Source organism: Muntiacus reevesi, chromosome 12 (assembly GCF_963930625.1).
Source record: "Muntiacus reevesi chromosome 12, mMunRee1.1, whole genome shotgun sequence".
NCBI lineage: Eukaryota > Metazoa > Chordata > Mammalia > Artiodactyla > Cervidae > Muntiacus > Muntiacus reevesi.
In genome coordinates, this window is record NC_089260.1 from 54019000 (window position 1) to 54091088 (window position 72089).

The 72089-nt window shown below is 40.0% G+C and overlaps 1 protein-coding gene across 1 annotated transcript; it reads right to left on the minus strand.

Moving 5' to 3' along the window:
* Window positions 1-2138: 2138 nt before the first annotated feature.
* On the minus strand, window positions 2139-29924 carry UBXN2B (UBX domain protein 2B). The gene is made up of 8 exons (XM_065903206.1): window positions 29810-29924; window positions 23061-23164; window positions 15575-15725; window positions 14705-14788; window positions 13290-13399; window positions 10804-10941; window positions 7485-7646; window positions 2139-6374 (listed from the first exon to the last, which is right to left on the minus strand). Exons 1-8 carry the CDS (start codon window positions 29891-29893, stop codon window positions 6212-6214), a joined length of 996 nt encoding a protein of 331 aa, XP_065759278.1. The 5' UTR covers window positions 29894-29924; the 3' UTR covers window positions 2139-6211.
* Window positions 29925-72089: the final 42165 nt, after the last annotated feature.

A 72089-nucleotide genomic window follows, 5' to 3' on the forward strand; every position in this document is an offset into this window, starting at 1 on the left:
ACAGATGAAAAAATGAAAAACAAAGCGGCAAAGACATTAAATACACAGACTACCACGTAGGAACTTTTATAATTAACAAGGTTCTGAAAAGGACACTGAAAGGTGCCCTACGCGGACAAAGAAAATACAAACCAAAAAGCAGACACGAAGGCATAAAGTCAAAGGACATTCACTCATTTTAAGAACTCTTTTATCCGCAACGTTCAGTAAGGAAAGTCACTGATGCAGATACGATGGTGTTGACATCTACACAGATAAACAGCAAGGCTGAGCAAGTTTACACCCAAGGAAGGAACAGGCAGAAGAGAATTTCTGGAGGGAAAAAAACCCAGCTGCCCCACATCTTTAATCTCGTGGGCCTCTTTTATTGTTGCCTAACTCACACACATATCTTCACTCGAGAAGTGTCAACTAAAAACTGTCGCTGGCTACCTGGCTTTACAAGGATAAAGTCAATGGTCACTGCAGCCACTGACCTTTAGCAGCCGCTGAAAGGAGTTAGGGAGATCAGCAGTGAGGCATCTGCGGTCCAGGAAAAACTGGCAGAAAGGCCTTCGGATAGTTATTTTCAAAATAACATTTTAGGAGCCCAAAGGCTCGCATCTCTTCCTATCTGGAAAAGCACTAAAATTCATAAACAGTGACACCTGCCCATGACTAGCAGCAAGCCTCTGCCAAAATGCATGCTTCACTGTACATAACCCCCAAAACCATACACACACAGACCTTAAGCCCCTCCACTAAAACCATACATACACTCACCTTAAGCCCCTCCACTAAAACCATACATACACTGACTTTAAGTCTATCTGCTAAAACCACACACACAGACCTTAACCGTTCACCAAAATCACATACACCGACCTTACATATACACCATATATATACACCACATATACACCAAAATCACATGGACACGTTCCCAGAGCTGAGGTGTGCCTCCCAGCTATAGTCATTTTGCCCTAAGCATGTAACTCTCACGCTGTGCGTTTTTTTTTCAATTGACAGAAGTCAACTGAAAGCCTATCACATTGCCGATTGTGATGTCTCTTGTGCGGGTGCTCAGTCGTGTCTGACTCTTGCGACCCCATCAACAGTAGCCCCCCAGGCTCCTCTGTCCATGGGATTCTCCAAGCAAACTTACTGGAGTGGGTTACCATTTCCTCCTCCAGGGGTTCTTCCTGGCCCAGGGATTGAACCTGCATCTCCTGTGTCTTCTGCATTGCAGGCGGATTCTTTACTTACTGAGCCATCAAGGAAGCCCCTGTGATGTCTCTTAAGTCCATGCTAATAAGCTGGTTATTTCCAAAGAAAGCAAGAAATGCTGTGATCCACACTTACTTCCATCTTTCCTGTAGATCTCCTCTGAGTGGCCTAAGAAGTCATCTGAAACCACCTAGTCAGGGCTCAGGAAATTTTAAGGTTGTAGCTCTTTAGAATGACTCTGAAGGTCTCTGCTACATTTTGTGAAAAAACAAAAATTCAAATGAATACATTTCAAAAATCTTGTAGGTTTTACTAAACAATTCACGAATGGGCACCATCTAATCTAGCAAACAGAAAGGAGCTCCTAGAAGCTGTTGAAACTGACAGACGTTTTTTAGGCAGAAGAGGGAGGGAACAGGAAGCTAACACTAGGCAAAAAAGTTATGGCAAGGTCACTTTCTTGAGGGGCCAGCAGGGTTTATCAGACAGATGACCCATTTAGTGTTGATCAGATTATCGAAAGACTCATTTAAGATTCCATTTCTGGGATGGCCTCTGCTGTAATTAAGTCAAGTCAACATTTGGTGACATTAGCATTTAGGGCTTCCATTATGGACTATACTCTTGTTTTTAACAACAAGGAAATACTTGTCTCAAAGAAAATAAACCATCAAGTTCAAACTTTCTAAAAAAAGCCATCCTCCCCTTTTCCTCAGAGCTATCATAGCTATAAATTCTAAAGAGGCCCAATTGTTAAGTATAAGTAAATTATAATTAGTTGTTACTTATGGGCTACATGAGTAATTTACACGTGCTGTACACACACAGACACACACACACACACGTATGCAACAGGACTCCTTTTACGTAATGTTTACGTGGAGTTAAAAGATACTTTAAAATTAGAGGATTACAGAAAATGTTTCTTAGCCTTTATGACAACATTGGACACATTTATTTGCATCACTGGCCAGGGACAAAAACTCTTAAGGAGAAATCCTGAGGTACTTTATCAACAACACATATCATGACAATGTTTTCAGAGGTCCACTGTGGTGAAAGTGAAGAAAAATCTGCACTTTTTTTTGGTGGAATGAAAACTGAATCAGTGATGGGACACAGAGATAACACTGCTACAACTCAGAACCTCCTGCTCATCAAAGAGATGCATGTGGGAAACGTTACTGACATTTAAAATACTCCATTAAGTCACCTGAACAAAACTGTACATCAAGGAAATTGTGAAAAGGCTTCTCAATGACTTCCAGTGAAAACATTCTTTATTGGTAAGCACACACTTGAAACTTTCTTGATTACACACATCATGCAAAACTGATGTCACACATGGTTGGTTGTTTATTGTAACAATCTCTTCTGATGGGATTATAAATTTTAAAAAGTTACAGTGACCGCAACAGTAAAAAGAATTCAGGAGAACTCTGAAGGAATCAAACACTTCGTAGAACACGTGAAAGTAATGTTCATCCCTCTGGCTGTTTAATTCTCCCTCCCAACGAGAATCTATTTTGGAAAACTCTTATATACAAGAACGGCAGTCATTCATGTATGTGCATCTATAGGCACTCCACCTGATTAAAAAGGAACTACAAGAATAAAACTTCAAATAATTTTACAGGTTTTCTCCATTTTGTTAATCCCAAACAGGGCAATGCCCTTATTTAAAATGTTCACCTGTTTCAGGAGATTATTTCCATATGGATATGACTCTGCTCCTTGAAAACGTAGCTTATACCTGGTAATCCTGTACGGAGACTGACTTTTTGAACTGTCACTTCTGCATTCTCCAGGTTGTTTTCAACCAGCGGGAAGGAACAGAGCTTCCTATTCTGAGAAGTCTCAGGAATATGATGCTTCTTTTACAACATTGAGCACAAGTTTTCTCTGCGGTGGTGAGGCCAACACTTGCAGGTGGGTGGGTGTGGGAGCCCTCCCACTGTCCGCCTCACATAGGCAAATTCAGCTCCTTGAAGAGCCCCCAGTGAAACGTGACATCCAAAGCTCCTACTGGCACATTCTGGTCAACTGGCAGAGTGCAGTTTTCCAGAGACCAAGAAGTGAGTGCTGCCGTTAACAAAGACACAGAAGTGCAGGAGTGGCCTTGGAAAGAGGGTGGAAGAATTAAAAGGAGTGTGGCGGAGAGCCAAAGGAGTGGGGCCATGGATGGGAGTGGCAGTGAGGGCTCCAAGGAGGTGAGGGGTGTGGCAGAGAACAGCTATGTGGCTGTGATGACATGGTTCCTGGAAAAAAGGACCTTTTAAAAAGTTCAAGAGGAAATGAGGCCTGTGCTGAGGCAAAGTGAAGGGAGAGAGATTCCAGCAAATCAGTGGCAGGAAGCTTAGCACTGTGACCGCAGCTGTGTAGAAAGAAAGGGGCGTGAGAGAAACTCAAGACTCTCAGCTGAAGAGATTTCTAAGTGGTGTGGCAGGGGCAGCCTGCTTTCTTTTTACTGATTATAGTCTAGTGTGAGAAAAAATAAATAAGTTGAGGGAAGGACTATTAAAAAAAAAAAAGGAAAAAGGACTTGATGACTTGGAAGGCTTTAGCTTGTGGCAAAGATATTAAAATTCAAAGATTTACTGTCAAGTAGGCCTACTTTAGGGAGAGATAAGACTATGGCCTACTACCTTCTGCTTATACCTGAGAAAGATAGAGAAGGTCACAGAGAGCCAGAAACAGCTGGGTTACCTAGGAAACCTCTGGAAGGAGCCTGTGGTCTAATGGAGTGAATCTCTATAACATACACAGAAGATCCACAGGCGTCTCAAGAATGTTCCATCAGTAGACATTCCTTTCTTAAAGGGGACAGAGACAACATGAAACGAAAAAAGATGGTTGAGCCTCCTACAATTACACAGACATTACAAGCTGATAGAACTACTTGGCTGCAAACACCTGCTACCTTTCATGAGAAAGGAAAAAAAAGTCTCTGAGAGAAAGTCACACACCTAGAAAGGCTGCTGTGAGTCACAGAAGGCTGTTTCCAGGCCTTCAAGCCGAGAGTAGTTGGCTGAACTTATATAAAGTGCTTGGCACTGGCAGCTCCTGTTTCACCCCATTTTCTAATTTTCTTAAACAGGAATGTTTTTAACAGTTATTCTATGCCTGTTGCGATTATATAACTGGTTTTCTAGGTTCACAGATGGAGAGAAACTGTGTCCCAGGAATCACTCATACCAGATGTTCACTCATACTTGGTTTACATGATTTAAATGAGATTTGGGACATCTGAGTTCATGAGATCCAGGTAAAACTTTGCACTTTTAAGCTGGTGCTGCAGTGGGTCGAAGCTCTTGAGCACCTTTCAGGGTGGAATGTGGATCTTCGGGACAGGAGTGGACTGCAGTAGACAGAATGACCTCCCAAAATGTTCATGTTCTAATCCCGAAGCCAATGAATTTATCAGCCTATATAGTAGAAGAGATTCTGCAGACGGGGTTAAGTCACACATCTGGGGTGAGGAGATTATCCTAGAGTATCCAGGTGAAGCAAATGTAATCGCCAGGGCCCTTAGAAGAAATGAGAATCAAAGCTGGAGGCAGAGGCCGTAAGGATGACAAGATGAGGGGCTTGGCCACAGTGAAGGGATGGATGCCAGCTGAAGAGGCATGAGATGAGCCCTGGTGCACTGGAAGGAACCTGTGATCCACCACCTTTCACGATCAAAGGGACCTCAAGGATCCAGTCCGTAGTAACAGACCTTACGTGGGGAGAGTATCCAGGATCACTTGGTAGACCCAACAAACACAATCTTTCCCGGCTGTCTTCCAAGAGATGTGATGATAGAGGAGTCAGAGGGATAGTGTTGCTGGTTTGGGAGACGCAGAGAGGGGGTCACAGGCCCAGGCATGCAGGTGGCTGCTTGAAGTTGGTGAGGCAAGGACACACATCTCCCCGAGAACCTCCCAAGAGGAACGGTGCCCTGCTGACACCTGCCTGTAGCCCAGCGAGGCCCACGTGAGACCCAGAGAAGCACAAGAAGCCTGGGCTACTGTGAGCCACTATGTCTGTAGTGATTTGTTACAGCAGCAATAAAAGATGAGCCGGGAGAGGTGACCAAAGGTGAAATGGTGTTGGGGAAGAAGAATAAGCTTTTCTCTCACTCCTGCTGCACCTTCCGTCACTCAGCAAACATCTGGCTCCAGCAGAAACGCGGACATTTACGCTGGTGACTCTTCCAGTTCAGTCTCTCTGATGGAATTCACACTTTCATTTCTACCCTTGTTTGGTCTTGCAGTACAATACATTCTGGGTTGAGCACTTACAACAGTGTTTAGTTTACATAGTGGGTCCCCCAGACACACTTGCTAAATGAATAAATGGGGGTGATCAAGACAGGCGCTGCCAGGGACTGTAGTTACTCTCCTTTAAAGTGCAGTTGAACACACTCCTCTGTCTTTGCTTCTGGTTTATGATGGTCATAAAACACAAAGCAAAACTCTATTTTCTGACATGACTAAAATAGCTAAATCAGCAAGTAAAAAGGAGTTTTGTATCTTAATAGGAGAAATGACTATTATATGATCCAAGTATTTAAATATCAGAATACAGACACACTTCCCAGTATACATTACAGAAAAAATTTCAAAGTGTTTGATCAGAAGATTTCTTAATGGCTGCTGATCAATGCAGCATGGAGAAACTTTAGTGCAAATTTTACCAAATGCATTTGTCAAAAATGGGATTTTGTTCATTTTCTCTGCAAACAAGTGCTGTTACATTAACTCTGAGCATGTATCAAATTGATTTGCCTGAATTTTTAAAAGCTATCAATGGAAGCCAGCCCTTTCGGCTAAAACTTCAAACATATGTTACCCTAAGATCTATTCCTAGTCCAAATTTGTCTATCCTAAAGCTGGAAGATTGAAGAATTAAACCAAAATTTATCTGTATAAATAATAAAAATAATTTTTTACGCTCTTAAGTATTTTCCTCACTAATATGGCACATTACTGTTCCTACATGCTACTGCATGGGTAGGACAGTATCATTTTAGCTGCTGGAGTATCACAGTGTTAAGAATATCTGCTTCTTGAAGTGTCAGGCTTTCATCTGTTAACACTTTGTTTGGAAACGAAGTCACGAGAATAAAGTCAAGAGTTGCAAATTCAGGACGAGACTGCACGATAAAGTCCCGGACATCCAGGATCCTGAAGAAATAAGATGAAAATAATTTGTGATATGAAAGTTTTATTGTCATTTAAGCTTTTTAGCTAAGATTAGATAATAATTAAAATAAATCACACAGTCTAATCCTTATTTAAATGTGCTACAACCTTCTTTAATTTCAATGGATGGATTTATCTTGACTTTCAGGTAAAATGTGAGGATTAACTCTGGAGAGTACATAACAGTTACTTTCACTGTAAATACACACAATCTCCAGGTGAGTCGTTCTTTCAAAGAAACATCAACAATGCAACTACACTGAACTACAGGGCTGATTTTTTCAGAGTATAAAATATCTTAGTAGCACATGATCCAGAAAAAGTTACCTCAGATGAGCCTATGTCAACATGAGTCTGTACCTAAGAAAAGTGTTAAAAAAAATTACTTTCATGTAGACACAGTAACTCAACTAAGATCATAAATGTATCTCTTAGTGGGACACAGTGAACAATAAAAATAGCATAACAAATGAATGCTAAAATGACATTTAAAACTGTTTATTTGAAATACTTGATAACAGCACAATTAAACTTTATTTACACTACAAATCTCTATGTAGATTATTAATCCTACAGGGTTAGGGCTTCCCTGATAGCTCAGTTGGTAAAGAATCCGCCTGCAATGCAGGAGACATGGATTTGATCCCTAGGCTGGCAAGATCCCCTGGAGAAGGGAAAGGTTATCCACTCCAGCATTCTGGCCTGGAAAAGTCCATGGACTTTAGTATAGTCAATGGGTCTTAAAGAATCTGACACGACTGCGACTTTCACTTCCAATCAGGGTTATCATAAATTTTTAAAGAAGTAAAGTCCAAATAAGGTTTTACTAAAGTAAATCAAATCTGATTAAACTTTTCCTGGTTTTAGCAACAGCGCAAAATGACAGCTTTTAACAATTTTCTTTATTTCTAAGTGGTATCTGCATCTGCATTAGTATTTGGACAGTTTATAGAGGATGTTAAGTACTAATTGTTTGACTTATTTCAAGTTCTTCTGTCAAAAACTTACTTCAAAAGTAAACCTAAGCAATTTCATAATTTTCCTGATTCAAGCTGCACCCAGATTTACAAAGATAAGTCACCCTGAGCTTACCTGTGTGTACTGTTGAATCTCTGTATCAAACGGCTCCCGTCTGCTAACCTGATCTGGATTTTGGTGGTTGGCATGGAATCGTCAATAAGAACCACTGCACTGAATAGTGACTTCTCCTCCTCTTCTGGGGAGGAAGGTGTACTGACTATTTCAGGTGTGAGGCTACGAAAGAATAATTAAAGAGTTAGAACATAAATATGAACACGTAAGACGCACGACACACTGTAGACAGTAGAAGCACCACTCAGACCTACAGCTGACTCTCTAGGCATCCTGCCCTCACATCTGCACCAGCAAGAACAGAGCTTCCTTTGGGATATCCTATTTCTCTTGCAAACTCTTTTATTAAAATTATTCTGGGTCCTACAATTCTAATTTAGTTTATCCAACTTCTTTTGAAAGCCTAACTCTGGATTTCTTCCTCCTTCATCTCTTTGAAATTCCATGAGACTGTTGGGCACAATAGTCTTTAGTCAGAAACCCAAGCAACTTGGAGTTTATGTCCAAGACTGACCATGAGCACAGACAGATTTCAGATCCCAGCTTTGTCAATTTGTGTGAGCTTGAGTATGTAAATTAATCTCTTATGAATCCCAGTTCTATCATTTATAAAATGGAAATAATAATGTAATGAAAGTCTGTTCTAGTAATACAGTGATTGAAACAGTGTTTCAAGAGGTATCAGCTATATGTGTACATATCATCAATACTAAGCTATTAATTTAAACTTAGTTGATACTACTTTAAAAATCTTATTTAAGTAGTTACTGTTTTACAAAAAAGAAGTAATGAGAAATTTAATATATGGTGATGACAGTAAACAGACTCTGTATGATTTCAATACCTTTAGACCATGAAATTTTTGCATCTTGTTTCATACCCCTGGATATGTTCCAATGTCTCCTAGTTTACAGTCTATGGGGAACCTGAATAAAATTTGTATCCTACTGTTATATGAAAACTGTATAAAACTTAATTACATTGAGTTGGGTGATAGTGCTTTTCAGGTCTACTATATAATTCTCCTTCTCTGTATATTCTTTCTATTAATTTTTGAGAGTTTGTTATTGAAACTTTAACTAAAGATCTTACTTTATCAACTTAATATATGGTGATGAGTATATAATGAGCCTTGTGTGATATGATCTCTTACCAGTGGACCATGGTTACAAGTGACCACAGTGCCTTCTAATGCTAGCAGGATGACCCGTAATTGTAAGCTGAGAGTGAACGTCAAAAACAGAGTGCTCTTTTAGTTAAGCAATTAAAACAAAAGCAGCCAAGTTCGTTAAAGACATCACATCTTAGTCTTATCTCAGTTATCTTTTAAGGGATCTTTTGACAATCTTGATGTTTATTCTTTCAAATATTGAGACTTAGATGGGTCCCTATCTTACTTTTGGAAGGAAAAAAAAAAACAAAAACCCATATATCTGTTAGTATAGAGGCCCCGTGAACATTTGTGCTTTATTCTAGTACAGATCGAGATCATTATGGCTCTTCTTCCCACCCAAAAGTTTTCTCAACCTATACATCCAAGTGGGACAAGTAATTGGCACTTTCTGCTACAGTTTGCCTTTCCTTAGCTACCTCCTGACACATATTACAGAACCGATTTCAGAATGTATGTGATAAAGATATGGAAAAGGAGAAAATGATGATTTGCAGTCACTACTCAGGTAGTATTAAGGAATTTCCTGTCAAGTTTGTAATTCAGGGTTGAAAGAGCTATACCACCAAGGTGGGTTACTGTGCCCACAGGAGGACGGGAGGCAATGAACCAAGGGGCTTCTTCCCTCTCCCTCCGCGTCCCTATTCCCAGGTCTCCATGCTGTCTTCACCACCAGTAGCACATTCAATTTCTGGAGTGAGGGAGGCGCCGTGGCTCACAGCATGGATCCAGGAGCCTGACTCCAGGGCTGATTTTGCCACTCGTCAGACATGTGACCGGCGGCAAGATGCTTCACCTCTCTGTGCCCAAGTTCCCTCAGTTGTAAAACAGAGACAGCTGCACTATTGCAAAGATGAAATTAATTAGATCTGTAAGCACGTCAGTGCTTCTATATAGTTGGCTAATGTTTTAACTACTGTCCTAACAACAACCAGGGGAGGAAAAGGTGCCTGTCACCCTGCGGGCAGACGGGTCTGGGCTTCACTCCATGATGCCAAGCTGCCTCGCACTGCTCCTTCTGTGCCTTAATGCTTTCTGTTTAGAAAGATTCAGACCAGCTAAGCTACTTCCCAAAACACGAGAAAAAAGTGCAGGGTGGGAACTCTAAGAAAAGCTTTCATGCATTTCTTAGTATGATGTGTGTGTGTGTCAAAGTGAAATTACATGGAATAACAGTGAAAGACAGGTATAAGGAACTGACACTGAGTTCTTCCCTGTGCTGAGAAACGAAACGGGAAGAGAGAACCACTGTGTACAAGGCAACTGAGAAGAACTTGGAAAGGAAGGAGGCACCTGAACAGGAACACAGGGCACCCTAGAGGGCGTGGTGGCGACATAGCCAAGGCCCAACTCAACATACCACCTGCAACGACGCGTGGACAGTGGAAGGTCACGTTTACTGGCACACATTATTATGTTTATAAAGAGTCCAGTCATGGCTACCTATGAAGGAGTTCATCATACACCATGCCACACTCACTGGTTTCTAAATTGTGCTCAGCAAATTCCTGGGGTTCACTGTCTGGAGATTTCTAAGGCAATCCCCTCTTTCTGCAATCAGAGTTTCCATAACCTGAAGAAAGAGTTTGGCTGCTTAAAATATATTGAAAATAACCAACTTAAGGATATTGCTTTGGCTGTTAAGAGCTTATTCTTACAGCAGAGAGATGCTTAAAACTATGATCTAAGATATTCACTGTTTTATCTAATCAATAATTTCCCCCTGTGAACCCACATAATCATAATCATAAACAGGCAGGATGGCACAGTGGTAAAAATCATGCACTCTGGAGACAGAGTGCCTGGTGTGAACCTCACGCTCTAACCACTTCCTGGCTTAACTACTCTGGAAGAACTACTACACCTGCAAATGGAGTGGTGAGAGGCGCTATGTCAAGGAGCTGCTGTGAAGATGAAATGGGTTCATGTCTGTAAAGGTGCTGACAGAGTCAGGGATATGCAAAGATCTGTTGTCTAAGTATAACATTACCTACTAACACTATCACCAGAATTGCACATCTGATTCCATCAGCGAGGAGTCTTCACAATTCTTATCTTAGTTTTTACTCTCTAGGTTATTTTGCTCTCATTCTCAAAGAAAATTCATGTTGAACAAAGACAAGTGTCTTTCTCACTTTATGATTTTACCTTCCAAGTTTCTGTCCTTCTCCACTAAAAGCCTTGAACCTCAACCGAGGCTTTACGTATTCTTGATCCTGATGGTCCTCCATGTCCAAATTCAAGTGTCCTCCATGAACCAGTCGCTGAAGCTCCAGGGGAATCTCTCTTAAAAAAAGAAAACCCACAATGAGATATGACCGCACATCTGTCAGAATGGCGTTCATCAAACAGAGCACAAATAACAAGTGCTGGCAAGGATGTAGAGAAAAGAAAACCTGTATCCTGTTGGTGGGAGTGCTTCTGACAGTTAGAGCACTAAACTGTGGGATGGCATTTATACCTCAGTAAGCAACAGAAAATCCCCATGAGGACCTAACAGGTAATGCAGTATTTCTTTCTAACACCCTGGTGTAAGGCTGGAAGTTTGACAGGGGTGGTTTTGATTATCGTCTGATTCGTGTGTGCCACCCTCCTGTAGGCAACTGTTGTTTTTTTTGTATCGTATTAATATGCTTTGAACTTTTCAGGAACTCACCTGCCACATGAACCAAAGAAAGATTGTACTTTGTTTTGTCTGGAACTTAGTCAAGTCTAGTCTAGTATAGTATAGCGTAGTATAGTATATAGTATAGTATAGAGTACACACATATACTATAGTATATGTATAGTAATTAAGTTGCTAACTTCACACACCTCACTACTCCATTATTCTCATTTGTCATATCTACATGATAAGTACGAGGCTGCAAACAGGTGTGCAGTCTGTGTGTATGCGTGCTCAGCTCCTCAATCATATCCAACTCTTTGAAACCCCATAGACTGTAGCTCACCTGGCTCCTGTGTCCATGGGATTTTCCAGGCAAAAATACTAGAGTCGGTTGCCATTTCCTTCTCCAAGGGATCTTCCCAACCCAGGAATCTAACCCGAGTCTCCTGTATTGACAAGTGGATTCTTCACCACTGAGCTACCTGGGAACCAAGCTATCTACCTTGTTATATTTTGGTTATGTTATGAAATATGTGTAATTTCATGATAAATTACCTTCCTTTACTTTTTCACCATATTTAAGATAAATGTTACATGAAACTTATAAACATAATATGCATAGACTGATTATTTTATCTATAAACACTTCCTTGAGGATAGTGAAGATGGTGTTACAAAATATGTCATAAAGCAGGGGGTAATGATTATATAGCTGACAAACACTATCTGACCATCAATCATTTTTTTTCAAGGCACCTTTTCTAAAATTGTTCTTGATCATAATTTGAACTTGAGGATACGGTGTGGCTCAAATTAAAACATTCCCTTGGTATTCCAAGACTGAACGTTAGCCTACAAAGTTCATGGAGTATTTTCATTTAATAATAAATTAGTTTGGATCTTTATGACAGCACACTCATCACCGACATGGTCTTTCCTTCTCCCATCCTGAAGTAAGCGTTATTTCAACAGTCCTGGTGATCTGCACCAGGCAGAAGAGCACTCTCCCCGGCCCCAGCTGCTCCCAGTCTGCTCACTGACTCTGCAAACTCCCAAGCCCGTGGCCCTGACCTCACCTCTTGACCTTGCATTTACCACCAGCACACACCGCCTGCCGGAACAGCCTCCCACCTTTCTCAACGACTTCCTTACAAATTACTGCATGTTTTATGGAACCTTTTTCGGTATTCTGATATTATCTGAGAGAATTCAACTTCAAAATCCAAGCAAATTAATGTCCTAAAATGCCTTTCCTTCAGAGTTCCACCTCCACTCCCCTCCTACCACTCTGCTAGGATAAATTTCACTGCCTGGAAAAGCCCCACCTTCAATTCCTGGATTGTTCTGGGCCCTTCACTGCTACTCACATTTCCCAGCTCATAACCAGCCTGATGTCTTTCTTTCGTTGCATTCCTACTTAGGGATGATCACTTATCAGCTAGTGAAAAATAAACAGCTCTTGTAGCAAAATCACTCAAGTCCTTGTCCTTCAGCCACAAGGGCTGGTGAGTTACAACATTCTTTAGATGGGTCAGGGCACTGTAAATTTGGTTTCAAAAATTTTAACTTCAAACTAACCTTCTGAATTCTTCTGCCAGCAGTAATGCCATTTAAAAAGATTTCTAATATAAGCAGCTTTCAGGCATACATGCAGTGAGTCACCCTGTCAACAGTAAGCAGGACAGTGGCTTAGCAGATGGGCAGACACCTACTGATCAATTCACAAATTTATGACACCATGATGCTGCTTCTCAGAACTGGGACCATAGCTTCATCAGATTTTAAAAGGAACCAACGTCTACTGCTCCCCCCACCAAGTTAAGAACCAGTGACTTACAGATAGAAATGTGTCCTTTATATACTTAAAAATACCCTTCCCCGAAGCAACCACTTACAGAATATATTCCCGTATTTCACTCTTAAAAACCTGTGGAGCACTGCTGACTGGTGGCCTGTTTAAAAAAACAAACAAACAAAAAACTTCTACCCTCAGTAACAGACAAAATCTAAGTAACACATATCTTACCCTCTTTTAACAGACTCCAAAAACTGGGCATTTGTTGGGTCACTGTAAGGTCTCAATTCTCCATCATCCAAGCTGAAACCATTGCTCCACAGTTTAAGCAAAATCTGAACCTTTCGAGCATAGAAAAAAGAAATACAAGAATGCGTCTGTATTAAACAATTTTAATTTTCAAACATGTTATTTACTACTTATTTACAGTATGAAGTACATACTTCCCTGGTGGTCCAGTGGTTAAGAATCTGCCTGCCAATGCCGAGGAAATGGGTTCGATCCCTGGTTGGGGAGCTAAGATCCCACGTGCTGTGGGGCAATTAAGTCCATGTGACACAACTACCAAGTCCAAGCTCTAAAGACTGTGCTCCACAACAAGAGAATCCACTGCAATGAGAAGCCTGAACACTGCAACTAGAGAGTAGCCCCATTCGCTTCAACTACAGAAATGAAGACCAGTACAGCCAAAAATAAAAACAACAACAAAAAACAACCAAATATTTAAAAAACATACATAGCTTCTGGTACTATCCTTTATTTTATTCAGGTCAAATGAGGACATAAATGGAAATGCGCGTGTTTCCTGAGATTTGTATTTGGCTTAACAAACTGACAATGGCTAAAATATCAAAGGTGCCACTGGTGGAGCCTGGCCTTGCAGCACAATTATTTCTAATTCACTGAGAAGACCAAAGTTGTGAGAGAAGCCACTGCCACTCCACATCCACTCTTCCCCTTCATCTGTACTCATATTCTTCTCTGCTTCAAGTCAGGGAGCACAGTGGAATCTCCAGTGACCCTCCAAAGTAAAACTATTCATCATGTTGAAAATGAGATGGTTAACTCCAAAATTTCAAAAAGCAAAAACAAAGATTGACTTTAGGCATTTCTATGTTTGTGCATGTGTGTTGTGTCCAACTCTTTCTGACCATGTGGACTGTATGTAGCCTGCCAGGTTCCTCTGTCCATGGGATTCTCTAGGCAACAACACTGGAGTGGACTGCCATTTCCGTCTCCAGGGGATCTTCCCAATCCAGGGATGGAACCCACGTCTCTTGTATCTCCTGTACTGGCAGGTGGTTGTTATGACTTGGGCCACTTGGGAAGCCCAATGTTTCTATGTATATAACTCAGCTAATTCTATACCATGATGGTATGCCATTTATAATAATTATTATGACATTTACGTAACTCATTTTGACAGTGAATGATACATTCTTTCACAAATGGCTATATATCTCTAAGTGCAAGGCACACTTGAGATACAAGACACAAAATTTGAATCTGAAAACTTACACATTAGTCTTTTTAATCAATACTTCAAAAAATAACAGAAAAAGAGGTTTTCAATTTTTAATTTTATAACAAACAGTAGTAACTAGTGGCAAAAATGGACAATTTCTCATTTTTATTATTGTACCTACATCTTGCAACTGATTTTCTCCATAGATGTATTCAGATTGCTTATAAAAGGAATTACCCAATCTGTATCCTCCACCTGTAAAAGACTAAAAGCACACAGCAAGTGGGTTAAAAATTCAGTCTTATTAAAGCAAAATGTATGATAATGTATGATACATATTTTAAAACTAGATCAATTATAATTAGCCACACTGGTTTATACTTTCCAGGAAATTTTTACATTAAAATAAACGTTCTATGTTATAGAGATGTATACTCTAGTAAATTGCTTTCTTCCCATAAAAACATTAGTGACTCAGAAGCTGAAATAACTTATGCCAATCTTAAATTAGGAAATATATTCATACACTGAAATAATATTTTTAAGTAGAAACAGACTTTTAAAACTCACCATTAATATTTTATAACGTCTTACAATAAAATTATAATTCTTGAATCATATTTGACAAAGCATTAAGAGCTTCATAGAGAAAGGAAGAATTTAATAAAGTGAGTATAAATTACCCTGAAGAAAAGCTCCATACTTATTTTATAAGCAGCTTTGATTCAACTATAACGAATCAACTGAACTGCACTTTTTATTTTGTTACACTAATTACAAGCTCTTCTATTTTTCAGGTGAGGTAGCTTATGAAGTAAAAACGCCATTCCTTTTAATTATTATTCATCTCATATATGGGTTTTAATCACCACATTCACAGAAATGTTAAGAAACTGCTTTAACTTTTGATTAATAGATTACAGACTTTGAAAAATAATGGAAATATCTGAAACAGAAATACACATAGAAATAGTGTTTGCAAATAATATAAAAATCTACAGCAGATCAAGTATCCTGATAGCATATTTAGTTTTAAAGCCTCAGCCCTTACCTTAGATTTGTCATCACCCGAGGCTCTTGTGGCTTCATTCAGAGGGACAGCCCCGTGTTCCCTTGCCTCTCTGAAAAGTTCATTCACAATTTTCCCAGTTGAAGGTTGAACTATATGTAATCCACTGCATTCATGTTCACTTGAATAGAACCTTTAAATATTGTAAAGTTCATGAATAAAAACAGAATGTAAGCATAAACTACTTTAAAGCAAAAGACTACACAGTTTTAGGAAATGACTTTTACTTAAAAAGAGCCATTTCTATGGCTTTTGTGGAAGTACTTAATTTTAAAGTCAGGATCGAGGAATTAAGAAGTAAAGAGTTCATTCATCTACTTTCTCATGGAGTTTGCGGAAATGCTGGTAGCAGGCTCAGCATCCCACCTGAGAACTAGCTTGCTTCTTCCTCCCTCCCGCTCTGCGACTGCTGATCTACGGTGTGATCCTGGGAAAGCACTGCCCACAGCCAGAAGCTGAGTCTCTTCCCCAGAGGAACCCACATTTCACAGGACTTGGTTAGTGAAGAGCCCTCTAGATTTAGACAATGTGAACATCTAAATTCACAGGCCTAAACATACCTTATTCCTCAGAGAGCTCTGACTGAAAAATTAACCTCCACCTCATGTTAAAGGTTGTAATTTCCCTGTGTTACAGGGTTTCCTTGGTGGCTCAGATGATAAAGAATCTGCTTGCAATGCAGGAAGCCTGGGTTAGATCCCTGAAGAAGGGCATGGCAACCCACTCCAGTGTTCTTGCCTGGAGAATTCCATGGAAAGAGGCACCTGGTGAGCTACAGTCCATGGGGTCACAAAGAGTCGGACATGACTGAATGACTAACACTTTCACACTTTGTCACTATGTTAAAGGTAAATAATTCAGACCACAATTTTCTCAATGTGTTAACTATGCAGTGAATCATTTCTCCTCTCTTTTCAATCTCCTCATAAAAGCTTCCTTCACATAAATTAGCACACTATTTTATCTTTCAAGGTTTCTTCCAACCAAGAATGTCAGAAAATATAACCAGTGAAATATAAACATGGCGACTTTCAGAATAAGATGAAAATCAAAGCTCACTTCCTGAACTACCCACACCCTCCAGTCCAGTTCCCCATTTACACTGAACTCTGACTCAGAAAATGAAACAGAGGGGGAAAATTCTATCAGCACTGAAGACCAGGAACAGAATCACCTTCAAGGCTTTCTCCAAATGAGTACATGCAAAATGAAACAGGAAAAGGAAGGGAAGCTCTACTCTCAACTCACTGTCCATGAAGGAAAGATCCAAGAGGAGAACAGTGGACACCAGCAGACCCGAACTAACAAGGCTGGTTCACAGCTGGGGCAGCTGGGCGCACTCCAAGCTCCTAGTGCCCTGGGGAGGGACGTAAGGCCCAAGTTTACCCAGAACAGGAGCCAACCGAAGCCCTCCTGCCAAGCTGACCCTCAGAGGTCCCCGTGCAACAAAGCAAGGCCACGCACTGCCATGGCTGGCTTTAAGACGGGTCAGTGCAAGAAGCCAGTAGTCATGTAGGGATGTGAGAGCTATAAAGAATGCTGAGTGCCAAAGAATTGATACTTTCAAACTACAGTGCTGGAGAAGACTCTTGAGAGTCCGCTGGACAGCAAGGAGATCAAACCAGTCAACCCTAAAGGAAATCAACCCTGAATACTCATTGGAAGAACTGATGCTGAAGCTCAAATACTTTGGCCATCGGATGTGAACAGCTGACTCATTGGAAAATGCTGGGAGAGACTGAAGGCAGGAGGAGAAGGGGGTGACAAAGGATGAGATGGTTGGATGGCATCACCAAATCAATGGATATGAGTTTGAGCAGACTCCGGTAGATGGTGAAGGTCAGGGAGGCCTTGCATGCTGCAGCTGATGGGGCTGCAAAGAGTCGGACACGGCGACTGAAAAACAGGGCAAGAAAGAGCCTGACAGATATGCCTTAAATGGCAGTATGAGAAGGAAAGGGGGAGGGAGGGAAGGGGAGGGAGTGGGGAGCTTCTGCAGCAGGCTCTCGCTGTTGTCCCGGGTCCCTGATCTCAACAGCCCAGTCACAAAGCTCCTTCCTCTCAGTCTCGCTGAGAAAGACCTTACAGGAAAAACCGGGCACAGGGAAAGATTTACTAACTTCTTTACGGTCTCTGAATTTTTATTACCGGTGTAAGAAATCTCTGCCTGCCTCGAGGTCTATTTTCTTCTAGAAATTTTATTGTTTCCCTTTTATATTTAGATCCACAATCCATCTTTCGCCTCTTTCATAAGTATGCCTATATACTTACTTATCTCTTGCTCTATTTCAACTCATCTGATCATCGTTTGTCCCTGCCCAGAGATAACAATTTCCTCCGTAGAGATGACTCTCAAATATAGGTTTTTAGAGCCTCTTTCTTATGGTCCACTGCTGAACTGAAAAGCACCTACTTGAATCCAGTTTATCTCTTCCCATGAATGATCACATTTTCCTTAGGTACTAGGATTAAGAACTTTTCAGAGTTCTCTCCCACTCTCTTACTCTCTTTTCCATGTCATCACATTTCTATTCCACATCATCATGTTTCTACAATAAATTCTTTTGAAAGTATCCACACCAATGTCACCCTTTCTCCTCCATTCCACTGACACCACCCTAATCCTAGTCCTAAATTTTACCAGCATAAATTTGGATTACTGCAGTTGTTTTTTTCTTGATGTCTTCTTATCCTGTTTTCCCCATTATTCTTTATTTTAAATGGTCCTGCCAGTCCTATTTTTCTAAAGGTACTATAATAACTAACATTTATCAAGTGCTCATTAAATCCTCATAAAAATGGTATTAACTCCATTTTACAAATAAGAAATACTGAAGTTTAGGGAATTAAAAGACTTGTCCACTGCCAAAATCTTATTAGAACAGAGAGGAGAAAAACAACTGAGGTGCGTCTATGACTAGAAACAGTTTTTATCACTATAATTTTTATTGTAAAATTTACAGTAAAACCATATACTGGCTTTCCCCTTTCCACATAAGCACAGCTTTACCTGGCCTTCCAGGTTGGCTGTGCTGTGGCTGCATCCAGGACTGGACATGTAATTTGTGGGCCCAGCACCAAAATGAAAGTGGGAGTCTCCTTGTTCAAAATGTGTTAAGAATTTCCAGGCAGTAAGAGCAAAGTTGTCCAGCAAATGAAAACCAGAAAAGTCAGTTTTCATTCCAATCCCAAAGAAAGGCAATGCCAAATAATGTTCAAATTACCACACAATTGCACTCATCTCACATGCTAGCAAAGTAATGCTCAAGATTCTCCAAGCGAGGCTTCAACAGTATGTGAACCAAGAACTTCCAGATCTTCAAGTTGGATTTAGAAAAGGCAGAGGAACCAGAGATCAAACTGCCAAATCCAATGGATCACAGAAAAAGCAAGAAAATTTCAGAAGAACATCTACTTCTGCTTCACTGACTACACTAAAGTTTTTAACTGTGTGGATCACAACAAACTGTGGAAAATCCTTAAAGAGATGGAAACACCAGGTCACCCTACTGCCTCCTGAGAAATCTGTATGCAGGTCAAGAAGCAACAGTTAAAACTGGACTTGGAACAATAACTGGTTCCAAATTGGGAAAGGAGTACGTCGGGGTTGTATATTGTCACCTTGCTTATTTAACTTATATGCAGCGTACAGCTAGCAAAATGCTGGGCTGGATAGAGCACAAGCTATAAGCAGGATTGCTGGGAGAAATATCAATAACCTCAGATATGAGATGACACCACTCTTATGGCAGAAAGCAAAGAAGAACTAAAGAGTCTCTTGATGAAAAGTGAAAGAGGAGCGTGAAAATGCTGGCTTAAAACTTAACATTCAAAAAACTAAGATCATGGCATCTGCTCCCATCACTTCATTGCAAATAGATGGGGCAACAGTGAAAACAGTGATAGACTTTAATTTCTTGCACTCCAAAATCACTGCAGTTGGTGACTGCAGCCATGAAATTAAAAGACACTTGCTCCTTGGAAGAAAAGCTATGACCAACATAGACAGCATATTTAAAAAGCAGAGACATTACTTTACCAAGAAAGGTCTGTATAGTCAAAGTTGTGGTTTTTCCAGCAGTCACATATGGATGTGAGAGTTGGACCAAAAAGAAAACTGAGCACCAAAGAATTGATGCTTTTGAACTGTGGTGTTGGAGAAGACTCTTGAGAGTCTCTTGGACAGCGAGATCAAACCAGTCAATCCTAAAGGAAATCAGTCCTGAATATTCATCGGAAGGACTGATGCTGAAGTTGAAACTCCAGTACTTTGGCCATCTGATGCGAAGAACTGGCTCACTGGAAAAAGACCCTGATGCTGGGAAAGACTGAAGGCAGGAGAAGAAAGGGATGACAGAGGATGAGATGGTTGGATGGCATCACTGGCTAGATGGACATGAGTTTGAACAAGCTCTGGGAGTTGGTGATGGACAGGGAAGCCTGGCGTGCTACAGTACATGGGGTTGCAAAGAGTTGGACACGACTGAGCGACTGAACTGAACTGAAGAGCAAAGCATTAAAGCAAGCTCGAGGCCCTTCCCAGTAGGTTCTCTGGATGCACACTGAGGCCCCACATCCTTGAAGTAGGCCTTGGTAGCACCCCGCCTGTCCATCTTCACCGGCCACGAGGCTACCAAAGTTCTGCTGCTCCTCTTCAGCTCCATCCTGTCACTTCTATTACCTTTTCCTTCTAGGCTTTTTCTGCCCTTGTCTTCTAGTCATCTTTAAAGGCCCAGCCAGGTACCCACACTGTGCCAGATATTGTGAACACCTGTCTAACTAAATTAGTAAAATCATACTAGGATCTAATGACTTGCAGGGAACATTTTTTTAAGTTCTTATATTTTTGAAGAAGAAGAGTTACATTTTTAAAGTCCTATTTGTGACAGAGAACCTTTTGTGGATGAATATGTAAAAGCAGGTGTCAGGCTATCTTCTGTGAACTTTTCTATAGATCCTGTCCCTCCTTTTGTTTAAAACAGATCAAGTTATGTCTAGACTACAGAAACTTCACATGATGGTCACACTGAAAACAAACTGGCTTAAAACAACAATGAACAGATGAATATTTTGATATTTAAAGTTGCCCAAGAAGGTGGACCATGAAGTAAGTGGACCATTTCTGTACCAGACAAAGCAGCAGACAGGCAATGAAATCAGGCAGGTGTCACTGCCAAATGTGAAGCCAACAGAACTGCATACTTTCTATTAAAAAAATATTACACTTAGCAAAAAGAAAAGATGGCCAATAATTTGGTTCACAATTGTATTTTAAGTGGATCAAACATAGCATAAGCCTCAATATATTTAACACAGCTCCTCCTTTTGGACATGTAAGTAATTCTAGAAATCATATCTGAGGCACTAAGTCCTTAAAAATTGCATTATCAAATTGTAAACATTAATGGCAACATTGTATCAGCATAAAATAAAAAATGATTCACTGAAATATTTTAAGGATTATATTTGAATCTTTAAGGAAAAGATTAATGTAGTAATCTTATTTTAAGAAGTCAAATATTTTGATTTTTTATACCAGCAAATCAAGTCATTCAAAAACTGGTTCAAATTGGGGAAGAATGGTCAAATAACTCATGAGTAAAATTTTGGTACATTAATATTTTAAGCACTTTCAAAGTTTCAGAGACTGTAAAAATTAAGGAAGCAGTTAAAATATATATATGTCTGTGTACATATAATACATATGTATTATATAAATGCGTATACATAACACATATAAATGTCTACATATAACACATATATATTATATAAATGCCTGTGTATAATACATACATATTACATAAATGTCTGTGTATATATAATATATATTACACATATATATACATACATACATATATAATATATATATCTGTGTGTGTATCAGATAAACTAAAGTGAAAGGGAAGGATATTCAGACTATGCCAAGATGACCAATCTGCAGACAATAAAGGAAAGACTGTACCTTCTGGTGGAGTGATGGTGGCAGTCAGCACCCTAACGGAGTGAACAGGGCACCAAGAGTGGGGGAACCTGAAACCATATGGCTCCTGGTGTAACATAATATACAGCAGAAAATATCACTAAGTAGTTCTCTTGACAAGCATGTTTAACAAGAAACTCTTGACAAGCATGTTTAAAGAGAATCTAATTGTGAGGAAACAGTGACCTTGAATGTGGGACACTTTACAAGACATCTGGGCCCAGCTCTTCAATGTTAACGTAATAAGCTTTAGATTAAACAGATGAGCTAAAAGCAGACAATGGAAAGGTAGGAAGAATGCTCTGGATTCAGATTTAAAACAGGCATCATCAGTGAAATGTATGGTTCCTAAATCCTCAAAGCCTCTAAGAGAGAGTACCTGATTATGGACTATGTATCAAATAACATGCAGTTAGCACTCATTTTCTAAGGTGTGAGACGTTATCAAGGAGTGTTTGCATCTTATTGGGTGCGGACTGCAGCCTCTAGGGATGAACTGCTATCACGGCTGCAATTTATTTTCAAGTGGTTGAGTAACAGAGTGTGTGTGCACCAATGAACTGCTACAGCATATAAACAACCGGTGAATATTGGAGCAGACACAGCATATGTTCATTACCCTAATCTTTTGATTATCTATGTATTTGAAAAATTGCAAAATAAAAAGTTGGGGTGAAAATTATAAATTCTAAGTGTTATTCTTTCCATTCAGGTCTGGAAGGAAAGATAGGTCATTTTATCTCCCCTACAGGAAGAAGGAAGGCAGAATAGTGACAAACAAAAAAAGTGATTTCCAGTGAATTTTTCAACTTCTGGAAAAGTAAAAGACTTTCTGAGAATGAGATGTAATGAGGAAATTCAAGTTTCTCCCTAGTAATGAGATTTGTGTACTAAAAAGACATTAATGAACATACACATGGAAATAAGAAAACTCATGACAATAAAATATACCTGGTTTCCATCTCTTAAATCTTCACTGTTGGTTCTTTTTATAGTTCAGGGATTTTAACAACAGCAAATACTATCTATCACTATTAGATGTGTCATCATCCAATGGAAGGAAAGACAGAGTACTGAAGTCACAGATTCTTAAATGGAGAACAAAACACATAGAGGGGTTCCAAGCCTGGGCTTTAAGAAACACATAAACCTTTAAAAATGACTGACAAAGCTGTACATAAATGTTGTTCTAGGGGAAAGAGGGTGTAGCTTTTATGAGATCCTCAATGAGTCCTATGACTCAAAATAGAACCATAGTACCGAAGAAAAATACTACTCAGTATATTATGCTATGAGATGTCTATAAAAACATTAAGTATTTAAGACAATTTTCCCACAATTTTCTTCTCGCTTTCTATTATAGTTTCAGAAATAGTATCTAAAAATATTTAAGAAATTATAGTTAAAAAATTCCCAAGGCCATTTAAAATAATGTGGGATTAGTGAACTAAAAAGGGATACAAGTTTGAAAAACAAAACAAAACTTACCTTTGAGGTGTTGTCTGTGGGCCTTTAAAGGCTGTAGCTTTAGGTCTATCAGATTTGGAAGCTTTGCACTTCACTTCATCTTCATATAATTCTGCCAAGGCCAACTACAGAACAACAGATTTGTTATAAAGTATAAAAACACTAGAAATAAACTCTCCATACAAAAAGTTAGGAGTAGAAAATTAACTTGTAATTGAGTAGTCAAGATTTTTAATGAAAAATGAAGGCTGCTATTTCAGAAGATGACTTCCTTCCAAAATAAAACCACTGCAACTCTCACTAAAATGTCACACATAGTAGCATAAATTAAAGTTACAATAATAGCTTAATTACTTTCAATGAACTATTCAACAGTTTCAAAAACAATTTGGTAACAGATTATTTTCAAAGTTGGACCTATAATTATTTTAAAAATACTTGAAGATCTTTTACACTCATGTCAGCTTGCTCTCATTAGATCCCATAAAAATATTTCATTTCATTCTTCAAGTTTCAAAATCTGAATACATAAAACAATTTCAAAATTATTTAAAAGTTTACCAGACATATAAACTTCTACAGTTTAGGAAAAAAGCTTCTAAAAAATAAAAGACAATGAAATATATATATATAGAGTTTATATAACTGTTAGAAAGCAGTATTACCAAATTATGCTTTATAGATATATGGCTGAATATCGTCTTCAAAATGAAATCAACAAAGCATACTTTTTGAAACTGGAATTTAAAGAAATTATCAAAATATTTCATTATTGTATAAGTTAAATTGTTCCCACTTTTGACATCTTGGCCAACTCAAAGACTTTCCTTAATGGCCCTTGTGGCTATTCAATTAAAACTGGCATGACCTTAATCTTTGGAAAATTAAAAAAACCAAGAAACAGCTCTCCTGCAAAACTCAGATGAAGTACTCCTAGAAACAGGAGAAATATGAAACAATTTCCAGGGATTCTGTCCTCAGTAGGAAAAGAAAAATAGGGAACTGGGGCAAAGTTAAATTTTCTGAAGGTTCTATTAATCAACCTTTAAAATATGCAAGAAACAAGAAAACAAAACTGAAAGGCTTTATTTTTCCCACCTAACTTTTGACCACCACTCCATACATATATGTCAACTTTCATATTTCTATCATGTTAATTTTGCAGGAAACCTTACTTATAAAAGTGTAGTATAGCCTAAAAGACTCTTATTAAAATCCTAACTTAGGTTTTTACTGTATGAGCTTAAGCAAATTATTTAACTTCTCTGAGCTTTAGTTCCCTCATCTTCTAATGTCCACAATAAAGGGATTACATAATGTATGTGAAGCACAAGGCAAATGCTCCATTCCCAGAAGGTAGTATTAGAAACTGCTCAACAATAATTTCTATCACTGTTTCATTTTCCCCAAGATCTTTCTTCCTGCAGTATTTATTATCTATACATCTTCTATGATCTTTTCCTACTATATCTTCTCCAAAAGGGAGAAAGAAACCAACCACCTCCACCATGCACAAAAAATAAATGAGAGAGATGGACAGAGACAGACACTCTAATTACCTGGAACCAAGGTTTTCAGAAATTTTTACCTTCAAAAATTTTCTTCAAAACCATATTCCTTTATGGATTTCCTCATGAGATGATAATATTGTTCTATGAATTATTTTTATGCTATTCCTCCATCAATGGAAATGGTACCTGTTTGTCAAAGGTCTATTATAGCCATCCTTTACAAAGCCTTTTCTAGTTTTCTTAACTAAAGTGATATATCTTTTCTAAATCCTTATAACATATGGCATTCTACTATTGACACATATTAAATATTACATTCTTATCACTTGTATACTTTTCTTACTATTTTATCCCCCCTACTATAATTTAGGCATCTCAAATTGTTTCTAATGCAGAACTGGACAGGCACCCAAAATATTTTTGTTAAATTATGTAGACTACAACACAACAGGAATCATAGAGAGACATGGGTAGATAAATTATGCTACAGATTTAAAAACTGAGATACTGAGTTGGCCAAAAGTTTGCTTGGTTTTTTTTCATAAGCTGTTATGGAAAAATCTGAATTAACTTTTTGGCAAATTTAAAATTTCCTATAGTTTTGTACCTTGTTTTTTGCTTGAAGATTTGAACAAACCCTGTCAATCAAATAATCTATAAAATAAATGAATAATGCAAACAATGCCTTCTGACTCCATGAAATGTGGAACATATATTAATAAAATAGGAATATGGAGAAAATTACATCAGACCAGGGAGTCCAACTAGCTGAAAGGTCCTTGCCATTGTTGGACATCATTAACTTAGAAGAAAATGAATGATATTTAAAGGGAATTAATGCCAGGATCCATGATGTCCCTATAGCATCACATGGTATAAATTCATTAGCTAATTAATGCTATTTGACATAGCAAATGACACCACATCTGAAGAGAAAATAAACTGATGTACTGGTTAAAACCAGTAGAAAATGACAGAAAAATCTCAGCCAGATAAAGGGATAAAAATATATGCATTGTGAAATAATTATGCACTGTGAATTATCAGGACAGATTTCCATGAGCTAAACAACTAAATTATGTGATATTCCAATTACCCAGAGAGAATAAAGTATGTAAGCACTGATAACTTTTTCTCCAGAAGTGGAAATGTAACGAATGTGTGAAAAGGACCTGAAACTGTGGGTAAGAATATCAACAACATAGCAAAAGACTGAAAGTACTGGAACTCCCAGTCTTAGAGAGACAACTGCCAGAAGGTATAATGTTATTGTTTAGTCCCTCAGTCCTGTTCTTTGTGACCCGGTGGACCTCAGCCTGCCAGGCTCCTCTGTCCATGGGATTTTCCAGGCAAGAATACTGGAGTGGGTTGCCATGTCCTCCACCAGGGGATCTTCCCAACCCAGGGGCTGAACCTGCATCTCCTGCACTGGCAGGCAGATTCTTTACCCCTGAGCCACCTGGGAAGATTTACCAGACTTAAATCTAGAAGAGCAACATCAGCATCACCCGGGGGCCCTTTAAAACGCAGGTGCTCAAGCCCTGCCCTGGACCGAAAGAATCAGAAACTCAGGGTGGGGCTCAGGAACCCGTGCTCAAGCAAACCTTTCAAGCGACTCTGGTGCACGTGAAAGCTGAGAACCAAGGATAAGGGACACTGACACCAAGTGGATGAAGGTCGCAGATGACTCTTTTCTCACTGATGGAACTCTCTTCTCTGCCCCACTCAAAGCCTATTCCAAACCCTGGTAAGTACTTAAGTACCCCAATTTCTCCCAAACTCCAACCTATATGGAAATAAAGAAATAAAAACAGAAATCTTTTTCTTTTGATACCATTCTGGAGGAAACCTGGAACAGAGTGTACCTAATCTGTTAACTCCATGTGTGTGGATAGAGGGAAGGGCAGGACAAGAGATAAAGGGCTCTGAAGATGTTCAGAACTACTAATGAACATTGAGGTTTTGGGGGTGAGTACTGTCACTTTGTCATTACTTTGCTAACAAGGATCTGAATAGTTAAAGCTATGGTTTTTCCAGTAGTCATGTATGGATGTGAGAGTTGGACCATAAAGAAGGCTGAGTGCCAAAGAATTGATGCTTTTGAAATGTGGTGTTGCAGAAGACTCTTGAGAGTCCCTTGGACAGCAAGGAGATCCAACCAGTAAATCCTAAAGGAAATCAACCCTGAATACGCATTGGAAGGACTGATGCTAAAGCTGAAACTCCAATACTTTGACCACCTGATGCAAAGAGCCGACTCATTGGAAAAGACCCTGATGCTGGGAAGATGGACGGCAGGAGGAGAAAGGGACAATAGAGGATGAGATGGTTGGATGGCACCACCGACTCAATGCACATGAGCTTGCGTAAGCTCCAGGAGTTGGTGAAGGACAGGGAAGCCTGGCGTGCTGTGGTCCATGGGGTCACAAAGAGTTGGACACAACCGAGTGACTGAACAAGTGTTATGTATTTAAGTAACAGGGGCTTCCCAGGTGGTGCAGAGGAAAAGAACCCACCTGCCAGTGCAGGAGACAGAAGAGACGCGGGTTAGATCTCTGGGTGGGGAAGATCCCCTGCAGTAGGAAATGGCAACCCACTGCAGTATTCTTGCCCGGAGAATCCCATGGACAGAGAAGCCTGGTGGGCTGCAGTCTATGGGCTCTCGAAGAGTTGGACACGACTGAGTACCTACATACTGTCACCAACACTCCTGTCCCAAGCTTCCGCCTTAAATATTCCCAATTCTGGAGGAGGAAGGGAGATAAAATCTACTCTCAATGTGGGACCCACAGGAAATTTCTGCTTTTAGAGAGTCAGAGGCTCACTGTGCTGGGAGGCTTTTGGGGGACAACCATCCATCTTTCCTGGTGTGGTAAATGAGGAAATCTCTCCTATTTAGAGGCTGACAAACGCTACTCTGCACGGCAGCTAAGAAATAGGCATTAAGCGGTACTTCTGCTTGTTCCAATTAGTAACACATCACCCTTCTCCTCAATAATACTGTAAAAGACTCTTAGAGCAAGTTGTCGGGAAAGTAAGAAGTATCTACTGAAAACTGAACTAACTGGGTAACACTTAAAATAAGCACAGCTAGATTAAACAATAAAAGATAATCCAAAAATATTTACTATCCAAGAAACCAGCTGAGAAGAAGAACATTATCCAATTCTTTTAATACACACACTATTTCTTCATATGTCATTACTTTGGTTGTTCTGGGGTTTCTTTGCAAATTCTTCCCATTCTTATTAAATTCTAAAAGAAACATTATTAATACTTAATGTATTTGAAATACCAAATCACATTCATAAAAAAATCAATTATCTACCTACCAAAAAGTAGATAGGAGACTGGGAAAAAAAAAGCTTATTTTCTAATTTATGGTGGGAAGGCATTCTCACAATTAGCGACATCTACAACATCTCCAACAAGTAATCATATCTTAATCCAGTGAACTCAGTCTAAATTTGACAAGTATCAGGTGATTATTAATCAAGCTGTTCTCATTTTTCACATAATAAGAAACAGATTTAAATTAGACTAAGGATATTAGGTCACATAGTTTTAACTTAATAGCATTAGATGGACTAACCAGTGAAAGTTATAGTATTTTTCTCCTTTAAGGGAAAAAGAACCAAATATTTAGTAAGCAAGTCTGAGACAGGGTAATACCAGACTGAAGAGGCACTTTATAGACATTCCTTTATTTCATCCTTGACACCTGTGATCAACATAACCCCCAGTTTATGAATAAAGACACAGGATCAGAGAAGTTAGGACATTTCTCCTATACTCAGGAAACCACTAAGTGGCAAGGTCAAGAAGCAAGCCGAAGTTGTTCTGACCAGAAACACCACTTTCCCGCCAACAGCACATGTTGCCTCTTAGTGATGCTGGTCTTTAACAGACAAGATGAGGTAGATGAAACCTTCCTACTCCTCGATTCTGCTTACTACTACTAAATTGAGTCATAAACACTGCAAATATTTTATCAATACATTGAGTTCCTTTCCTAAGCTGACACTGATCACTCCATTCTTCAAATTCATCACTGTATGCACTGCTTATCTTGGCACTCAATCATCCTCCATCTTAAAAATTTTATGTTAAATACATATGTATCTTATTTTGGCAAACAATGGGTAGAAATGCCTTTCACGCTTCTAGGCACTTCCAGTGTCCCAGCACCAACTGTGGATTTGATGTACTATTTATCTTTGCATTCCCAGAGCTTAGTAGTATGTTATAGAGCATACAGGGCATACGGTCATTATACATTCGTTCAAAGAAGCAGAATGAAGGTGTGACGATAAAAATTATAATAGACCTTTTCTACCAAGCCTTGCAGATGGAGTGACATTCATGTTAACTATAGTCCCTATAGGCGTTTGGGGTTTCCCAGCCGTCTCAGTGGTAAAGAATCCACTTGCCAATGAAGGAGATGGTTGTTCTATCCCTGGGTTGGGAAGATCCCCTGGAGAAGGAAATGGCAATCCATTCCAGCATTCTTGCCTGGAGAATCCCATGGACAGAGGAGCCGGGCTATAGTCCATAGGGTCGCAAACCACGACTGAGCGACTGAGCACACACAGATCTTTACTTTTTGAATGTTATCAATCATTTTACAAAGGGATAGTTAAAAAAAAAAACCACAAAAAACCCTAAAATGAGTAGCGTGAAGCACCTGGCAAAGCAAGATTCGGGGCGCTGATACTGAGGCAATTAATGTCAATGTCCTGTAGCATTACAAAGTTTTACATCCCTGTTTCTTACGTGCAACGTTTTCTAGACTATAGCAGTTACGACTATGGTGCGAGCCGTAGGATGAAATACTTTTTTAGTTCACTCTGAAAGGGAAAAGCTCTCTGATAAAAAGGAACTATTTTTATATTTAAATAAGCCAGAAACAGCATTCGAGAGAAACAAGACCAAACCGGCTTCCTTGTGACTCGACTTCCCCACGGCCACCTCAGCGCTTCCTTCTGCAGAAGTCTGACCGGAGCGTCAACCAGTGAAGCATTCAACTAGCCCCTCAAAGAAGCCATTCAGAATCAACAGCTGCTTCTTAAACGGCAAGAGGGGTGGAGGGGAAACGCCTCCAGGACACCCGAGAGCGCGGGGCGCCGACACTCGTTTCTCCCGACGCCCCTGCCCGGAGTGCACCCCGGGGGAGACCCACGGAGTCCGAGTTCGGTCCCCGGGCGGGTCTGAGGAAGCTCTGCCGCGACCCGGACGGCCCCACACATTCCCCCGCCGCACCTGCAAGTCCCGCGCGCTTGGGGGCCGCGGCCCCGCCGCCCTCAGCTCCTCCTCGCCCGCTTCTCCGCCGCCGCCCTCCGCCATCTTTCACCGCTCCTAGCGCCGCCGCCGCCGACGCGCCTCCCGCGACTTCCGGGGCCGGTTGCCTGGCAACGGCGGGGCGGGGCGGTCCCTGTGCGCCCCCACCTCCCCCGCCCCCGCGCGCCCCTCTTCCGGCGCCCGCCCACCTGTCCGGTCCCTCTCCTTTCCTTAAAGGAAGTTGGCTCAGAGTTTCCCTTCCGAGAAGTTTTTGCATAAACTCGGAGGTTCCAGCGATGGTGACCCCACCCCCCCCAGGAGGGCAGCACGGATTTGCGAATTTCTTTACCGCATGGTGACAATGTCTTCTGGAGAATTCATCTGATGGAAAGTGCCACCTTACTTTTCCAATCTCAGTTACATTCTCTCGTTTCCCTGCCAAGAATTGGGTGGTGCGTCGTCCTCAAAGCGTGAAGTGTTGAGGAAGAACCCCGTAAACTCTCCTTGCGATTACAGCTGCTGCTGCTGCTGTCACTTCAGTCGTGTCCGACTCTGTGCGACCCCATAGACGGCAGCCCACCAGGCTCCCCCGTCCCTGAGATTCTCCAGGCAAGAACACTGGAGTGGGTTGCCATTTCCTTCTCCAATTCATGAAAGTGAAAAGGGAAAGTGAAGTCGCTCAGTCGTGTCCGACTCATAGCGACCCCATGGACTGCATCCTACCAGGCACCTCCGTCCATGGGATTTTCCAGGCAAGAGTACTGGAGTGGGTTGCCATTGCCTTCTCCAGCGATTAGAGCTAGAGACTCCTAAATTCTCTTCATTCATCTGAAATTTGTTCAGACTCCTGTCTTATCCCAGGTTTTTTTTTTATGACCCCGGACGCAAAGGTAAAAAGAAAGTCATTATAAACCTCACAGTCTAGCGGAGGAAAAGAGATATAAATAGATTAAATGCCATTTGCAGTAGAACTTTGCAGGAAATGTTAGGAGTGGAACATGGGTGTGAAGGGAAATATTCTGTTGGCACCTGCTGCGTGCACGATGCTGGGTGCATTCTTTGTGTTCTCCTGTCGACCGCTCTAGGAGGTGAGTATTGTTATTCCGTGTTATACCCGAGGAAAACTGATGACAAGTAACCACTAAATTCACCCTGTTGTGAATGGCGGTAGCGGATACTAAGCCTTGCATTTGCTGGTAATCCCAATGTTCTTTTTAGTACAATATTTGTTGTTCAGCCGCTCTGTCGTGTCGCACTCTGCAACCCCATGGACTGCAGCACGCCAGGCTTCCCTGTCCTTGACCGTCTTCAGGAGTTTGCTGAAACTCGTGTCCGTTGAGTCGGTGATGCCATCCAACCATCTCGTCCAACATGTTGTCCAATTAGTACAACCATCTTGTTCAATTAGTACAACATTCTGCTTTAGAAATCCCTGGATCTTCCTTGTATCCCATAAAACCAATGGCACTTTGTCCCAGTCTTGGAGGATAAGCACTCCTGATAAACTCTGAACCTAAAAGGACCACAGGGAAAGGCATGGGTTTGAAATACCATGTTCATGCTGGTAAAATACCACATGGCTGAACCTTAGGAGAAGTGATAAAAGATGGTTGAGGTTGGGGCGTGTGATTGCCATCTAGCCTGGAGATGCAGGACCGGTGCTGAGGGGTTTTGCCTTAGTGAAGAGATCAAATATTATGCCCTGGGCCAATGATTCTCAAGGCTCATGCACAAAGAACTCCCCTCCCATTCCCAATGCAGGAACTCAGATTTAATTAGTATGGGATTCCAGTCAGGCATATTTTTTAAGATGCTCCCCATGTGGACTTTGTTTCTGGCCATGACAGTGTTCCTGATACTGGATTTGCCTTCCCCACCCAACAATGAAAACACTAGACAAAATATATGAAACGATTATTTTCAGACACTGAACCACAGGCAGTACAGATCTGTGCTGTGCCAGAGAAGGGAAACAAGCGAGATGAGCTATGTTTGTCCTGGCTTTCTGCCTGGAACTCTCCTACAATGCTGGTGAAAATGGATAATGGTGCAGCTACTTTGGAAAATAGTTTCTTCTAAAGTTGAATATTCAGTTATCTTAAGACCCAGCATTGACACTCCCAAGTATTGACCCAAGAGGAATGAAAGCACATGTTAACAAAAATATTTGTACCCAAATGTTCATAGAAGCTTTACTCATAATAGCTGCAAAGTGGAAACTATCCAAATGTCCATCAACAAATGAATGAATAACATTTTGAGAAATTTCATAGCACAGACTACTACTCAACAGTAAAAAGGAAGAAATTACTGATTCACACACCATGACTGAATCTCAAAATCATGATCTTGAGTAAAAGAAGTCAGATGCAAAAAAGCAAATATTGTCTGATTCAATGTGTATGAGATTCTAGAGCAGGCAAAACTTATCTTTATTGACGGAAAACTGGCAGTAAATTGCTTGGGGTCAACTCTTTGGGAAATGATAAACGTGGGGAATTTGACCGACAAAGGATATGTGGGAACTATTTGAGGTGATGAAAATGTTTTATATCTTTATTGGTAGTGATAGTTACATATATATGTATTTGTCAAAAGCACACACATATATACATATATGTTTATATGACAAATACATATATATGTATTTGTCAAAAACATATTGAACTATATACTTAAAATGAGTGTACCTTATTATATGTAAATCATACATTTATACAATTGGTTGATAATTCTGTTGCACAGCCATGGTTGAAAACCACTGATCTAAGGCAATTGGGAGCCATTAAGTGATTTGTGATTTAAAAAGATAACTGAAGCCTCAGTTGAATAAGAATGAAGATGAATAAGAATGAATAAGAATTCATGATGATTTCTTAATTCTTAATGAATTAATTCGTCTTACTCCTAAGATGAATAAAAATCACAAAATTAGCAGGTTATTACAACAGTGAGGGATGAGCAGGATTAAAGATCTTTTTTTTTTTTGCCTTGGCCTGGGCCCAAGCCAGTGAAGGGATTCCCAAGGTTAAAGTTTTATCAGTGGCAGTGGGTAAAGAGAGAAGCAATAATTGGTAGAGATTTTGGGTTTGGGACCTGAGCCAATTGGTGTTGGAGTCTTTCATGGGAAATATAGGAAAGAAGGAGGGGTAAAGAATGACACTCAGGGTTTTGGCTAGGTGATTTGGCACATAGTGCCTCCTATAAATCTTTGAGTTGAAAAGGAAAGGCAGACTACAAAAGAAAAGAGCAAGTTTGTTATGGACACACTGTGGCTTTGTTTTGCTTTGTTTTCTTCCAGTTTTATTGAGATATGACTGACACCTAGTGCTGTGTAACTTTAAGAGGTATACATAATGATTTGACTTACATACATCATGGAATGTGTGCCCCAGTAGGTTTAGTGAATATCTATCAAATTGCATAGATATAAAATGGAAAAGGTCACTTTGGAGCTCATCAGCTTAAATCATCCTGTCTTAATTTATATAATAGGTGGCTGTATGTAAACCTCACGGTACCTAAAATTTGTAATAGATACACACACACCCACACACACAAAGAGGGAGGACTCCAAACATCACACTGAACATAATCATAAAATTACAAGGGAAGAGAATGTTACAGACATTTTGAACGTGAAATTTTTGTGGGACACGGGGAAAATACCTCATGGAGTAACTGCAAATGTGGGTCTAGATACTAGGAGGTGAGGAGAGGATTCTGGTCTGAAGATAGAGAATTGGTGTTGACTGCCCATGAGTGATAACAGGGTAGGTGAGGCTTTTGGAAAAGTGTGAAATGTGATAAGATTCAAGGACCAAGAATACTCGGAAAAAAAACAACCCTGAAAGGCTCAGCTGGTAAAAGGAGAATATTCAGAGGAGACTCTGGAAGTAGTCGGAGAAGAAGGATGAAGACAAGAGGCTGGACAGACTATGAGAATGCAGTTTCCAGGAGACCAACAGTGCCATTTCCTATAGATAATCAAGATTATGGTTAGGATTTGGCACTTTCACTGCCTTGGCTCAGGTTCAATCCTGGATCGGTTAATTAAGATACCACAAGTCTCTCAGTAAGGCAAAAAAAAAAAAAAAATTAGAATTGGAATGTGTCCACTGGATTAAGAGAAGAGTCTGCAGTACCAAGGTCACTATGAATTTCGTGGAGAAGAAAATCCACATTTTAGCAGTTTTAGAATGACAGCTGGGACACTGAAACTGTGTTTTCGAGGTGCAGGAGGAGGTGGTTTACCCTGGCTCAGAAGAGCCTGTGGTTAATTTTTCAGGAGTTTTAAAAGCAGTTGTTAAACACAGCCATTATTAAAAATTAAGGGCAAAGGGGAAGGGATAAATCAGGAGTATGGGAACTAACGGACACTGTAGCCTGCCAGGCTCATCTGTCCATGGGATTTCTCAGACAACAATATTGGAGTGGGTTGCCATTCCCTTCTCCAGGGAATCTTCCGATCCAGGGATTGAACCTGCTTCTCTTGTGTCTCCTGCATGGGTAGATAGATTCTTTACCACTAGTACCACATGGGAAGCTCACAGAAGCCCCAGATATGCCCTGCCATATATAAAGTAGATAAACAATAGGAATTTTACAATATAACATAGGGAACCATATTCAATATCTTGTAATAACATATAATGGAAAAGACTAGAGAAAAGACATATAAATGTATATATGTATAACTGAATCACTTTGCTGTACACCTCAAACTAACACAACCTTGTAAATCAACTGTGCTTCAATGAAAAACGGAAAAAAAAGAAAACAAGTAAATTACATAAACTTAATGAAATCATATTAAAAACCAATGCAATGCAACTCAAGAGAGTTTCCAAATTATTTAAATACACTTATTATTATCCATACATCTGTTGTATTTACATGATGATATACCATATAATGATCTGCTGTGGTGACAGCATGTTGGTAGCTTGAAACTCACCAAGGTGGGAGTATTTACATCTCAGAAGTTGACTAATGCCGCACATCAGACATTGATTAATTGTTTTGTTCATTGTTTAAATTTAAGAATATAGTGGAGAAAATGTTTACAAGGCAGTTAAGACTTAAAATGTGCTGGTGTCTGTAACTGTGAATAGCACAGGAGGTAAAAAAAAAAAAAGGGAGACATTCTTTCAGCATGTGACCAGCTTGTTCAGGCTACCTTCCGGCCTTCTGCTCAGTTTCTTGGACTTTTCCTTAGGTCCCCACAGCTAAGGCGCTGTTGAGAGATTGCAGAGGAGTTTTGCAGATTACTTGGGGTTCCCTTTCTTTGGCAACCTCTTTGCTAGCATTGGGCTTCCTGGTAGCTCAGACAGTAAAGAATCTGCCCACAGTGCAGGAGACCTGTGTTTGATTTCTGGGTTGAGAAGATCCCCTGGAGAAGCGAATGGCAACCCACTCCTGTATTCTTGCCTGGAAAATCCCATGGTCAGAGGAGCCTGGCGGGCTATATCCATGGGGTCTCAAAGAGTTGGACACAACTGAGCTAATAATACTTGCTAGGTTTCCTCTTCTTAATTTCCAGCCCCGAATTCTGCCTGATAATAACTCCCGATTGCATCATTGCCTCCCCTCTGCTTTTTCTAGTTGAAGTGTATAATTGATGCTTGAACAATGTGGGGGCATAGTCTGCATAGTCAAAAATGTGCTATAATTTTACATTGGTGGTTCTGGATCTGAGTATCAACCCATAGATCATGTAATTAACTGTAGTATGTATTTATTGAAAAAAATTCACATCTAAGTTCAGTCCTGTGCAGGTCAAGACCATGTTGTTCAAAGGTATTCTGTTTATCTACCAGCTCTTCCTTTATTCTCCCCAGCTGTTCCTTTTAAAGACAATCATTAGATCTACCTATAGAAGTAACAACCTTTTATTTTATTGTAATCTTGAATACTAGATAATCTAATTTCTTATGACCATATGTGAGATAAAATACCCATTGATATGGGAATTCTTCTAAATGTACAATTAATATATGTGTACACGCCAGCCAGGAAAGGTGATATTCTGGTAACAAATAGTCCACAGGTCTCCATGGTGCTTATAGACCATGGGGTGAGAATGAGTCAGTGGCAATGTCTCTGTCTCATGTTAGCCTCGCTTAGAGACCCCGACTGACATCACCACCTCCACCCTCTGGAACAATCTCTGCTGTCACACAATGGGGGAGAAAATTCAGTAAATCATGCTCAGATCTTAAAGCTATTGCCTGGATCTGGCACGTGATGTTCCCACTCATGTCCTTGGCCAAAGTGAATCCAGCAGTCCTGCCTGACTGTCCAGGACTTGAGGGAATGAAGTCCCACCATGTGGTCTGAGGAGGGGAGCTGGAGATGAGACAGCAGGAATGACTATTTCAGTGTGCTTCACAGGTTAAGAGCAGGGAGCATTCAAGTCTTTTCCTGCACTGGTTCCGAATCCCTGGTCCTGGAGTAAACAATCACTTGCATCTTGTTCTGAAATTGTGACAGAGATACTGTACAGTGGACTAGGAGTTGTAACTACGAAATGTAGTGTTGTAAAAATCACTACATGATGCCCAGAAAGCTGCTGTTTTAATATCTGAAGCTACCGAGGTTTTCCCTCTGTCATCGCAGTTAGAAAAGTTAGAATTGTTCTCAGATAGTGGTTTCAGAATTATGCAAGGCTTCCCAGGTGGCACAGTGGTAAAGAATCTGCCCACCATTGCCGGAGATGCAAGAGATTTGGGTTGGATCCTTGGATCAAGAAGAGCGCCTGGAGGAGGAAAGGTAACCCACTCCAGTGTTCTTGCCTGGAGAATTCCATGGACTGAGGAGCCTGGTGAGCTACAGCCCATGGACTTGCAAAGACATGACTGAGCAACTCAACATTCATGCGTGACACAAGGACTTCCCTGCAGGTCCAGTGGTTAAGACTCTGAGCTTTCAATGCAGGAGGCGTGGGCCCTGGTCAGGGAACTAAGATCCTGTATGTTGCGCAGTGGCAACCAAAATAATAGAAAAGAATTATGAGGGCATGGCATCACTCTTACACATGAGCTCTACTCTCCACAGGCATTTCCCCCTTCATGCTTCCTTCCCGGTTCTCAGCTGTGTCGCGCGTAACTGTTAGTGAAGTATTCAGACAAGAAAGCATCCCCAGGTAGAGCAAGGAGAAGAATAAAAGAAGAGTAAAGGCCACTGGAACTGCAGCAGTTGAAGTTCTGTTCATCTGTGCCTGAAAATGGGGCGGCTGAGTAAATGCACAGAATTTAGCAGCTCTGTGGAGGCCAGCCAGGGAGTGTTCAATAAAGGACCAGATGCCAGTATGACCTGATGACACCAGACAGCAGGACCGGAGGGATCGATTTTAGCTGTGGGGAAAGACCAGGTGCAGGCCTGAGACCTCGGCCTTGTTTGGGGGTAGCTGTCTCTCGTGCTGAAGGGCAGATCCTGGCTGCTCCCTTGGCCCATCGGCAGTCTCCCTACAGCACACCTTCCCCGTGTGCCCACAGGTGCGGAGATGCTGATACCTCTGAGGTCGTGGGAAGCTGCACAAGGTCTGCAGTGCCCTGGCCCAGCCCCTCAGCGAGCGGCGTCCGTGTCATCACTTCCCATGCTCGCCTGGCTGGGAGCTGCTGGCCTATAGCTCTGCTTTGGTCTCTTTTCAACCACATGCTGTGGTGTTGACTCAGAGGTGTCCGGGCTTTACGGGTTGACACATCGCTCCAGTGAAGGGCCACGGTGCCTCTCCTGATAACACTGGGCTTCTGCATTCAGCTGTCCCTTCAGACTGTGTCTGTGTCTCACAGCCCTCTGCCCTCCTCAACCCCCCACCCCCGGATCACCCAGGTCCCAGAATTCAGCTTCTTTACTGTTTTCACAAGAGATGGACAGATTCCTCTATGCTGAAGATTTGAAGGGTCCGGGGAAGGACTTAGCATCTTAGGTTGTTCAAAATGAACTCTCTTTATTTAGCACATATTTTCTGTGGCCTCTGTTCTTCCATGCTACCCTGTCCGCAGTATGAGGGTGAAATTTCTTTCTTCCCAGTTCCCAAAGGCAAACTCCCTGTCCTTTATGTTTGTCCCTAATGTTTGTCAGGACAAACATTAAAAAATTAAAAAATCAATTACTGCTGATCAGTCCTTTGCAGTTTTAGCTGCCACTCTGAGCTGTTATCAAGCCACCTCTTTTTTTTAAACTCTATTTATTTTTTGGCCTAACCAAGCAACATGTGGGATCTTACTTCCTCAACCAGGGATTGAACCCCATGTCCCATAAATTGGAAGAGAAAGTCCCAAGCCACCCCTTTTAAACAAGTTCCCTGACAAGAATTCTGGTGAAGACAATCAGCTAAATAAGACTCATGCATTTTGGATCATTCAAAGGTCATTTGAGATGACTTCCTGATTGTTCTTGGCTTTATGAGATGTTTCTTTCCTGTGAATGGAGTGCTCCTGCATTTAAAAAACAAAACAAACAAAAATATCCCAAACAATAAAAAAGCATATGTAATGTGGAAAATGTCCATCAGAGGGAGCACCAGCCCACAGATTCCAGCTCTAAGTTGAGATTTCTGACTCTAGCTTCCTCTCCATCTTTGTTGAACAAAAGAAGGTGAAATTCTCAGGAATGCAGTGTTACATACAACACACACTGAGAGAGGGTTAAACATATTTTTGTGGTTATTTTTTATGTAGAATGTAAAATTGAATTTAGTAAAAGAAAAGGATACTGCTGATGTGAAATTTGCAACAGTTGTTTCTAAAGGAGGTGATGCAAGACAGCAGCGTGGGGAGCAGGGGTGGCATAGGCTTCTGGCTGGTGCTGTGGCCCCAAATGTAGTCTCCATGTAGATTATTATTACTGTTACTACTACTTCTACTACAACTACTGTAATTTTGGACAGAGGAGTTTATTTACCTGCTAAACCATCCAGATGGAAATAGGAGCAAGGCAGACATGTATGGACCAGTTTAGGTTTAGATACTCACCAGATTGGACTATTTTAAAACATTTAACATACAACTTTTTATCATAAGAACAAAACAATCTATGAAAACTGACTTCCAGAATTTTCCAAATTATTTTTTAACACATAATTTCCCCCTACATTTCTGTATCAATTTTGAGGGAGACAAGATGGTAAAGAGTCTGCCTGCAATGCAGGAGACCTGGGTTCGATCCCTGGGTTGGAAAGATCCCCTGGAGAAGGGAATGGCTACTCACTCCAGTATTCTTGTCTGGAGAATTCCATGGACAGAGGAGCCTGGCGGGCTGTAGTCCATGGGCTCGAAAAAAGTCCAACACAACTGAGTGACTAACACTTTCACTTCACTTTCAAATTCACCCCAAATACCAAAATTTCACTTTATAACCTAGTTATATAAGAGTGCCCTAAACTGATACTCTTCTCTAAGCCCCAGGTTTATATCTTCCATTTAAAATCTATAAGTATCTTTTTATATCTTTTTTGATGTGGACCATTTCAAAAGTCTTCATTGAATTTGTTATGATATTACTTCTGTTGTTTTATGTTTTGATTTTTTGGCTACAAGGCATGACAGTTCTTAGCTCCCCAACCAGGGATCAACCCCTGCATTTGAAAGTGAAGTCTTAACCACTGGACTGCCAGGAAAGTTCCATAAAATATATAAGTATCTTTAAACAAAGGTCTTCTAGAGAAAAAATTATGAGTTAAGCACCTATAACTCCATCTTCATTTCTGCTATAATGTAGCAGTTTGTCGTCTAACCTGAAAGGGTCTATCAGGTGGGAAAGGCTGAGTTTCTTATTTTCTCAGAATACCCGACTGCAACTCATGATGTACCAGCATCTCCAGTTCTTCATGAATTACTCCTCACTGGGGAAGATTCTCACACAAATATTGGAGACGGCAGCCTGACCCAGTTTCAAGTGACTCAGATTCTCATGCCCTGATACTCTTGAAGGTATTTTTCAAATATGTCCATTCTTCAAATGCAGTGTTTAACATTTTCTTGAAATTCACACTTTTCTCCGTTGAAGATACTGATTTCTCTGAGAAGGTCTGATTGTTTTCTTACCTCTTGAGTATAAGACGTTTTACCCCACTGTAGCTAGGTTGAAGGGCTGACCTTGTTTTCCTCAGTGGTCCTCATGGTATTCACTCACACGCTGTTTTCCCTTTTCTCTGTTTACTTATTTATTATTTATGCATGTTACTGGAGTGTAGTTCATTTCCAATGTTGTGACAGGGTGTCTTCTGAACTCCTGGTGTGGGGCCGGCGGATCCACTCAGGGGTGTGCTGTGCTGAGTCACAACTAAGTCCCATGGACCTTCCATCATGGTTTGCAGTCTTGGTTCATCTCAAGGAAAGGGAGCTTCCTGCTCCACAACCCCCAGCCCATGGGGAGTCCAGCTCTCTCTCATCCAGGCTGCCACTCTCTGCATCCTATCACCCTCCGAGCACAGAGAGCTGGGAGCAGCCTGGCCAAGCGCCATCCCACCCCAGTGGGGGCGCTGGGTGGGCGTCCATGTACATCCACGCCCAGGGTTGCCATGACAAGTTTTTGCAAATGGAGTGGCTTACAATAACAGAAATGTATTCTCGTTGTTCTGGAGGCTGGAAGTCTGACATCAGAGTGTCCCCAGGGTGGTTCCTTCCATTGCTTCTGATGGAGAATTCACTCCCTGCCTCGCTCCCAGCATCCTGTGGGGCCCTCGTTCCTCCTGGGCTTGTAGATGCTCTCTCTCCAGTCCCTGCCGCTGAACTCACATCACCTTCTTCTCCGGGTCCGAGTCTGTCTTCTTCTGTCTCTTCTGAGGGTACTCTCACTGGATTTCGGGACCACCCGAATCCAGGATGATTTAAACCTCATGTTAACTACATCTGCAAAGACCCTTATTCCTAATAAAGTCATATTCTGGGGTTCTGGGTAGACATGAATTTTGGGGGGACATTATTCACCCAGTATACCACATGCACAATAATTCTGTCTGCTTGGGGCTGACACACCTTCTTAGGGGCATCCAGATCATTTTGAGGATCCTTGCTTTAACAAGGCACACACCTTTTTGCAAATTCGAGATTTAGGTGGTGAAATACTTTTTATAGAAATGTTTGGTCACTGGAAATCCATTCATGTCACCAAAGAAATTTTTTCATCACACTTACCAATGAGAGAAAAGACATTAAAATTGAAAATAGACTTTCATTTATGTTAAAATTTTTGCACAGTTGTAAAGTAATAAAATTTTTTTTGTTGTATATTAGGGCAAGTAAGTTTTTCATCAATGGTGGTCATCAAAAAGTAGCTTTAATCATTTTTAAAGATCTTGATCACGGATTGCATGTAGACATTTCAAGTATAAAGTCATATTTTACCAAATTATATTAGAAAAAACTTAGAAATACATCAAACATTCAAAAATGATATTTGAAGCTTAAATTTAGTATTTAAAAGTGTTCCAGATACTATATGAATTTTATAATAATTTTGTGCTATAAAAAAAAATCATGATTTTTTAAAATCAAGTTGTACATAGATGCTTCTAAATCCCCTCTAGTTTTTCTCAGAGTATAGGACAGTGTTTTTGCTATGTGAGTCAGAACTTGAAAAAGATGTAACACATCACCTTAAGAACTTTCTATGCATTAGCAAATGCATGTATTTATTAATGTGTATATATGTGTATATACAGAGAAGGCAATAGCAACCCACTCCAGTACTCCTGCCTGGAAAATCCCTTGGACGGAGGAGCCTGGTAGGCTGCAGTCCATGGGGTTGCTAAGAGTCGGGCATGACTGAGCTACTTCACTTTCACTTTTTACTTTCATGAACTGGAGAAGGAAATGGCAACCCACTCCAGTATTCTTGCCCTGGGAGAATCCCAGGGACAGAGGAGCCTAGTGGTCTGCCATCTATGGGGTTGCACAGAGTCAGACACGACTGAAGCGACTTAGCAGCAGCAGCATGTATATATACTTAGCACACACATATATACACACATTTTCACATATATTTATAAAATTATATTTATATAAAACCATACATTAATGCTTTTTAAATTTTAAGCATTTATAAAAGTCTATATGTTTATGCAAGTGGGTTGATAGTACACATATAATGCAAAAACTGGCCCTTTTTCTTTAAACAGAAAGTTTAGTTATCTTTTCCTATAAGTATTCTTAGAACTCTGTTATTTTGAAAAATGACTGCACAGTGTTCCATATGGTATGGCTGTCATCAATGCCCTATGTTTTGTCAGTCTCCTATTATTAACATTTAGGTTGTTTCCAAATTTATTTCACTTTTGCTATCACCAGTAATGCTTCAGTAATTATTTGTGTAGAAATCTCAGTAGACTAAATTCCTAGAAGTTAAATTGTGGCATCAAAGTCTATGTGACTTAAAATTTTTATGGATACAGGAGTCCCCCTTACAGTCCTGTGTACAGGTATACACAGTGGATGTGTTGCAAGACCTTCTGAAACCACAGATAGTATATCCCTGGATATACTATGTTTTTTCCTATGTATACACACTGGTAAAGTTTAGTTTAAAAATTAGGCACAGTAAGGGATTAACATAAGTAATAATAAGTAGAGTTTCCCAAGTGGCTCTAGTGGTAAAGAACCTGCCTGCCAATCAATGCAGGAGACATAGAGACTCAGGTTTGATCCCTGTGTTGAGAAGATCCCCTGGAGAAGGGCATGGTAACCCACTCCAGTATTCTTGCCTGGGAAACCCCTTGGGCATAGAAACCTGGTGAGCTAGAATCCACTGGGTCACAAAGAGTTGAACATGACTAAATTCAGTAAATATTGTTATTGATGAGGAATTCCAAGCTGAGAAGTTGTTCCTACCTTAATTTTCCAGTAGGTGGTGATATTATAACATTCAAAATAGTTACTAACCTAGTAACTAACTGCAGTTCTCCCTGTAGGAGTCAGTATTTCATATTTAAAAATATTCTGTGCCATTGTAGTAAAATTTTAATGTTATATACAAAGAGTGCATTTTAAAATTTATTATGTTGCATTTAATATATTCACTTTAGTTGTTTAGTCATGTCCAATTCTTTTGCAACACTGTAGCTCTGTCAGGCTCCTCTATCCCTGGGATTTCCCAGGCAAGAATACTGGAGTGGGTTGCTGTTTCCTTTTCCAGGGGATCTTCCCAACCCAGGGATTGAACCCAAATCTCCTGCATTGCAGGTAGATTCTTTACCACTGAGCCACCTGGGAAGCCCAATATATTCATTTATGATATCAATTGATTGTTAATTTGTTCTTTTAATGTCTATAAAATCAGACTCCAAATCTAATTACCTCAGACATGATTTCCAATCTGCTATATTTCTTTAATTCAGTTAATTTTATAAATAGTTTCAGTTTTAATTAATTTGTTTAATTAGAAGATTAAGAGTGGATACAGATTGAACTTTGTTTATCCTACTAAAACTGTAAAAATCTGCCCTAGAAGAAATAAAAAAGAGTCAATTAAAAATGAATAATGCAATAAATGAGATCAAAAACACTCTGGAGGGAACCAACAGTAGAATAACGGAGGCAGAAGATAGGATAAGTGAGGTAGAAGATAAAATGGTGGAAATAAATGAAGCAGAGAGGAAAAAAGAAAAAAGAATTAAAAGAAATGAGGACAACCTCAGGGACCTCTGGGACAATGTGAAACGCCCCAACATTCAAATCATAGGAGTCCCAGAAGAAGACAAAAAGAAAGGCCATGAGAAGATATTCGAGGCGATAATAGCTTAAAACTTCCCCCAAATGGGGAAGGAAGTAGCCACCTGAGTCCAAGAAACCCAGAGAGTCCCAAACAGGATAAACCCAAGGCAAAACACCCCAAGACACATATTAGTCAAATTAACAAAGAGCAAACACAAAGAACAAATATTAAAAGCAGCAAGGGAGAAACAACAAATAACACACAAGGGGATTCCCATAGGGATAACAGCTGATCTTTCAATAGAAACTCTTCAGGCCAAAAGGGAATGGCAGGACATACTTAAAGTAATGAAAGAGAATAACCTACAACCCAGATTACTGTACCCAGCAAGGATCTCATTCAGATATGAAGGAGAATTCAAAAGCTTCACCAACAAGCAAAAGTTGAGAGAATTCAGCCCCACCAAACCAGCTCTTCAACAAATGCTAAAGGATCTTCTCTAGACAGGAAACACAGAAAGTTTGTATGAACGTGAACCCAAAACAACAAACCAAATGGCAATGGGACCATTCTTATCAATAACTACCTTAAATGTAAATGGGTTGAATGCCCCAACCAAAAGACAAAGACTGGCTGAATGGATACAAAAGCAAGACCCCTATATATGCTGTCTACAAGAGACCCACTTCAAAGCAAGGGACACATACAGACTAAAAGTGAAGGACTGGAAAAAAATATTTCACGCAAACAGAGACCAAAAGAAAGCAGGAGTCGCAATACTTATATCAGATAAAATAGATTTCAAAATAAAGGTTGTGAAAAGAGACAAAGAAGGACACTACATAATGATCAAAGGATCAATCCAAGAAGATATAACAGTTATAAATATATATGCACCCAACATAGGAGCACTGCAATATGTAAGGCAAATGCTAGCAAGAATGAAGGGGGAAATTAACAATAACACAATAATAGTGGGAGGTTTAATACCCCACTCACACCTATGGACAGATCAACTAAACAGAAAATTAACAAGGAAACACAAACTTTAAATGACACAATGGTCCAGCTAGACCTAATTGATATCTATAGGACATTTCACCCGAAAACAATCAATTTCACCTTTTTCTCAAGTGCACATGGAACCTTCTCCAGAATAGATCACATCCTAGGCCATAAATCTAGCTTTGGGAAATTCAAAAAAATTGAAATCATTCCAGTCATCTTTTCTGACCACAATGCAGTAAGATTAGATCTCAATTATAGGAAAAAGGCTATTAAAAATTCCAACATATGGCGGCTAAATAACACGCTCTGAATAACCAACAAATCATAGAAGAAATCAAAAAAGAAATCAAAATATGCATAGAAATGAATGAAAATGAAAACACAACAACCCAAAACCTGTGGGACACTGTAAAAGCAGTGCTAAGGGGAAGGTTCATAGCAATACAGGCTTACCTCAAGAAACAAGAAAAAAGTCAAATAAATAACCTAACTCTACACCTAAAGCAACTAGAGGAGGAAGAAATGAAGAACCCCAGGGTTAGTAGAAGGAAAGAGATCTTAAAAATTAGGGAAGAAATAAATGCAAAAGAAACTAAAGAGACCATAGCAAAAATCAACAAAGCTAAAAGCTGGTTATTTGAAAAGGTAAATAAAATTGACAAACCGTTAGCCAGACTCATCAAGAAACAAAGGGAGAAGAATCAAATCAACAAAATTAGAAATGAAAAATGGAGAGATCACAACAGACAACTCTGAAATACAAAGAATCATAAGAGACTGCTACCAGCAACTCTATGCCAATAAAAGGGACAACTTGGAAGAAATGGACAAATTCTTAGAAAAGTATAACTTTCCAAAACTGAACCAGGAAGAAATAGAAGATCTTAACAGACCCATCACAAGCATGGAAATTGAAACTGTAATCAGAAATCTTCCAGCAAACAAAAGTCCAGGACCAGATGGCTTCACAGCTGAATTCTACCAAAAATTTAGAGAAGAGCTAACAGCTATCTTATTCAAACTCTTCCAGAAAATTGCAGAAGACGGGAAACTTCCAAACTCATTCTATGAGGCCACCATCACCCTAATTCCAAAACCAGACAAGGATGCCACAGAAAAAGAAAACTACAGGCCAATGTCACTGATGAACATACATGCAAAAATCCTTAACAAAATTCTAGCAAACAGAATCCAACAACATATTAAAAAGATCATACATCATGACCAAGTAGGCTTTATCCCAGGAATGCAAGGATTCTTTAACATACACAAATCAATCAATGTAATACACCACGTTAACAAATTGAAAGATAAAAACCATATGATTATCTCAATAGATGCAGAAAAAGCCTTTGACAAAATTCAACATCCATTTATGATAAAAACTCTCCAGAAAGCAGGCATAGAAGGAACATACCTCAACATCATAAAAGCTATATATGACAAACCCACAGCAAATATTATCCTCAATGGTGAAAAATTGAAAGCATTTCCCTTAAAATCAGGAACAAGACAAGGGTGTCCACTCTCACCACTACTGTTCAACATAGTTTTGGAAGTTTTGGCCACAGCAATCAGAGCAGAAAAAGAAATAAAAGGAATCCAGATAGGAAAAGAAGAAGTAAAACTCTCACTGTTTGCAGATGACATGATCCTCTACATAGAAAACCCTAAAGACTCTACCAGAAAATTACTACAGCTAATCAATGAATACAGTAATGTTGCAGGATATAAAATTTACACACACAAATCCCTTGCATTCCTATACACTGACAATGAGAAAACAGAAAGAGAAATTAAGGAAACAATACCATTCACCATGGTAACAAAAAGAATAAAATACTTAGGAGTATATCTACCTAAAGAAAAGAAAGACCTATATGTAGAAAACTGTAAAACACTGATGAAAGAAATCAAAGAAGACACAAATAGATGGAGAAATATACTGTGTTCATGGATTGGAAGAATCAATATTGTGAAAATGGCTATACTACCCAAAGCAATCTATAGATTCAATGCAATTCCTATCAAGCTACCAACAGTATTTTTCACAGAACTAGAACAAATAATTTCACAATTTGTATGGAAATACGAAAAACCTCAAATAGCCAAAGCAATCTTGAGAAAGAAGAATGGAACTGGAGGAATCAACCTGCCTGACTTCAGGCTCTACTACAAAGTCACAGTCATCAAGACAGTATGGTATTGGCACAAAGACAGAAATATAGATCAATGGAACAGAATAGAAAGCCCAGAGATAAATCCCCGAACCTATGGACACCTTATCTTCGACAAAGGAGGCAAGGATATACAATGGAAAAAAGACAACCTCTTTAACAAGTGGTGCTGGGAAAACTGGTCAACCACTTGTAAAAGAATGAAACTAGAACACCTTCTAAACCATACACAAAAGCAAACTCAAAATGGATTAAAGATCTAAATGTAAGACCAGAAACTATAAAACTCCTCGAGGAGAATATAGGCAAAACACTCTCCGACATGAATCACAGCAGGATCCTCTATGACCCACCTCCCAGAATATTGGAAATAAAAACAAAAATAAACAAATGGGACCTGATGAAACTTAAAAACTTTTGTACAACAAAGGAAAGTATAAGCAAGGTGAAAAGACAGCCCTCAGATTGGGAGAAAATAATAGCAAATGAAGCAACAGACAAAGGATTAATCTCAAAAATATACAAGCAACTCCTGAAGCTCAATTCCAGAAAAATAAATGACCCAATCAAAAAATGAGCCAAAGAACTAAACAGACATTTCTCCAAAGAAGACATACAGATGGCTAACAAACACATGAAAAGATGCTCAACATCACTCATTATCAGAGAAATGCAAATCAAAACTGCCATGAGGTACCATTACACGCCAGTCAGGATGGCTGCTATCCAAAAGTTTACAAGCAGTAAATGCTGGAGAGGGTGTGGAGAAAACGGAATCCTCTTACACTGTTGGTGGGAATGCAAACTAGTACAGCCACTATGGAGAACAGTGTGGAGATTCCTTTAAAAACTGGAAATAGAACTGCCATATGACCCAGCAATCCCATTCCTGGGCGTACACACCGAGGAAACTAATCTGAAAGAAACACATGCACCCCAATATTCATCGCAGCATGGTTATAATAGCCAGGACATAGAAGCAACCTAGATGCCCATCAGCAGACGAATGGATAAGGAAGCTGTGGTACATATACACCATGGAATATTACTCAGCAGTTAAAAAGAATTCATTTGAATCAGTTCTAATGAGATGGATGAAACTGGAGCCCATTATACAGAGTGAAGTAAGCCAGAAAGATAAAGACCAATACAGTATACTAACACATATATATGGAATTTAGAAAGATGGTAACGATAACCCTATGTGCAAGGCAGAAAAAGAGACACAGATGTACAAAACAGACTTTGGGACTCTGTGGGAGAAGGTGAGGGTGGGATGTTCTGAGAGAACAACATCGAAACATGTATATTATCAAGGGTGAAACAGATCACCAACCCAGGTTGGATGCATGAGACAAGTGCTCAGGGCTGGTGCACTGGGAAGACCCAGAGGGATAGGATGGGGAGGGAGGCGGGAGGGGGGATCGGGATGGGGGACACATGTAAATCCATGGCTGATTCATGTCAATGTATGACAAAAACCACTACAATATTGTAAAGTAATTAGCCTCCAACTAATAAAAATAAATGAAAAAGAAGTGATTACAGGTTTTTCTATTAAATTGTAGTTTTGATGAAAAAAAATAAAACTGTAAAAATCTGTATAAGAAGTTATTTGAAGAAGAGCCTCAAATTAAGTCCTTGGATATCTTTTTAGAAAGTCATCTTTTACTAACTGTATAATATACAGAAAACCAAGGACATTGAAGGTTCACCAAAGTTGCAAGATTTTAATTTTAGGTTGTGTAATTTTCAAAAAATAAATTTCATATATGCAATAATGACAGAGTTAGAAAATAAAATGTCATGTAATAACATAGCAAGAAAAGCTTTGCATAAATGGATAGTCATTTATCTTTTAACATATGACATCTATTAAAGAACTATAATAAAAGCTGATTAGAAAAATAAAGGAAGACACTCATAATTTCAGAGATTAAAAATAGTAAACATGAAAATACCATTTAAGGTAAACATAGACTAAATGTAAATATTTATTAAGAGCCTGTATGGAACATTTTATACAACTTGACAAGTTAGTAGTAAAAATCTTTCAGAAAAATTGTCAAGCAAGTGCATAAAATAATTTTTAAAAAATCATCATAATAAGACTTCATAAAACAGATGGGGAAACAATGGGAACAGTGACAGACTTTAGTTTCTTGGGCTCCAAAATCACTGCAGATGGTGACTGCAGCCATGAAATTAAAGGACATTTGCTCCTTGGAAGAGAAGCTATGACCAACCTGGTGGTGGTGGTTTAGTCGCTGAGTTGTGTCCGACTTTTGTGACCCCGTGGACTGCAGCCTGCCAGGCCCCTCTGTCCATGGGATTCTCCAAGCAAGAATACTAGAGTGGGTTGCCATTTCTTTCTCCATTCACCAACCTAGACAGCATATTAAAAAGCAGAGATGTTACTTTGCCGACAGAGGTCCATCTGGTCAAAGCTATGGTTTTTCCAGTGGTCATGTATGAATGTGAGAGTTGGACCATAAAGAAAGCTAAGTGCCAAAGAATTGATGCTTTTGAACTGTGGTGTTGGAGAAGACTCTTGAGAGTCCATTGGACTGCAAGGAGATCAAACCAGTCAATCCTAAAGGAAATCAGTCCTGAATATTCATTGGAAGGACCGATGCTGAGGCTGAAACTTCAATACTTTGGCCACCTGATGCGAAGAACTGACTCATTTGAAAAGACCCTGATGCTGCGAAAGATTGAAGGCAGGAGGAGAAGGGGATGACAGAGGACAAGATGGATGAGATGGTCGATGGACATGAGTTTGAGCAAACTTTGGGAGTTGATGAAGGACAGGGAAGCCTGGCGTGCTGCAATCCATAGGGATGCACAGAGTCAGATACGACTGAAGTGACTTAGTAGGCACGTGGGCACAGCTCCTTATATCATATAAAAATCTATCTTAATACAAGACACTTCTACAGAAATTGACCCTGATGAATGCTACTGATGAATAACCAACACTAATTCTTAATATGTAGGTTAGAAGACCTAGAGTCATTTTGTGCTACTTGGGAAAGAAATCTTTGAAACTTTGCTTTGTCTTTAAAAAAAAGAGAGACTTGGGTTAAGAATAAGGAATCAGAGAATAAATTATTGCATGATGTTTCTTTAGCAAAACATAATCTTACTGTAAAGTTTTTAAGTAGGTCGGACAATGCTCTTAGTTGATTTAGGTGATTATTATCTGAAATAAAGGCTAGAGAAGCTGTACATTTAGGTTTTCTTTTTTTAAAGAATGAATAAATCCTAGCTATCAAAACCCTTCCTATTTGAACAAAGGAACTTAATAGACTTGGATAAGTGTATTTAAATCCTCATAATCTGGAACTAAATAGATAAAGATAATAAGGGATACTTACATACTATTACAGATTTGGGCAAAATTGAAAGGAGAAAGGAGCCTAAGAAAACCAAAGCCTAATTTTGTTAAGTGCAGAGAGGTGCGTGCAGGCACGAAAGTGATCCTCTGTCCTGAGCACAAAGTTGGGCCACTTCTTCTAACCTGCTTTGAGGGTCACGTGGGTGCGAGTGAGTTCAGCCTTTCAAGCCAGCCTGATAAAACCTCCTGTGTGATCCTCACCTGCTTTCTCCACCCACTGGCCAAGTTCAGAGGAAGTAATTGGCCAAGGGCGCTGTGACCTAAGGGATGGTGGAGCCACAGTTGAAAGGAGGCTGGTCATTTAGCTGATCCTTACCTGGAATATTTGTGTTCAACTTGGCGCAAATGAAAAATGAACTTTTCTTGTGAAATTTTGGAATTCGTTTTATAGCAATGAGTTCTACTTATTCTAACTAATACATGTAACTGAATTTTTATTTCTGTCAGATTACATTTTTTAGTTGAAATTAATGTATGATTGATATTTTACTTGTTACTTTCTTCACTTAAGAAATTTCCATGAACTTACTTTCATATGTAAAGAATGTTGACATACTAGTGGAGGTAACGGAATTCCAGCTGAACCATTTAAAATACTAAAAGATGATGCTGTTAAGGTGCTGCACTCAATATGCGAGCAAGTTTGGATAACTCAACAGTGACCACAGGACTGGTAAAGGTCAGTTTTCATTCTAATCCCAAAGAATGTGAAAATGAAAGTGAAGTCGCTCAGTTGTGTCTGACTGTGACCCCGTGGACTGTAGCCTACACCAGGCTCCTCCGTTCATGGGATTCTCCAGACAAGAATACTGGAGTGGGTTACCATTTCCTTCACCATGGAATCTTCCCTACACAGGGAACCTGGTTCTCCCGCATTGGAGGCAGACGCTTTAACCTCTGAGCCACCAGGGAAGCCCCAAAGAAGGGCAATGCCAAAGAATGTTCAAACTACCATACAGTTGCACTCATTTCACATGCAGGCAAGGTTATGCTCAAAATCCTTCAAGCCAGGCTTCAGCAGTATGTGAAACAAGAACTTACAAGTTGGGTTTCGAAGAGGCTGTGGAACCACAGGTCTAATTGCCAACATTTGTTGGATCACGGAGAAAGCAAGGGAGTTCCAGAAAAGTATCTACTTCTGCTTCTTTGACTATGTTAAAGCCTTTGACTGTGTGGATCACAACAAAATGTGGAAAATTCTTAAAAGACTTAGGGGTACCAGACCACCTGTATGTGAGTCAACAAGCAGTAGAACTGGGTATGGGACAACGGAGTGGTTCACAATTGGGAAAGGAATACAGCAAAGCTGTATATTGTCAATTGCTTATTTAACTTCTATGCAAAGGACATCATGTGAAGTGCCAGGCTGGATGAATTACAAGATGAATCAAGATTGCCTGGAGAAATATCAATAACCTCACATATGCAGATGATACCACTCTACTGGCAGAAAGTAGAGAGGAACTAAAGAGCCTTTTGATGAAGGTGAAAGAGGAGAGTGAAAAAGCTGGCTTGAAATTCAACATTAAAAAATCTAAAATCATGGCATCTGGTCTCATCACTATAGAAGGGAAAGAAGTGAAGCAGTGACAGATTATATTTTCTTGAGCTCCAAAATCACTGTGGATGGTGAACTCGGCCATGAAATTAAAAGACTCTTGGTCCTTTGAAAAAATCTATGACAAACCTAGACAGTGTATTAAAAGGCAGAGACATCATTTTGCCAACAAACATCTGTATAGTCAAAGCTATGGTTTTTCCAGTAGTCGTGTACACATGTGAGAGTTGGATCATAAAAAAAGTTGAGTGCTAAAGAATGATACTTTCAAATTGTGGTGCTGGAGAAGACTCCTGAGAGTCTTTTGGATGGCAAGGAGATCAAACCAGTCAATTAATCTCAAAGGAAATCGACCCTGAATAAATATTGGAAGGTCTATTGCTGAATCTGGAGCTCCAACACTTTGGCCACCTGATGTGAAGAGCTGACTCTTTGGAAAAGACCCTGAGGCTGGGAAAGATTGAAGGCAAAAGGACAAGGCGGTGACAGAGGATAAGGTGGCTAGATTGCATCACCGACTCAGTAGACATGAATTTGAATGAACTCTGGGAGATAGTGGAGGACAGACGAGCCTAGCATGCTGTAATCTATGGGGTTGCAAAGAGTTGGATATGACTTAGTGGCTGAACAACAGCAATAACAACACTTTCATATGTAAAGAATGTTGACATGCTAACCATCTTTAACACCATATTCCTATTTCATATTGGTAATATTCTCTTGTATTACTTTTCAAACTCAACTGTTTGTCATTAAATTTCCAATTTTCCACCATAAGTTATGCTTCTCAGTACTTCTATACCAATTATTTTGGGGCTTTATTCAAAATGAGTGATGTGGTCAAATAAATGGATGGTTGAAAAGGACAAACGTGGTCAGTGGCTATCACACACTCTGTGAATTCCTAAAAATTACTGCGTTGTGCAAAACTGTGTGATAAAAAAACAGAACCCACTATAGAAAAAAATAATAAGTTGAACTTGACTAAAATGAAAACTTCTACTCTGTGAAAGATGTTGTTTAAAGAATGAAAAGATAAGTCAGATCTTGGAAAAATATATAGAGTTCTTAAAGCTCAGAAATAAGAAGCAGCCCAGTTTTAAAAATGGGCAAAAGGTGTGAACAGACACCTCACCAAAGAAAATATACAGATGGCAAATGAGTGTATGAGAAGATGCTCACCATCATATATTATTAGAGAATTGAAATTAAAACAAGCTACTGCTACGTATCAATTAGATGCCTCAAATCCAAAACACTGATAGCACCCTATGTGGGTGAGGGTGTGGAGCAACATGAACTCTCCTTTACTTCTTATGGGAAAGCAAAGTGTTATAGCCACTTTGGAAGACAGTCTGGCCATTTCTTACAAAACTAAACGTGCTATTACCATGTGAGCCAGCAGTCGTGTGCCTTGAGTTAAAAACTTAATTGCACTCAAATGAGTTGAAAACTTATGTCCGTGCACAAAAAAACCTGCACACACTCAACAGGGAGGGGATTTACATACACTTATAGGTGATTCAGGCTTTCCTGGTAGCTCAGCTGGTACAGAATCCGCCTGCAATGCAGACGACCCTGGTTCAATTCCTGGGTCAGGAAGATCCCTTGGAGGAAGGCATGGCAACCCATTCCAGTATTCCTGCCTGGAGAATCCTCATGGACAGAGGAGCCTGGCGGGCTACAGTCCGTGGAGTGGTAAAGAATCAGACACCAGAGCAACCAAACACAGTATAGCACAGGTGATTCACGCTGCTGTAAGCGGAAACGAACACAGCACTGTAAAGTCACTATACTCCAACTGAGAGCATTTAAATTAAAATTTAAAAACCTGCACACAAATGTTTATAGCAGGTTTTCTCATAACTACCCTAACTTCAAAGCCATCAAGATGTCCTTCAGTAAGTGATTGGAATCAAACTGGGGTACATTCATGCCATGGAATATCATTCAGCACTAAAAAGGAAATGAGCTCTCAAGCCACAGAAATACATGGCAGAATCCTACATGCTAAGTGAAAGGATACAGTCTGGAAAAGCCACACACTGTGTGAATCTGACTGTGTAGCTTTCTGTAAATGGCAGAGCTCTGGAGACAGTAAAGGGATTAGTGGTTGCTAAGGGCTCAGGGGGAGGCCAGGATGAATCATTGGAGAACAGGGGATTTTTGGAGCAATGAAACTATTCTGAATGACACTGTGATGGTGAATACATGTCATTATATATTTGTCAGAACCCAGAGAATGTACAACACACAGAGTGAATTGTGGACCTCGGTTAATAATAACAATAATGTACCAGTGCTGGTTCATCAGATGTAATAAGGTACCACACTTAACGCAAGGTGCTAATAATAGGGCAGCTATGTGCTTGGGAACTCTGTGCTTTTTGCTCAGTTTTTCTGTAAATGTAAAATTGCTCTAAAAATAAAGTCGATTCAATTAAAAAAAAAATGAGCAAACAAAACAAGAAGTAAATACAACAGGGCAAAAATTGGATTGGGGCATGAAACTCAAATATTTTATGAATGACATACACGAATTTGGCAGCTAATAATTTTGAAATAATATTAAAAGCAAATTCCAGGCATTGTTTTACCTCTCCTGTATGTCTGACCCCATGGACAATAGCCTGCCAGGCTTCTCTGTCCATATTATTTTCCAGGCAACAATACTGGAGTGAGTTGCCATTTCCTTCTCTAGGGGATCTTCCCTACCCAGGGATCGAACCCATGTCTCTTGCATGGACACCATCACCAACTCCTGGAGTTTACTCAAACTCATGTCCATCGAGTTGGTGATGCCATCCAGCCATCTCATCCTCTGTTGTCCCCTTCTCCTCCTACCCCCAATCCCCCCCAGCATCAGGGTCTTTTCCAATGAGTCAACTCTTCGCATGAGGTGGCCAAAGTATTGGAGTTTCAGCTTCAGCATCAGTCCCTCCAATGAACACCCAGGACTGATCTCCTTTAGGATGGACTGGTTGGATCTCCTTGCAGTCCAAGGGACTCTCAAGAGTCTTCTCCAACACCACAGTTCAAAAACATCAATTTTTTGGCACTCAGCTTTCTTCACAGTCCAACTCTCACATCCATATATGACCACGGAAAAACCATAGCCTTGACTAGATGGACATTTGTTGGCAAAGTAATGTCTCTGCTTTTTAATATGCTGTCTAGGTTGGTCATAACTTTCCTTCCAAGGAGTAAGCGTCTTTTAATTTCATGGCTGCAATCACCATCTGCAGTGATTTTGGAGCCCAAAAAAATAAAGTCTGATACTGCTTCCACTGTTTCCCCATCTATTTCCCATGAAGTGATGGGACAAGATGCCATGATCTTAGTTTTCTGAATGTTGAGCTTTAAGCCAACTTTTTCACTCTCCTCTTTCACTTTCATCAAGGGGCTTTTTAGTTCCTCTTCACTTTCTGCCATAGGGTGGTGTCATCTGCATATCTGAGGTTATTGATGTTTCTCCCGGCAATCTTGATTCCAGCTTGTGCTTCTTCCAGCCCAGCATTTCTCATGATGTACTCAGCATATAAGTTAAATAAGCAGGGTGACAATATACAACCATGACATACTCCTTTTCCTATTTGGAACCAGTCTGTTGGTCCATGTCCAGTTCTAACTGTTGCTTCCTGTCCTGCATATAGGTTTCTCAAGAGGTGGGTCAGGTGGTCTGGTATTCCCATCTCTTTCAGAATTTTCCACACTTAATTGTGATCCACAGAGTCAAAGGCTTTGGCATAGTCAATAAAGCAGAAGTAGATGTTTTCCTGGAACTCTCTTGCTTTTTCGATGATCCAGCAGATGTTGGCAATTTGAGCTCTGGTTCCTCTGCCTTTTCTAAAACCAGCTCGAACATCTGGAAGTTCATGGTTCACGTATTGCTGAAGCCTGGCTTGGAGAATTTTGAGCATTACTTTATTAGCATGTAAGATGAGTGCAATTTTGCGGTAGTTTATGAGCATTCTTTGGCATTGCCTTTCTTAGGGATTGGAATGAAAACTGACCTTTTCCAGTCCTGTGGCCACTGCTGAGTTTTCCAAATTTGCTGGCATATTGAGAGCAGCACTTTCACAGCATCATCTTTTAGGGTTTGAAATAGCTCAACTGGAATTCCATCACCTCCATTAGCTTTGTTCATAGTGATGCTTTCTAAGGCCCACCTGACTTCACATTCCAGGATGTCTGGCTCTAGGTCAGTGATCACACCATTGTGATTATCTGAGTCATGAAGATCTTTTTTGTAGAGTTCTTCTGTGTGTTCTTGCCACCTCTTCTTAATATCTTCTGCTTTTGTTAGGTCCCTACCATTTCTGTCCTTTATTATGCCCATCTTTGCATGAAATGTTCCCTTGGGATCTCTAATTTTCTTGAAGAGATCTCTAGTCTTTCCCATTCTGTTGTTTTCCTCTATTTCTTTGCATCGATCGCTGAGGAAGGCTTTCTTATCTCTCCTCACTACTCTTTGGAACTCTGCATTCAAATGGGAATATCTTTCCTTTTCTCCTTTGCTTTTCGCTTCTCTTCTTTTCACAGCTATTTGTAAGGCCTCCTCAGACAACCATTTTGCTTTTTGCATTTCTTTTCCATGGTGGATGATCTTGATCCCTGTCTCCTATACAATTAGGTCCCCCCCCCTTTTTTTTTTAAAGTGCTTAAATTGCTATTTCTTCAGTAGTAAATTTTAAGATTTTTTGATGTAGGCTTCTCTGGTGGCTCAGCGGTAAAGAATCTACCTGCAATGCAGGAGATGGAGGTTTGATCCTTGGATCAGGAAGATCCCCTGGAGGAGGAAATGGCAACCCACTCCAGTATTCTTGCCTGGGAAAGCCCATGGACAGAGGGGCCTGGCGGGCTTCAGTCCATGGGGTTGCAAAGGGTTGGACATGACTTAGCGACTAAACAACAATAACAACACAACAATTTTTAAAGTTTTAAGGAATTTGTTACAATATTGCTTCTGTTTTATGTTCTGATTTTTTTGGCTGTGATGTATGTGGGATCTTAGCTCTGTGACAAAGGATCACACCCAAACCCCCTGCATTGGAAGGTGAAGTCCTAAACACTGAACTTCCAGGGAAGTCCCTAGTAGTAAATGTTATTACTGCACACACTTAGTCTTTTTCCATCTTTCACAACCGCCTCCACATTCACCAGTGGTTGTGTGGGTAGACACTCTGTGTTATCGTAACTTTGTAAATATTGTTTGACATTAAGTCAAGTGGTTTACTGTGAATATCTTTCCTTTCCTGTAGAGTTTTTGTCTTTAACTTTGACTCTTGTTATTTGTATTTATTGTGCTTGGTTTTACAGCTGTGTCTGTGGTAACTGAAATCTATTTGATTTGTGTTTCTTTCCTACTTCCAAGAAAATGTGAGCACTGAGATTATTTGTATCAGTTCTTTATATATTCAGAATGTTAAACGTTTATTAGCTATGTTGTCAGTTTGGGAATTTCATTGCTTTCTGTTTAAAACATTTATCTGTGTCATTTTACACGTGTATCTTTCTGTTTTTTCTGACATAGTTTTAATGTTTGCTTTACACTTTAACTCATTTAGAATTTATTATGGTGTATGATGTGACATTTGGATCTAATTTATTCTTTCTTTGTACCAACATCCAGTACTCCAGAGGTTTCATTGCCAGTAATTTTCCCGTCATTGGCCTTGTTTTATTCGTTCATTTCTAGAATTATGTCCAGCTAATTGGTCATGTCATTTGTCCTCTCAAAGCCTGCACTATTCTTGTAGAATCGGTGGTTTGTCCGTAGTATCTGTCCTGGGATTCTCTTTCTGCTCTGCTGCACTTTATTTCCGGGAGTACTGTTTTCGCGCTGGTGACTCTGCTTCCCCCAGTGTCTCCATTATTCAGCAGTTGGATCGCCCCCGTTTTCCTGTCTCTCTCTGCCACCATCTGCTTGAGTTATTAGCGGGCAGTCGAGTTGGTTGTGCTTACAGTTCTCCCCTCTCATCCGGAGTTTCATTTTCCATAGTTTCAGTTGCACATGGCCAACCACGATCCAGAAATACTAAATGGAAAATTCCAGACATAAACAATTCATAAGCTTGAAATTGCATGCCGTCCTGAGTAGCCTGATGAAATTTCGTGCCACCACGGTCCTGCGTCATGCCTTTGTTGGGTGTCTCCTGCCCACTGTCGGGGTTATCAGATCAATGGTTGAAGCACCTCAGGGCTTGTGTTCTAGTGACCCTGATTCTACTTAATAACGGCCACACGGTGCAAGAGCAGTAAGGCTGGTGGTTCAGATATGACAAAGAGATGCTGTAAAGGTCTTCCTTTGAGTGAAAAGGTGAAAGTTCTCAACTTATAAGGAAAGAGAATAAATCGTTTGCTGAGATGGCTAAGAGCTAGATAAGAATAGATCTTCTGTCCATGAAATCGTGAGGAAGGAGAAAGGAATTTGTGCTAGTTTTGCTGTCGTGCCTCCTGCTGCAGAAGTTATGGCCACAGTGTGGAGGAACGCTTGGTTAGGATGGAAGAAGCACTCAATTAGTATGATAAGATTATTTTTCTTTTTTACTATGAGGTAACTTTAATGGCAGTAAACATTTAAGAAGCAAATAATATGCATACAAGGCATAGAATAAATGTAAAAAAAATGGAAGTAGTGAAATGTAGGGTTAAACTTTTTCATATATGTGTGTGTGTGTTAAGTTACTTCAGTTGTGTCTGACTCTTTGTGACCCTATGGACTGTTGCCTTGCATACTCCTCTGTTCATGGGATCCTTCAGGCAAGAATACTGGAGTGGATTGCCGTGCCCTTCTCCAGGTGATCTTCCTGACCCAGGGATTGAACCCACATTTCTTATGCCTCCTGCATTGACAGGCAGGTTCTTTACCACTAGCGCCACCTCGGAAGCCCATTAGAAAGCTGTAGTTTCTTTCATTATGTTCACACACACACACACACACACACACACACACACACACACACACACATCTTTCTTGTTTTCTCATCAGGGATCTTTGCCGACACATCAGATTTTGTGACTCCCAGTCTGCCAGATCAGGTGTGACACTATTGCTCACTTCTGCCTAGGAGAGGGTCTCAGAGGGTCTTGCACAGCATGTGTCAGCTTTACAGCTCTCTTGTCTTTCTCCATTTTGCAGAATTGTACTTTTAGGGATGTTTTTCTTCTCATAGCAAGACACACAGGAAGTTCAAAAATACATCTATAAATGTACTTCTCAGAAAGTGTTTTGGCATGCAGGATCACTGATTGGAAGCAAACTCTCTCCTGACTGCAAGAATATCCTGATTAGATGGCGTTATTTCCTTTGTGGCTTAAATAACCATATATTAATCTGAATTTGAAACCCTGGGTTTCAAACTCTTTTTAAGTTGTTAGATATTGCCAACCACTAGCTCAGTAACAGGGTTAAAATGAAATTCGTTGTTTGGTTTTTGAGGTTGCAGCATAAATGAAACTTCAGAAACAAAAGATAAATTTGGCTTTTGTTGCACTGACTGATGGAAACTGCTCAGTCCAGTGATAGCAGCAAAAGTACACAGTTAAGATGATAAACCAAAGTTATGATTGAACAAGTAACTTCACAACAGAGGAAAACTTTACAGGGTCACTGCATAGCCCCATAAGCATTCAGGGTAGAGTTATATTTCTAGGGAGTTTCTAGTCGCTGTTATTTAAAGATGAAGATCTGTTTGCTTAAAAAAAAATCTATTTAATTATTCAGCAAGGTTTTTGACATTCTGAAAGAACTTACCACAATGTCACAAAGAAATAGATTCTTCTAAGACCATATTTGAGGGTGACTTAACAAAATGATCCCACTTTCCTAAAATGCCCCTTCCTCTCCATCCTCCAACAATGGACCAGTCCATTCATGCTTTCTCTTGCTAAGCTCTCATGGGCACCAGTGGAAAGCTTGCACAAAAGAAGCAAAAGGTCTGGACTTTGTTGAAATGGAGTCACTTTGTACATATGTAAAAACTACATCCATTTATTTTGTCAAGCCAAAATGACTGTTTAGGAGCCAGAAGAACTAGGAGTAGTGGAAAGCAGCATTTTGGTGCTTACGCGTGAATCAGCATACGTCTGCACCATGTTGTTATTCAGTCACTCAGTCGTGTCCGACTCTTTACGACCCGATGGATGGTAGCACTTCAGGCTTCCCTGTCCTTTATCTCCTGGATCTTGCTCAAGCTCATGTCCATTGTGTCAATGATGCCATCTATCACCTCATCCTCTGCTGGCTCATTCTCCTCCTGCTCTCGATCTTTTCCAGCATCAGGGTCTTTCCCCACCATCAGCTCTTTGCATCAGTTGGCCAAAGTATTGGAGCTTCAGCTTCAGCACCAGTCCTTCCAATGAATATTCAGGGTTGATTTCCTTTAGGATTGACTGGTTTGATCTCCTTGCTGTCAAGGGACTCTCAAGAGTCTTCTCCAGCACCACAGTTCAAAAGCATCAATTCTTTGGCACTCAGCCTTCTTTATGGTCCAACTCTCATATCTGTACAAGACTACTGGAAAAACCATAGCTTTAACTAGATGGACCTTTGTTGGCAAATTGATGTCCTGCTTTTTAATACGCTGTCTAGGTTTTTCACAGCTTTTCTTCAGAAACATTAAAATGTTTATTCAGGTGCTCTCAGAATGAAGGAATATGATAATTCAGCTGACTGGGATGGTTTAGCAGCAGTCAGGCATACAATTTCATTACTTTTTGATAATAAATATCTGGGTATAAAATAGTACAGTAGTTTTTAATATTTCTGGAGGTATAGTAACCACCATTTGAAATAAATATCTGTGATTGTTAAATGTATTGTAGGTACACAGGATTTGTGAATGACATGGAGGTATTTAACAGAGCCCTACGAACCTGACATTCTTAATGATTTGGAACATAGGCTGCAGTGCAAAAGTAAGGAAACATGCCTCTGAGTGGCAAAATCCCTGGTGCTTTGTCATAAAATACGTGCCTTTTGCAGTAAAATTGTATGCAAAGTACGGGAGAAGATGTGGAATATCATGGTCCAAAGTCTCGATAATAAATGACAGCGGCTCAGCAGCTGGGGCCACTTAAGACAAGGCAGATCATCCTCTGTGTTGCAATGGCCCTAGGAGCTCTCAAAAGCATAAACATGTTGAGTGCAGTGTGTTTGTTTCTTGTTTGCTAGTTTGGTGGAACAGAGTACAATAACCAGTATTTTTAATGTTGCCCTGGAATCATCAAGAAAATGCACAAGCTTTTTTTTCTTTCAATATGCTCAGACATGCAAGATTCAGACTTATTTTTTAAAGTCTTGGCTTCATGTGGAGCACTTTCTGAAAATGCCAGGGAAATGAGACACTGATTTATTTAAAAGAGAGTTTATACTTTTTCTGTCCTGTCCTAAGTCCTTCTGAGAAGTAGGCATTTTCTAAACAAGTGATGCTACAGTTTTTGAAGCTTCCACTTTTTTTCCAAATAATTTTCATCTTGTGTGCCTGAGTGTTCAGTCGCTCAGTTATATGTGGACTCTTTGTGACCCCATTGACTGTAGCCCACCAGGCTCCTCTGTCCATGGGATTTCCCAGGTAGGAATCCTGGAGTGGGTTGCATTTCCTTCTCCAGGGGATCTTCCCATTAATTCTAGGTCTCTGACCCCTATTACATGTGACCTTGGGCAGTGTAATTAACTTTTTTGGTAGTTTCCTGATTATGCACACACACACATGCCTACACATGCACACACACAAACACACCCACCCATTTCATAGAACTGTGAAAATTAGATACTGTGTCTGAAAATTTTGTATATATTGGTTTTGAATGTTTGCTTATCTGACTTATGTATGATATAGCCAAGAAAGTCAAGTATATTATTACTTTGCAGTGTGCTTGAGATTTCATTAGCAGCATGAAGACTTACTTGACTTATGGAAGAGCCTTGAGATTCTGAGCAAGCATCTTTCATCTAATTGCATCTTTATAATTTTTGAATTATAGATTAGGGCTCATATTCTCTTAATCACTTTGGGACACTAGGGATCCCCATTTTAGTTTAATCGAACCACATAATTTAAATAATTAATAAGTTGAGCAAAACTCAATAGGCACTCTGGTTCAGACCTTTTCTGCTTCCAATCAAGGAACCTAAAACAACAGAGACAGAATTCCAAGGAAGGCGTTGAGGTGAGGCACCAATAATAAGCATGACGTAAAGAGAGATGACTCCCACACATTACATTAGTTATACAGAATGTCATCTCATTAAGAAACAAAATTCCCTTCACAACATCTGAAGCAGAGATTGTGCTTCTTTATCCAGGAATGATTATTAATATTGTTCAAAAGATTTTATTTTCATTTCTGGATTTGGGGGTGGAATGGACTATGGATTCCTATCCATTAAATGCTTCAGTTTTCAGATGAGGGAGTTGAGGCCCAGAGGGTTTCTGTGGCTCATTCCACGTTACATGTCTGGTTGGTGCTGAGTCCAGGTTGGATGCTGGGTGGCTTAAATCTGTTCCGTAGGAGTCTGCTGCCCTGGGACTTGTAACTTTTTTAGTATCGTGATTTTCAAACTTTCTGAAGTCATTAGATCTGTTTTATGGATGTTGCTGCTGTTTAGACACTAAGATGTGTTCAACTCTTTGTGACCCCCATGGACTGTAGCCTGCCAGGCTCCTCTGTCCATGGGATTTCCCAGGCAAGAATACTGTAGTAGGTTGCTGTTTCCTTCTCCAAGGGATCTTCCTGACTCAGGGGTCATACCCATGTCTCCAGCATTGGCAGATGTGTTCTCTGCCACTCAGCCACCAGGGAAGTCTGTTTTATAGATGACCAATGTGTAAAACAGGTAAAACCAGGCTTGCTATGCTGAAGGGTTTGAGGAGTTGAAACCCTTTACCCCCCTTTCTTGTTCTAATAACACCAGGCCTCTGCAGAAGGGCTAAAATGTGTGGTTTGGTGTGTACTTTCTCTTAATGGTAGTAGACATCAATACATATTCTTTGCTTTTTTCTAGTTTTTTCCTAGTTTTCTTCTTTTTTTCTAGTTTTATTGAGAAGCAATTAACATACATTATATATATGTTTAAGGTATACAACATTATGGTTTAATTGACATATACTGTGAAATGATTACAATAGGTTTAGTTAACATTCATCATTTTGTATAGATACAGTAAAAAGAAAAGAAAAAAATTTTTTTCCTGTGATGAGAACTCTTAGGCTCTCCTCTTTTAACAGCTTTATATATACCATACAACAGTGTTAATGCTGTACATTACATCCTTAGAACTTAGTTGTTGTATAACTGGAAGTTTGTCCCTTTTGAACTGCTTATCCAATTCCTTTTCTCCCCACTGATCTCTTTTTCTGTGAGATTGGCATGTTTTCTCCTTTGTTTTTTGTTTTGTATTTGTTTTAGATTTCGCATGTAAGTGAGAATATACAGTATTTTTCTTTTTCTGTCTGAATTTACTTCACTTAACATAACACCTTCAACGTACATACATGTTGTTGCAAATGCATATTCTTAAGAACTCATCTGCAAGTTAGGGTTGATGGATAAAGATAAGCTTTTTCAAAATTTAGATAAGTTTGATCAGTTAGAAAACTGAAACTAGAAAGCTAGACACAGAGAATCTCATTATATGTGTTTTCTCTGTACATTTATATCAGCACATCTCATTTGTCATTTAAACACTTCTTTTCTAACGCTAGTTTCCTGCTAGTTATGACAAATTGTGTCCACTTTAATCATATTTTAATTAAAAATTTTTTTAAAACATATTTATTTTGCTCTCCCAGGTCTTAGTTGCAGCACGTGGGATCTTTAGTTGTGCATGTGAACTCTTAGTTGCAGCATGTGGAATCTAGTTCCCGGACCAGGGATCAAACCTGGGCCCTCTGCATTGTGCAGAGTCTTAACCACTGACCACCAGGGAAGTGCCCACATTAGAAATGTTTTAGATAGCAACTGAAACTCTAGAGGTTGCCAACATCCATTGGATCATAGGAAAAGCAACAGAGATCCAGAAGAACATCTACTTCTGCTTTATTGATTACTCCAAAGCCGTTGACTGTGTGAATCACAACAAACTTTGGAAAATTCTTCAAGAGATGGGAATACCAAACCACCTTACCTGCCTTCTGAGAAATCTGTATGCAGGTCAAGAAGCAACAGTTAGAGCTGGACATGGATCAATGGACTGTTTCCAAATTGGGAAAGGAGTACGTCAAGGCTGTATATTGTCATCTTGCTTATTTAACTTATGTGCAGTGTACATCATACAAAATGCTGGGCTGGATGAAGCACAAGCTGGAATCAAGGTTGCCGGGAGAAATTTCAATAATCTCAGGTACGCAGATACTACCACCCTTATGCAGAAAGCAAAGAGGAACTAAAGAACCTCTTGATCAAAGTGAGAGAGGAGAGTGAAAAAGTAAGCTGGCTTAATATTCAGAAATATTCAATATTTCTGAAATAATGACATTGAGAAATATCTCAATATTCAGAAAACTAAGGTCATGGCATGTGGTCCCATCACTTCATGGCAAATAGATTGGGAAACAATGAAAACAGTGACAGACAATTTTCTTGAGCTCCAAAATCACTGCAGATGGTGACTGCAGACATGAAATTAAAGGGCGCTTGCTTCTTGGAAGAAAAGCTATGACCAAGCTAGACAGCATATTAAAAAGCAGAGACATTACTTTGCCAACAAAGGTCTGTCTAGTCAAAGCTATGGTTTTTCCAGTAGTCATGTATGGATGTGAGAGTTGGACCATAAAGAAAGCTGAGCACTGAAGAATTGATGCTTTTGAACTGTGGTGTTGGAGAAGACTCTTGAGAATCCCTTGGACTGCAAGGAGATCAAACCAGTCAATCCTAAAGGAAATAAGTCCTGAATACTTATTGGAAGGACTGATGCTGAAGCTGAATGACCAATACTTTGACTGCTTGAAGTGAAGAACTGACTCATTGGGAAAGATCCTGATGCTGGGAAAGACTGAAGGTGGGAGGAGCAGGGAATGACAGACAATGAGATGAATGGTATCACCAACTTGATGGACTTGAGTTTGAGCAAACTCTGGGAGTTGGTGATGGACAGGGAAGCCTGGCGTGCTGCAGTCCACGGGGTCGCAAAGAGTCGGACATGACTGAGTGGCTAAACTGATTGAACTGACTGAACTGACTGACTAAAACTCCAAAGGAGTATCTACAGTTGCTGACAGGATGGAAGATTTATTTAATCTTCATTATATGTCACTGCCATGTCTTCTCTACAAAATTGTAGCATTTTTATGCAGTTGAAAGTGCACTTGCTGCTCCACAGAAGCCATTCCTTGATACACTGTTCATGTATTATCACGTCCACTCCATCCTTTCAGAGAGATGCTGTTTGTGTTTGAAGCCACTGGGAAGTGGAAGTTCTTAAAGAAAGTTACACCCATTCAGGGTAGAGCAGCTGTGCATAAAGATCTAATCATGACATTCTCTGAGTTGAAACCTTGTGCCCAAATGACAGGAGAAAGCAGACGGCATTATGAGAAGACAGTATTGCCATCCTCCCCTGTCACTGCTCTTCTTTTACATCTTGTCTTTCAAGTCTTTCTTTTGTTAAATAATCTTAAACCTTACTGGGGATTAGTATATTATGTTAACAGACAGCTTTGTATTCTAATACAGGAAAAAACAAACAACTCTCCCCCCCACCCTCCTAGTCAATACTAGGTCATTTTAGAAGACACAAGATGGAAATTACTCACACAATACGCTGTTTTCAATTTACTTTTGCCCTTTTGGAAAGCCGTGAGAATTCTTATTTTATGCATATTTTCATAAAACCTTTACTGAGTGCCAAATATCTACAGAACTAAGCTGAGGGGTTTAGAGACATATTTAGTTTGAGTCTTTGATAAGTAGGAGGTAATATACACAATTAAAATACTTGCAATTGATGACAGCTGTGGTTGGTGCAGTGACAGAGGACTTTGCAAACCTCAGCAGAGCCTTGGGAGGGGGGGTTTCAGGGAGCCTTGAGAGTTTTGGGGAGAAGCTGATAGGTGAATAGGGTTGTTAAATGTGAGAAGCATTTTGTCATGACCAAGGCCATGGTCAAGAATTCAAGGCTGGGAAGGCAGGTAGATGTGTTGAGGGCCTTTGTATTTCTCTGGGAGCAGCAGAGACTTGAAGGGTTGAGGACATATGGTTGGTGAATAGATGATAGTGAGCACATGTTTGAGGTTATGCAGTCAGGATCTTGATATACTTCTGGCCATTAAAAAACATCAGCTATTTTCACCTTCATGAAAGTGAAACTCTGCCAAAACAGTGGTCATGGCGGATAATGCTAAGTATCAGCACAAGTGTGATTTACTCTGGGAGGGGTTTGTTGTCGTCATTCAGTTGCAGTTGTATCTGACTTTTTGCAACCCCATGGACTGTAGCCCACCAGGCTTCCCTGTCCCCCGGAGGTTGCCCAAGTTCATGTCCATTGAACTGGTGATGCCATGCAACCATCTCATCCTCTGTTCCTGCTTCCCCTTCTGCCCTCCATCTTTCCCAGCATCAGGGTCTTTTCCAGTGAGTCAGCTGTTTGCATCAACTGGCCAAAGTGTTGGAGCTTCAGCTTCAGCATCTGTCCTTCCAATAAATATTCAGGGCTGATTTCCTCTACGATTGATTGGTTTCATCTCCTTGCTGTCCAAGGGACTGTCAAGAGTCTTCTCCAGCACCACAGTTCTGGTTACCACTCTGGGGGTTTAGATAACTGCAGATTCAGTGTGATGATGATTAGTTAGTCAAAAATAAGAGGTAATTTTACCCAAAGTTTCCTGTGCGAGATGATTCTAGACAGCAATAGAGGGACTATTTCTGCCGTGGTCTGCCCTGTAAGAACACATCTTTTTTTTTTTTAAATGTGGGACCATTCTTAAAGTCTTTATTGAATTTGTTACAGTATTGCTTCTCTTTTATGTTTTTTTGGGTTTTTGGCCATGAGGCATGTGGAATCTTAGCTCCCTGAGTAGGGATCAAACCCATACCCCCTGCCTTGGAAGGCAAAGTCTTAACTGCTGCACCCCCAGGAGGGTCCTGTAAGATCACCTCTTGTGTGTTGCACTGCATCCACTTCTGATCATTACACTTTACGAAGGATTTCAGCAATGGGATCATGTTTTTCTTTTTTAATTTTATTTAAAAAATACCAACTAAATGGGTTATTAAAAGTCTGAAAACCATGAAACTTTGGGAAGCCCTACCTCTGAATAGTTAACCAGAATCTCTGGAATGGAGCCCTGGCATATACAATTTTTAAGAAGACTCTGTTGATTTTAATTTGGAGGCAGGGTTGGAAAAACTAGAAGAGATAAACTGTGTTTCATTTCTCAATTTCAGTTATTTGTTTTTGTTCAGTTACTCAGTCGTGTCCAACTCTTTGCAACCCCATGGACTGCAGCATGCCAGGCTTCCCTGTCCTTCACCATCTCCTGGAGTTTTCTCAGATTCATGTCCATTGAGTTGTTGATGCCATCCAACCAGCTGGTAGCCATAATAAAATAACAAAATTAGTGTATTTTGTAAGAAAAGCATCACACTAGCTACTAAATAATACACATTTAGTAGCTCCTCATCCTCACATGATGGCATGAGGGGGAAAGGACATGTGTTGATATAGACATTTGTTCCCAGATGTCAAGATCCCCAGAAGTCTATCGAGCCTCACTGGCAGTGAGCTCTGTACAGAGATTGGATTGTGTTTCTGCCACCAGCCTCCTCTTTCTGCTTTAGAAAGCATGGAATAGTTTAAGGAGTTTGGCTATTTTACTTGTGAAATTACACTTGGAAAATTTTGCCTATTTTCTATCAGGAAGCAAGAAAACTTCAAACCTTTTCCTCTGTCATATCTCTTTAAGTGCCCTCCACCTCCACCCCGAGCTTGTCTGTCCACTGTCAGATCTTTGGTTCCAATGTAAAGTCAACAGTGTAATAAGTCCCATTAAAATAAATGACTATTGATCACTTCCCATGATGTCATCTTCTAACTCTGCTAGAATAAAGTACTTTTATTCTTGTTCTGTTTGATCTTTTCCTTATATTTGAAAAAAAATTTGACAAAACAAACAGAAAGTCTTTTGAACTTTTGAAAGAAGGCATGGAGAAAAGAATCCTACTAGGAGAAACCCACCCAGACATTGATAGAACTCATTCATTTCTCAGACGTTTGTTGAGCTCCAAGTACATGCCAAGCTGAGTGGCTGTCCCCGTGGTACCCGGGTCCTAAGCCCCTACCTGTCCAGAGGGTAATGTACTAGAAGTTAGCTTGTATAGCCATATTTTAGCATCAAATCCTTTGTCTGCCTATGAGTGCACCAGAGTCCCAGTCCTGAGAGAAGTGAGTCACTGTTGACTCACCTTTCCAGGTAGCCGGAACACCAGGGATTCCAGAAAACTGAAAAGGCTCAAGAGAAAAATAGTAAGGTATATTCTAAATATGTCCCTCATAAGCACTTTCAAAATAGTGTCAGAAAATGTTACATGTTAGTAATGTAACCACAGGAAAAGGGTCTAAGTGAGGAGTGAGCTGTGGGACCAGGCACTAAGGCATGCCCCTAAGGTGTAAGAACGATGGGAGCAAGGCCCCCAGTGGCCGAGTCCTCCGGAGACGAGAAGAACCCTGGGGCAGCCTCCTCTCTTCTTAAGAAGGCTGGGGCCGGGCGCTGACTTGTTTCAGGACCTGCCTAGGACTGACTCGCCCACTCGAGCAGAAAGGAAGAACTTCTTCCTGTTTGGGGAAAATCCATGACAAGCGTATTTGGATTTTGAAATCTGCCAATTCACTCCCAAGTTGTCCCTACTCCATTCATGATCTTATTCCTCTTTTTAATTGTTTTTAGTACCTGTATGACTTTCTGAAGATAATGGATTTGTGTTGTGAGCTTCTCACGTCTCTGTAGTTGTTAATTATTTGCTCTGAAGTGTCTTACCTATATATTTACCACTTTCCCATAGCCCTCACTTCAAGTTCTGATTCTAGGAATCACCCTCCATAAGTCAAACAGTACATTTCTATTATAGCATTCTTCAAAAATTATTGTTATTATTTAGGCTCAGTGGTAAATGATGTCTGCTTTGCCGTATAGAGTGTGGTTAAATGTATATTACACTAAATAGAGTGTTTGGCTATTTTTCATTGTAGAATAAATGAGTCTTCTTCTCTCTCATCTCAGATGGAAACATATCCAGTAGTTTAGAGAGTTTGGGGATAAATAATTAGAATAAACTGTCTTTTCATATAAAAAGATGATCCACAATCAAAATAGTATATTCCTTGCTATTTACAGAGAAGCAGGGGAAGGTCTATACTGATCAGTCCACTGTTTTTGCCAAACTTGACTTCTTCTATTATATTCTGGCAAAATGGTTGACTATCCTTTGGTGATGCCGTGGGTGTACACTCTCCCAGAAGATTCTTAATCACCACACAACTAAAATGTAGTATTTTCTGACACTATCTGAAAGTGCTTATGAGTGACATATTTAGAATGCACATTACTGTTTTTCTCTTGAGCCTTTTCAATTTTCTGGAATCCCTGGTGTTCTTTCTCAGAAGGTGAGTCAATAGTGACTCACTTCTCCTCTCAGGAAAGGGACTCTGATGTATTCATAAGTAAATAAAGGGTTTGATGGCAGAATATAGCTTAGCTAACGTCAAGTGCATTACCTATTAATGTTTGACCTGGTAATAAATATGTAATCTAGGTTCAGAAAGCACCTGTCTCACATTGCGGCCCATCTACCCTTGAGGCTGAATCTCTAATGTATCAGTACTTCCCACTCTGCTCTGATTTTTCTTGTCTCTCTTCTCCCAGATTGGGCCAGCCCTGTGAGGTAGTCAAGCTGGGGCAAGGACCTAGTCTGAGCACTGACCACTCCGGGTGTACACTGTGGTGTCGTGGCAGCCGCAGGGATAGTCACAGCTGAGACAGCAGGTGCCTCCAGCTGTGCAACTTACTTCTATTAGCCTGTATTGTTAGCACTCCTCTCCTTCTAGATTTGCTCAGTCTCATGAAACCCTGTGGCTGTTTCCGTTCCCAGTGGGCATCATGTCTTGGGTCAAGTGCCACCTCCAGCCTGTCATTAGATAGCTCCCTTATCAGTATCACCTTCTGTTTGTCTTATAGCTGGCGAAGACCAGGGGAATTTCCTTTAGGTTTTCTTTTTTAGTCAGCAAAGGGAATGTGGAGAACCTGATCTAACTCCATGATAATTTCCCCTAATCACTGCCAGAATTTACTTCTGTTTCCGTAGGATTCAACTGATGCTATTGCTTTCAGTCAAATTGCTGTTACTTCTTCCCTCTTTCAAGGGAAACCATTGGTTAGAATGTCTTGATCTTTGATTTGTAACCTTTAAATCCTTTACTGATTGGACAAAGCTTTTGTTTGTAAAAGAGTTACCACTTAAAATATAGAGTTACCATTTATAAATATAATCTAGACAGCGTATTAAAAAGCAGAGACCTCACTTTGGTGACTAAGGTCTGTATAGTCAAAGCTGTGATTTTTCCGGTAGTTGTGTATGGATGTGAGAGTTGGACCATAAAGAAGGCTGAGCACGGAAGAATTGATACTTTTGAACTGTAGTGTTGGAAAAGACTCTTGAGGGTCCCTTGGACTGCAAGGCGATCAAACCAGTCAATCCTAAAGGAAATCAGTCCTGAATATTCATTGGAAGGCCTGATGCTGAAGCTGAAGCTCCAATACTTTGTCTACCCGATTGTGAAGAGACGACACAGTGGAAAAGACCCTGATGCTGGGAAGGATTGAGGGCAAGAGGAGAAGCGGGCAGCAGAAGATGAGATGATTGGATGACAACATCGACACAGTGGACATGAGCTTGAGCAAACTCTGGGAGATAAAGGACAGGGAAGCCTGGCGTGCTACAGTCCATGGGGTTGCAAAGTGTCGGACATGACTTAACAACTGAACAACAAGAACAACAGGGCGCAGCTACATTTAAAGACTTAAGTGTATATATTTCTCTATAGTTGTATCATCACAATTTCTCTACAAGTCTCTCTCAATGCCTGAACCTCCCTTTTAGCAAACTGTAAAGTCTTTTCTATTAAATATCATTTTCTCTTTGTTCTGGGCCCTTAAACTATATATACATCCTTTCATCCTGCCCTGTAGCTCCAGAGTAAGATACCATCATCTTCCTTTTTAAGGCTAATCTATCTCATTAACTGGATCCCACACATAAGTTATTTATGCATCAATTATTTATCAAGAGCCTACGATGTGCCAAGCATCTGTTAGAGAGCTGAGGACCGACATGAACAGGCAGGTTGGTCCCTGTCCTCATGGAGTTCCTGGCTTTGCTTGACTCCCCATCATAACACCTCCATCTCCAGCATTTCCGTTTCTACTACATTTTTAGCTCCTCCTCTCCCTTAAATCTTTCCCTGATGCCGCATTAGCCAATCCCCAGTTCCCTCTTCTTTTTCTTCCTATCTGCTCACTCATTTCCCCTTATCTGATTTTCAGAAACTTACTAGATTCAGCATTAGATAATTTTTGATGAAGCTCACCTGATCATGAGAATCTAAAGAGGAACTTGTTACAGTGTTTCTGAGCCTATCTTTGGAAGTTTTTGATAGAAGATGGCTGGAGTCAGGGAATCTGTAATTTCACTTAGCTATGTAGATGACTCCTAACATCAGGCCAGTTAAGTAGCTCTGGGCTACATGCCTTGCAACTCTGATATTTCCCCATCCAGCCCCTTTACCTTATGTGGGCACACCTTACCTCACACTGCCCCAACCCTTGCTGTCCTTTCCTTTTCTTTCTCTTCCAGAGAGACCAGTTAAGAGACCACCCAATTATTAAGGCCCCTGCTTCATGATCCAATCTCTGGTCTCTGTCTAGAGTCTGAATCTTTTTCATCTTATTCTTTAGACTTCTGCTTTTTCATCTGCCTGGGGGAGAGAGATATGGCAAATTTAGTACAGAGAAAACTGCTAAAAGCAAATCAACAAAAAAATCCAGCAACAGTTTCCTCTCACACACACAAATCAGAACCCAGACCTAGTACAATATACTGCCAAAATGCTCATATTCAACAAAATATTATGCCGAGTCATGCAGAGAAGCAGGAAAATATAACCCACACTCGGGGAAGAAAGCCAACATTATAAATTATCTCTGATTAACCCCAGATGTTGTATTTAGCAGACCAAGATGTTAAAGCAGCTATTATAAATAAGTTCAAAGAACTAAAGGAAATCATATTTAAAGAATTAAAGGAAGATATGACACTGACTCAACAAATAGAGAATAGCAATAAAAATAGAAACTTTATAAGAGAAACACATGGAAATTCTAGAATTAAAAGATATTAATTGAAGTGAAAAATGCACTAAATATATTCAACAACAAAATTAAAATGACAGGAGAAAGGATCATCAGTCTTTTG

Bases quoted from the DNA above. Each gene is read 5' to 3' on its own strand.
- UBXN2B (XM_065903206.1), bottom strand. From the start codon at position 29,893: ATGGCGGAGGGCGGCGGCGGAGAAGCGGGCGAGGAGGAGCTGAGGGCG. The intron at 10,942-13,289 runs GTAAGATATGTG...TCTTTTTTTAAG, and splicing joins TTGGAGTCTGTTAAAAGAGG to AGAGATTCCCCTGGAGCTTC. The intron at 6,375-7,484 runs GTAAGCTCAGGG...TTATTTCTTCAG, and splicing joins AGATTCAACAGTACACACAG to GATCCTGGATGTCCGGGACT.